The sequence below is a fragment of the Phacochoerus africanus genome, chromosome 6 (genome assembly GCF_016906955.1).
Source record: "Phacochoerus africanus isolate WHEZ1 chromosome 6, ROS_Pafr_v1, whole genome shotgun sequence".
NCBI classification, from domain to species: domain Eukaryota; kingdom Metazoa; phylum Chordata; class Mammalia; order Artiodactyla; family Suidae; genus Phacochoerus; species Phacochoerus africanus.
This window is the reverse complement of record NC_062549.1, coordinates 93,821,241-93,891,631: the sequence shown is the minus strand read 5'-3', so window position 1 is coordinate 93,891,631 and position 70,391 is coordinate 93,821,241. Positions and strand designations below refer to the sequence as shown.

At 52.4% G+C, this 70,391-nt stretch overlaps 1 protein-coding gene across 5 annotated transcripts; it reads right to left on the bottom strand.

The window, feature by feature from the left end:
* Positions 1 to 22,677: 22,677 nt before the first annotated feature.
* MEF2D (myocyte enhancer factor 2D) lies at positions 22,678 to 57,659 on the bottom strand. Of its 5 annotated transcripts, none has more exons than XM_047784304.1 (12): positions 57,309 to 57,659; positions 40,118 to 40,310; positions 39,344 to 39,547; positions 37,497 to 37,631; positions 36,435 to 36,645; positions 36,171 to 36,227; positions 34,172 to 34,362; positions 33,644 to 33,664; positions 32,324 to 32,453; positions 27,664 to 27,892; positions 26,900 to 27,206; positions 22,678 to 26,590 (listed from the first exon to the last, which is right to left on the bottom strand). In XM_047784304.1, the coding sequence occupies exons 2-12, from the start codon at positions 40,169 to 40,171 to the stop codon at positions 26,579 to 26,581; spliced, it is 1,551 nt and encodes a 516-aa protein (XP_047640260.1). In that variant the 5' UTR covers positions 40,172 to 40,310; positions 57,309 to 57,659; the 3' UTR covers positions 22,678 to 26,578. The 5 variants fall into 5 exon arrangements, with proteins under 5 accessions (XP_047640260.1, XP_047640259.1, XP_047640262.1 ...); XM_047784303.1 differs by lacking the exon at positions 37,497 to 37,631 and adding an exon at positions 37,689 to 37,826 and having other exon boundaries at positions 57,309 to 57,656; XM_047784306.1 differs by lacking the exon at positions 33,644 to 33,664.
* Between the last annotated feature and the right edge of the window lie 12,732 nt (positions 57,660 to 70,391).

The window sequence follows — 70,391 nt, the reverse complement described above, 5'->3', positions numbered from 1 at the left end:
CAAAGACATAGAAGAAGGAATTGCTGATTTGCGTTAAGTGATTGAACTAGCTGTTTCTAACATTCCGTCCAATGCCAAGGTTCTAACACAAAGCAGTGGTTATGGCAGTGGTTATGTCAGCTTAAACTGAAAACCATAAGCTTCCTTGAAAGTTCCATGAAGGCAGGAATCATGCTCATTCGGTTAATTTCTCTACCAAGTGCCCGGAAGGGTATAACAGATATTTGATAAATATTTGTCAGAATGTATGAATAAATGTTCTGTTTCAAGTGCTTTATATGCATTATTACAAAGACAGTAAGCATTATAGTTCAAAGAAAAAATCAAGGAAGAAGTGAGGTCTGGAGGAAACAGGAAGGGTCAAGGGAGTCATAGCCCATAGAGAAAACAGGCTAAGATGGTGGTCTTGGCTCCATTGTGCTAAAGGAAATGGGGGTGGGGGGAGCATCGCTGGGCTGCACATCCATGGGTGGCTGCTCAAATAAGATAGTGAACAGAACAACAGAAGGCATGGAAATGATATAGAAAGTAGAATTTCATCTTAGAGTTACAAAACCAAGCAGAGTGAAGCTGAAGGAAGGCAACATCTTTCTACTGGGATGACGTTCGTGACAGAAGACTTGCATTATGATGGCACAGGCATGATTAACTCCCTGCTTTGTACCCTAGTAGCTTTTCAGGGTTTCCTGGAGGAGATGAAGGTTTGCCCAGTGGCCTCTGGCTTTTGGCAGAGGCTTCTTTCTTTTCTTTTCTTTTGTCTTTTTGCCATTTCTTGGGCTGCTCCCACGGCATATGGAGGTTCCCAGGCTAGGGGTCTAATCGGAGCTGTAGCTGCCAGCCTACGCCAGAGCCACAGCAGCGCAGGATCTGAGCCGAGTCTGTGACCTACACCACAGCTCACTGCAACTCCGGATCGTTAACCCACTGAGCAAGGGCAGGAATCGAACCTGCAACCTCAAGGTTCCTCAAGGTTTGTTGCCCACTGCACCACCACAGGAACTCCGAGGCTTCTTTCTTGTAGCAAAGAACCAATACTTGATGGAAGGATAAAATGAAGAGTTTCCATTAATGACACAGCTGATTTCTGCTTTGCTTCTGTTTTGCTGAGAAATGCTATGGGCTCTTTATCTATCAAGAAATTGGAGGAGAGATGTCTGAAGTGTCCTGAGGCAGGAATGGATGAGGCATTAACTTCCTCAGAGTACCATTAAAAGAAAGAAAAAAGATTCCTGTCACCAGTTCTTTCCCTGATCAGTATAGATTGGGAGTCCTAGCTGAATGCTTCCTTACCCCAATCCAGATTTCTCATGCACTGTTCCAAAATTTTCCTTTTTTGATGCCTTTTTGAAAGCTGAGAAACTCCAACCCAGGGGCTATTTGAAAACTACCCTAGGCAATATGTATCTGGCTCCCCCTAGATTTTCTCTTCCCTGCCTGCTTCAGTGTCTGTGCAATGTCGTCATTTGAAAGAACACAGGTAGGGATAAGGGAAAATGTGCTTAAAGTCAGAGGAAGACAGATAAGGTACCCCGTCTCCTCTCTTGGTTTCTTGCCTTGTGCTGCCACCTAGTGTCCTAAAACCTTAAATGCCTTACCCTAAGGTGGGACCACATTTCTTTCATTTACTCATTCAGATTTATTTATACATTCGTTTTTTAATTCATTGATTCATTTAACATTTTATTTTATTTTAGTCTTTTTAGGGCTGGGACCATGGCATTTGGAAGTTCCCAAGCTAGGGGTTGAATCGGAGCTATAGCTGCCGGCCTACACAACAGCCATGGCAACACCAGATCTGAGGGTGTCTGTGACCTACACCACAGCTCATAGCAATGACAGATCCTTAGCCCACTAAGGGAGGCCAGGGATCTAACCAATGTCCTTTCGGATACTAGTTGGGTTTTTGTTTGTTTGTTTTTTGTATTTTTGTCTTTTGTATTTTTAGGGCCTCAGCCGCACCATATGGAGGCTCCCAGGCTAGGGGTTGAATCAGAGCTACAGCTACTGGCTTACGCCACAGCCACAGCAACGTGCCAGATCCAAGCTGCGTCTTCGACCTACATCACTGCTTATGGCAACGCTGGATCCTTAACCCACTGAGTGAGGCCAGGGATCGAACCCACAACCTCATGGTTCCTAGTCAATTTGTTTCTGCTGCGCCACAAGGGGAACTCCCCTAGTCGCGTTTGTTACCACCCACCCACAACAGGAACTCCTCCTTCAACATTTTAGCAAAAATATGCTAAGCCTTCCCTCTGGCCAATTATGTAGCAAATCACTCCATCCCTGTATCCCTGCTTTCATGCTGCTCTAGTCAGTGAACTTTCCGCCCTTTTCTCCTTGTTAAAAGAGGCTACAGCTTTTCACCAAATATTCCAGAATTGAAATTTCAATTCCAATCTCTCTTGCTGTGGTTCAAATGCAATCCTTTCTTTGTGAGCATAAGTAGAGGAGTGGTGCTCTCCAATCCCTTCTGAACAATGAGTTTACAGCCTGAAGCACAGGGTTGATGGGAGTGAAGAGTGTAGATCAGAAAGACAGCAGAAGGGAACAATGACATAGTATGAGACTAGACAAATGCATAGCCTGAGTGGCATATTATAGCAAATAATAGAGTCAACATATGTCAGGACATTGAATTTATAGCAACCTAGTGAGGCTCACAGGGAAGGTATTAGTATCCCATTTGGCAGGTGAGGAAACTGATGCTAAAGAAAGTCAAGCAGTTATCTAATTATTGGCAAAGCTGGGTAAATCACAGGTCTCCTGGCTCCCGTCCAGGGTTCATTCCTTTTGAGCAGACTGAAAGAAGAGAATGGAAATACAGAACTAGAGAGCCCTATATATGCCTGGAGAAGGAGGGGACAGGGACATACCAGCAGTGGCATCACAAAGTGGCACAGCACAGAGTAAAATGCTCTAGCAGGGAGTGTATGTGGCCAGGAGATTCAAACAGACTTTTTCCTGAGAGTTGGAACACCTCCTTTGGCACCAATGCACCTCCTCGTGGCCATGCCAGGCTATGGCAATATCCTCCTCCATACAGGAGTAGAAAGGGAGAGAGAAGCTGGAGGGGTTGACCTGGGCTGGGAAGAGAAGCTAGGAGGCCATATCATTTAATCTGCACTGATGTGTATTTCCAGAAAGTCAGGCACATTATACTAAAATATAAATGGATAAAAACACATTGAGAATGTATTTTCTATATCCCTACTATTGCCTAACATTTATTAAGCTCTTAATCCTTGCTAGGCACGGTTCTAAGTGCTTTACTTGCATTATACTGACTCCTCACAACACTAAGGTAAGAACTCACAGAGACTCCAAGAGGTTAAAACAACATGTCACACTAGCAAGTGGTGGGACCAGGGCTGGCTCTAAAACCTGGAACACCACTTCCCTCCACCCAACACTCGGAAGAGAAATGACTGTGTAAAAGTAGGCAATGTTTATTTATGTCAGAACCCGGTGGGAGAAAATAATCTCTTTTCTTAGGGATATCTCTGATCTATTCTAGTTTCCAGGAATGACTCCCTCCTGACAAGGCCACTCAGTTCAGAATTACAGCACAACAGCTCACCTGACAGAGCCTGGAATGTGGAAATCAAACAATTAACAAGAATGGACCAAATGTTTATTTGATTTGTTCAAGTCAGCCAAGCTAGAATTAATACACAGGATATGACTACTTCAGAGACTGCCTAGTTGCAGCAGTGGGCATGAGGGAGGATAAGGTGGGAGAAACAATGACAACTAAGAAACAGTCCATACATATCCTTTGAGAATGTACAAGTCTAGATGGGAAGACAGACATTTATGAAAATATCTCTGAGGGGTTTCCTGGTGGCTCAGGTGTTGTCACTTCTCTGGCTTGGGTTACTGCTATGGCATGGGTTCAATCCCTAGCCCAGGAACTTCCTCATGCCCTGGGCATGGCCAAATATATATCTGAGACAAGGAAAAATATGATGAATAAAAGCAAAAAATACTAAGAATGGGGGCTGGAAGAGGTAGAACCAGATGTCTCCTTAGAAGATTTGAAGGGGTTTTAGGTAGGAGGTGGCATCTGAACTGGGATTTAAGTGTGAATAGGATTTCAACAGACATACATTGAAGGGGGTTTAGATAAGAAAGCAAAGGAGGAGCTCCTGCTATGGCTCAGCAGGTTAAGAACTTGACATAGTGTCCATGAGGATGCAGATTTAATCCCTGGCCTTGCTCAGTGGGTTGAGGATCTGGCATTGCTGCAAACTGAAGTGTAGGTCAAAGACAAGGCTCGGATCCTGAGTTGCTGTGGTTTAGGCCAGAAGCTGTAGCTCCCATTCGACCCCTAGCCTGGGAACTTCCATATGCCAAGGGTGAGGCCCTAAAGAGAGAGAAAAAAAAAGAGGGAAGCAAGGACTTCTTGCTGTGGTGCAACGGGATCAGTGGTGTCTCTGCACTGCCAGGACATAGGTTGGATCCCAAGCCCAGCACAGTGGATTAAAGGGTCCAGTGTTGCCGCAGCTGCGGCATAGGTTGCAACAGCGGCTCAGATTCAATCCCTGACTCAGGAACTTCCATATGCCACAGGTGTGGCCATAAAAATCTGAAAAATAAAACTATGCTTTAGAACAAAATCTGTTGGTGATGGTTGAAGAGAGTTTGCTAATTTCTAGGCAAAAAAAGATCAAAGGCTGACTGAAGGAGTTGGTGGGCAAATAAAGAAGGGGCAGACGTACAGTGAACATGCAGAGATACAGGGGACCTGGAAACTGGCTGGATATGGTACCTGGGAGCAGGAAGAGATTAACTGGTGAAATACCGCACAGAGGCTTAACACTAGCTAGACTCATTGAATACCACCCCTTTCCAGTAGTTTCCCCACCTATAACAAAGGAATGGTAAATCACCCTTATACAATTATTGCAAGAGGACTAGATATGATTGTGTATGGAAAGCACCTGGCATGTTGCAGGTACTCAGTATATGGTAGCTATTAGATTATGATTTTGAACATGATGGTAAGAAGCAGGGTGATGGTATTCTCAAAATGGGAAACCTGGTGGGAGGGCAAGTTTTTCTGTGTGGGGAGAAGTGGAAGTTGTTAGCTCACAACTCAGTTTGAGACTTATGCTATCTAAGGACCCACATCGAAGTGGAGCTGTCTAGCAGGCAAGTGTATCATTTGGGTGTGGAATCCAAGAGAGGGGCTATGAATCATCAACTTAAAGGACATGATTGAAGGGAGTTCCCACTGTGGCTCAGAGGGTCATGAACTTGACTAGCATCCATGAGGATGCAGGCCTCCATCAGTGGGTTAAGGACCCAGGTTGCCGCAAGCGGCGGTGTAGGTTGCATATGCAGCTCAGATTCCACGTTGCTGTGACTGTGGTGTAGACTGGCAGCTACAGCTCCGATTTGACCTCTAGCCTAGGAACTTCGGGTGTGGCCCTCAAAAAAAAAAAAAAGTAGATGATTGAAGCCACAGAAGTAGGTGAAAAAACCCCAAAGAGAGGGGGGAGAGACAGAGAGAAGAGATGAGGGTTGAAGCCCACAAACATTTAGAGGGCATGAAGAATCATGGATGTTCCCTTAGAACCAGGAGAGGGCAGAACCACACAGCCAGAAGAAGACAGCCTCAGGATGGGGGCCAGGGTTCTGCATCACCAACTACTAAGAAGTGAAGGAAAAGAAGAGAACCCAAGATTTGTAATATGGCTTTGAGACTGTTTGGGACCTCCAAGACCACAGTTTCAGGAGAGAAAAATGGGCTGGAACACATAATTCAAGGGGTGAGAGGTAAATGAGAGTTAATAGACACATTTTTTTTTTTTTTGGTCTTTTTGCCATTTTCTTGGGCCACTCCCGTGGCATATGGAGGTCCCCAGGCTAGGGGTTGAACTGGATCTGTAGCCACCAGCCTACACCAGAACCACAGCAACGCAGGATCCGAGCCACGTCTGCAACCTACCCCACAGCTCACGGCAACACCAGATCCTTAACCCACTGAGCAAGGCCAGGGATCGAACCCGCAACCTCATGGTTCCTAGTCGGATTCGTTAACCACTGAGCCACCACAGGAACTCCAATAGACACTTCTTGATTACTGATGGTGAAAAGAAGAGAAGTATGAGAGGATAAAAAAGGTGATGGAGCTGCTTTTTTGTATAGAAGTTTAAGTATACTTGCTGATGGGGGAAGACACTAATACTCCATTCACAGGAGACAGTGCCGACATAAGACAAAGGTTCCAGGGGAAGAGGGAAGAGGGAGCACTTTGGGAGAGTCAGCCTTCAAGGAGGGAGGAAAAAGAACTTCTTAGAGACAGGAATTTAGGAAAAAAAGGAGATATAGGAAAACAATAAAGAGTCACCAAAAATATATTTTGGAAGCTCATATAGAGTAACTTAAAAATCACTATGCACAAAGTGGGACTAGAGGCTTAAAGAAAAGGCAGACTTTTAAAAGTTATCTCTAGGGAAATATGGTGTTACTGTCCCCTCTGCCTTTTTTGTTTTGTTTTGTTTTTCTTGGCTAAGCCCATGGCATTCAGAAGTTCCCAGGGCCAGGGGTCAAACCCACACCACACCAATTGCCAGAGCCACAGCAATGACGCTAGATCCTTAACCTGCTGAACCACGGGGAAACTCTTCCCCTCTGTCTCTTAAGTGAGTTGTGTATCCCAGGGGAGTTGTGAGGAGGGATTGATAAAGGATTTGGGGGAAAGACAGGGCCTGAGAGTTGGAGAGTCAGATATAATCTCTTAAATCAGCAAAAATTAAAAGTGTTAAAATCCAGCGTTGGCAAAGGTACAGGCAAATGAATGTTACCACCTACTGCCGGTACAATTTTTCCAGAAGACCAATTTGGCAATATATATTAAAAGTTTTTCAAATGTACATACCCTCTGGCCTTACATTTTCAGTTCTAAGTATTCAATCTAAGGAAATAAAATATGTATATATATGTTCAGTACTATTTATAATAGAAAAAAAGGAAATAGATTTTTCAGTAAGGCAGTAGAATATAGTACTTGTTTAGGAGATAATACTATGCAGACGCTAAAAACATAGAAAAGCATTTACTGACATGATAAAATGATCATGACACTAGCAGGTGAAAGGGAAAACATAACACACAAAATACAAGTATGTTTCCAGTCTTCAAAATACCTATCTACCTAGACACACATTTGGAGAAAGAGAGAGGAGAGGAGAGGGAGAGGGAGAAGGAGAGGGATGAAGACATGTCTCTGGCTTGAGCAATAAAGTACTGTGACCATTAGCTATGATACGGAATTTAGGAGAAGTTAACAATTTCAGTCCTGAAGATACTGAGTTCCTGTTCAGTTTAATCTGTGAAATACCCTGGGGAAATGTCATATAGGTAGCTGGATACTAGGTCTGAAGCTCAAGAGAGAGATTTAGGAGTTCCCATCATGGTTCAGTGGTTAAGGAATCCGACCAGGAACCATGAGGTTTCGGGTTCGATCCCTGGCCTCGCTCAGTGGGTTAAGGATCCGGCGTTGCTGTGAGCTGTGGTATAGGTCGCAGACGCAGCTTGGATCCCGAGTTGCTGTGGCTCTGGCATAGGCTGGTGGCTACAGCTCCGACTGGACCCCTAGCCTGGAAACCTCCATATGCTGCAGGCGCGGACCTGGAAAAAGCCAAAAAAAGAGAGAGAGATTTAAGCATAGATTGGGAGCATTTAGATGAATGCTTAAACCTCTGGTAGCATGACACTTCCCTGAGAAGGAGTGAAGAAGAAACAGCAGCCAGACAGAATTTCTAGTGAGCAAGAGAACTCAGAGTGAGCAAAGAGTATAGCCAGCAAAGAATAATGTCTCTAAGACCACAAATAGTGTACAGCTCTACTCCACCACCTCATCATTGAAGACATGTAACCCTGCTTCCATCTCTACTGAAGACAAAATGCACAGGAGCGATCCTACATCACCTTTCCCACCTCAAGAGTCTGTATATAATTATGATCTGTGCCTTTAATCCTTCTGTCTACTTCAGAGGAGACTTCTCTCTTCCTTGTAAAGGCCAGTCAGTCCCTTAAATTAAAAAAAAAAAAGTTGGAGTTTTCGTTGTGGCTCAGAGGTAACAAACCAGACTGGTATCCATGAACATGTGAGTTTGATCCCTGGCCTCACTCGGTGGGTTAAGGATCTGGCGTCGCTGTGGCTGTGGCGCAGGCCAGCAGCTATAGCTCTGATTCGACCCCTAGCCTGGGAATTTCCAAATGCTGTGGGATTAGCCCTGAAAAGCAAAAAAAAAAAAAAAAAAAAAATTTTTTTTTTGGCTGTATCATGACATTTGGAATTGAACCAGTGCTACAGTAGTGACCAGAGCCACTGCAGTGACAGGGCTGGATCCTTAACTCAGTAAGCCACATTGGAACTCCCCAATCAGTCCCTTCAACTGACTAATTTCTCAACTATCTCCCATTGCCTTTGATGATGCTCTCTCAAGCATTCCCTTTCTTGAGCATTTTCAGCATCTCCTAGGTCACTGATTTTGTCCCTTTAAACATTTGAGGATTTTCTGTCTTAAGAACTTCAATTAGCACTATTTCTCCAATATTTCCTGCTTGAGTTTTCTTCCCTGTAGTGCCAAACTTCTCCGCATGATTATACCCTCTCTCATCACTTCACAAGTCTTTTCTTTTGTCTTTTTAGGTCCACACCCTCGGCATATGAAAGTTTCAAGGCTAGGGGTCGAATCAGAGCTGCAGCTGCTGGCCTACACCACAGCAATGCACGATCCAAGCCTCATCTGTGACCTACACTGCAGCTCACAATAATGCCAGATCCTGAACCCACGGATCGAGGCTAGGGATCGAACCCACATCCTCATGGATACCAGTCAGGTTCATTACCATTGAGCCACGATGGGAACTCCCACAACTCTTTTTTTTTTTTTGTCTTTTTGCCTTTTCTAGGGCCGCACCTGCAGCATATGGAGGTTCCCAGGCTAGGGGTCGAATCAGAGCTGTAGCCTCTAGCTTATGCCACAGCCACAGCAACGTGGGATCCGAGCCACGTCTGTGACCTACACCACAGCTCTCAGCAACGCTGGATCCTTAACCCACTGAGCAAGGCCAGGGATCGAATCCCCAACCTCATGGTTCCTGGTCGGATTTGTTAACCACTGTGAACTCCCCATAACACTTTTCTTTATAAATCACAGCATTATGTCTACCAACTCTCTCTGTTGACACTGCCCTCTCAAAAGTCACAAATAATCTTATCTTAAAATCCAGTGGGTTTCATTTGCCCAACACAGTCTTTGATCTTTTCACAACTTCGATAATGCTGACCAAATTTCTTTCTTGAATAAACATCTCTTAGGTGCTAAGGATAATACTTTTTTTTTTTTTGCTTTTTAAGGCCACACCCACAGCATATGGAAGTTCCTGGGCTAGGGGTTGAATTGGAGCTATAGCTGCTGGCCTACACCATAGTCACAACAACGCCTGATCCCCAAGCCACTGAGCCAAGGCCAGGGATCGGACCTGCACCTTCATGGATACTAGAAGGATTTGTTTCCGCTGCACCACAATGGACGCTCCCCCCCCCCCTTTTTTTTGTATAACTGCACCCATGGCATATGGCAACACCTGGGACAGGGATCAAATCCAAGCTCCAGCTGCAACCTACACCACAGCCGTAGCAATGCCGGATCCTTAACCCACTGCACCACAGCAGGAACTCCCAGGTGCTAAGGATAATACTTGGGCTCTGAGGAGTTTAGCCTAGTTGGAGCAGTTCCGTGGATTGAGCAACAGAGACCTTTGCCTTGGTTAGAAAGGCTTCAGAAGAGTTGTGGAGGCTGTTGAAGCGTGAAGCCAACTTAAAATGGGAAGAGAAGGAGTAGAAATAGCAAATGCAGGAGTTCCCGTCGTGGCGCAGTGGTTAACGAATCCGACTAGGAACCATGAGGTTGCGGGTTCGATCCCTGCCCTTACTCAGTGGGTTAATGATCCGGCGTTGCCGTGAGCTGTGGTGTAGGTTGCAGACGTGGCTCGGTTACCGCGTTGCTGTGGCTCTGGCATAGGCCGGTGGCTACAGCTCTGATTCAACCCCTAGCCTGGGAACCTCCATATGCCGCGGGAGCGGCCCAAGAAATAGCAACAACAACAAAAGACACACACAAAAAAAAAAAAAAAAAAGAAAGAAATAGCAAATGCAATTAAATCTGTTAAGACATTTGTTGGAGGAAAAGAGATAAAACTGTCTAAAAAGTACCTAAAAGGGATCATAGGGCAATGGAACAGTGGGAAGACTTAAGCATGTACTTGGACTGAAGAAAAGATGCAAGTAGAAAAGGAAAAGTTGCAAACAGAGGAGACCAAGGGGATAACTGATGGGGCAAAGCCCTGGAAATACCAAGAAGGATTGGAATTGATATTCATAACTGGTATGAAGAGGAACAGGAAACTCTTCCACTAAAATTACACTTAAGCATGTATGATTTGAGGGTGGGAAAAAAGTTCCTCCTTGGTACTATACTAGAGAGGCTAGAGACTGGTGGCCTAACAAATCTGGCCCACAGATGTTCGTGTGTGTGCGTGTGCGTGTGCGCGTGTGTTTACCTGCATAGAGCCTTAAAATAATCTGAATTGGTTGCCCACACTTAAAAATCATGAGATTTCAAACAAAAATCTCTATTTCCAGCTTCATCTTAAAAACTGGCAATACAAGCAGTTATAATCCAAGACTGTTGACTTCTCTAGATGGGTCTGGCCTCTTCAGTCTCCACCACTCCCTCATACTTAACACAAGTCCACCTCACTCATTTGTTATATGCCTGGCTCCTCTAGGCATCTGAGTTTGTCACCTCTGCAACTTTTTTTTTTTTTGTCTTTTTGCTATTTCTTTGGGCCGCTTCTGCGGCATATGGAGGTTCCCAGGCTAGGGGTCGAATCGGAGCTGTAGCCACCGGCCTATGCCACAGCCACAGCAACGCGGGATCCGAGCCTCGTCTGCAACCTATGCCACAGCTCACAGCAACACCGGATCGTCAACCCACTGAGCAAGGGCAGGGACCAAACCCGCCACCTCATGGTTCCTAGTCAGATTCGTTAACCACTGCGCCACGACGGGAACTCCTGCAACTTTTTAAATTAAAATTTTTTTTTTAATTTTTTAGGGCCACACCTGAAGCATATGGAAGTTCCTGGGCTAGGGACCAAACTGGAGCTGTAGCTGCCAGCCTACGTCACAGCCACAGAAACGCAGGATCCGAGTTGCATCTGCAACCTACACCACAGTTTGCTGTAATGTCAAATCCTTAACCCAGTGAGTGAGTACAGGTATCGAACCCACATCCTTATAGATACTAGTTGGGGTGTTAACTCGATGAGCCACAGTGGGAACTCCACTTCTGCTATTATTTATCTCTCCTACTTCTGAGACTGATCTCTCTACATCATTTTCAGTGGCTTCTTTTTCTTGTATCGGATAAATGGGTATTGCTTCTGTTCTCAATCTTCTACACATTTTCCCTTTGAGAATTTCTTCAACTATGACTTCTGTGCAGATTACTTATAATATCTCAGTATTATAAAATATTTCCATATTAGAGCTGGAAAGGAATTTAGATTGGCTAGTTCAATCTTTCTAATCCATAGAACATAGTTGGATAACAGACTTCTATAACTCAAAAGAACTTTAAAGATGAACTAGCTTAATTTATAAATAGGGATATTTAGGTCTCAGATTAAACACTGCTCCTTCTTGGAGTTCCCATTGTGGCTCAGTGGTTAACGAATCCGACCAGAACCATGAGGTTGCGGGTTCGATCCCTGGCTTGCTCAGTGGGTTGAGGATCTGGTGTTGCTGTGGCTGTGGTGTAGGCTGGCGGCTGCAGCTCCGATTGGACTCCTAGCCTAGGAAACTCCAAGTGCTGAGGGTGCGGCCCTTGAAAAAGCCAAAACAAACAAACAAACAAAAAACATTGTTCTTTCTTCTTTAAAGCACAATTCTCCATAATTCAAGACACACCTACCGCGCTCCTACTTTGTGCAAGACACCATAGGGGAAAAGAAACTCAAGACAGGGTTCCTTCTCTCAAGGAACTCAATTCTAGCATATGCACAGGAAGTAAAATGTGGTAAGTTCTATAATGGAGAAAGAACATGACACTAATGGACAACAGAGGACAGCAAAGTTCCACAGCAAAGTTCCAATGATGGTTATCTGTATATTTAACCATACGAGATTTTTTTTTTTTTTTTTTGGCTGCACCAGTGGCATGTGGAAGTTCCTGGGCCAGGGATCAAACCCATGCCACAGCAGTGACCCGAGCTGCTGCTGTGACAACACTGGTGCTTAACTCACTGCACCACAATAGAACTCCCTATAAGAGTAAGTTTAACTAGATCTTGAGAAGGGATAGGGCACATTCTTTTTAGTTCTTGTTGTGCTCTTTAATATCTGAGCACATATATTCAGACAGATTAAGTGACTTGTCCAATGTGACTCTGTTAATTAAAGGCAAAGCCAAGTCTAGAAATCAGGTCTTCCAGCTCAAACTCCAGTGCTATTTCTCTCACATCTCGTATATCTTCAGCCCTTATTTCTCCTGAGCACTATCCTGCATTATCAACTGCCTGCTAGGCATTTCCTTGATTTACTTAGCAGCACAATCATTCTTCCAGTTGGGATGGGTCAACATCCTGTAGCTACATACAACATACAACAATACATGTTAACAACTACTACTTATTCTGCCAACAGGCCCTATTAATTTGGCCTTCAAAATGTCTCCTTTATCCAGGCACTATTTTGGTGATCATTTCTACTTTCCCAGGGGAAAGCCTTATCATCTTAATATGGTTTTGCCTTCAGCCCCTGATAAACTCATAGAGCACGTGAGTTGAAAAGAATCGTAGAGGTTATCCATATCCCAGAGAGAGAATCACTTCTATAGTACTCCTGATTCTGACAATGGTCAGCCAGCTGCTGTGCAGGGTATTCGACTACTTCCAGGGCAGCTCATTTCACTACTAGACACCCAAGCAGTGAGAAAGTTCGGTCACTCAGTCACTCAACTATTGTTTACTGATCACGTTCCCTGTTCAGGCATAGCACTTGGCACACTGGAGACTTAGCTGTATAGGGCTGCCCACCAGTGTTCTGCATTCCCAACTTTCCGGTCTTTGTTCACTGGCCTCAAGTAACTTTCAGTTGAGTTTCTTCATCTCTAACACAGAGATAATAAAATCTATCTTGGAGGGTTACTGTGAGGATCAACGGATAAAACACGTGTAAAAATGCTCTGGAAACCAAGTGTAATAAAGGTAAGGCTCCCCCCCATCCCTGCCCCCAACTGTGTAACATATTTGGGGGTGATGGTGGTGGTGATTCCACTATCATCTTTAAGTTATATTTTAGGAGTTCCTGTCGTGGCTCAGCAGTTAACGAACCTGACTAGCATCCAAGAGGACACAGGTTCAATCCCTGGCCTCACTCAGTGGGTTAAGGCTCCCGTGTTGCCATGAGCTGTGGTAAAGGTCGCAGATACAGCTCAGATCCCGCTTGCTGTGGCTGTGGCATAGGCCGGCGGCTACAGCTCCTTATTCAACACCTAGCCTGGGAACCTCCGTTTGCCACAGGCGTGCCGCCCCCACAAATAAATAAATACATTATATTTTATACAAACAAAAGAATAGTCGTTATATGTGTTATAAAATATAATGAACACTCACAAATCTACCATTTAACCCAAGAACTAGAACATTACCACTAGCATCTACTTTTCTCCATTCCATCACCAACCACTCTCCAAGGTAACTACTAATCAATTTTATCATTCATCTGCTTTTTAAAATGTTTGATCATTATATATGTAAATAATACATTGTTTAATTTTGCTGGTTTCTGAAATTTATGAAAATAGTTTCAAATATATGCAGTGTTCTGAGATTTTTTATCATTCAATATTATATTCCTAAAATTTGGTCAATCCGATTATACATACTTTGTTCTTTCTTTGGCCGCACCACGCGGAAGTTCGGAGGCCAGGGATGGAACCCAGGCCATAGCTGTAACCAGAGCCAGAGCAGTGATATCCGATCCTTAACCCGCTGAGCTACAAGGGATCTCTCAATTCTAGATACTTTGAAGCTTCATCTTCACGCAGCTTCTTCAGATCACAAAAGCACTTCCCCTCTCTGAACGCCTCTAATAGTCACTTTTTTTTGGTCACTATTTTTAAAATGGGTTGAAATTGTACTTTCACTTTCCCTCTATCTTAACCAGCATCAGCTCAAAATCCTTGGAGAGCAGGGAGACAGCTTATCATAGTTGAAAAGCATTGAATGGGTGGCCTGGGTTCCAGTCCTGGTGTCACCCTCACAGGCAGTGGGCCTCGTCCCTTCGCCTTCCTGACCCTCCACTTCTTTACTTTAACCTAACTGGAAGGGGTTTTTTGTTTTTTTGCGAGGAACTCCTGAGGTAGTGAATACAAAGAGCCTCATACACTGCAAATTAATATTCACGTCACCGTCACCGTTGGCCCGCAAGTTTCCAGAGGGGCCTCTGCAAACAGGACCAGGCCAGTGGCTCCCTGTTTATGCTTGGGGATGGCCTTACCGCCCCTGAGGGCAGGGACCAGGTAACTTTCCTTTCTTTGAGAGCCTCCAGGCAGCGACAAGTCGAGCTGGAAGGTCGACGGAGGCTAAACTTCTGGAGAATACGCCGGGAGGCCAGAGGGCGCTCCCACACTCTGGAATTGGGCTGGGAGAGGCCGTTAGATTTACGCATGCGCAACCCCTCCCCGCGGCCCCGGTGAGACCCAGCCAAAATTGGTTCGCTGCGCTCGGGTTTTTTCCATATAGGGGACTAAATCTTCTGTGTACGCATGCGTCCTGTACAGACTGCGATTGGCTAAAGGTCCCGTCCGTTCCCACCAAAAGAGCCAATAGAGTGAGCCTCAAGAATCACTCCCCGCCCTACAGTGGGAGGTGCTGGGAGTGGATTTGGGTCTTTGTCCGCACGCATTACCGTGTGCACCAACCCGTTGAGAAGTCCGACTCGGCGCGCGCTTCAAGCTTGGGAGTGTTGGCTCGTCCGCTACGGAACGATTGCCTTAATTGCTCTGTCATATCAGGAGGGTGAATGAGGGAGTGAAGGGGCCAGCGTAAAGGGCGGCGGGGTCAGCGCTGTCAGCGCTGTTTCTGGCAGCATCCGCGTGGTAGTTGCCTGCCAGTCGTTTGTTGAGCCAGACGCTGCCCGAGACGCTTTGGCACGGTAATCTCTGCTTCCAGGGGTAGCTGACAGCCTAGTAGGGCAGGTTAAACAAGTGCCTTTATTACCTCGCACCTCCCTTTTTCTCCTTCGCCTTAGATGGAGATTCTTCCCGAATCCTGAACCACTTCATGGTCCTCACCTGGCACTGGCTGGCAGAGCAGGGATTGGGCCCCAAGGCGCCGAGGCCCAGCTAAGGGTGGAGACTTGGTCAAGTGAAGGCGGGTCTTTGCAGGCGCGTGATCTCCCTTGAGGCGGGGCCCACCCCTTCCCCCTTGGGCCGCACGGCTTCACCAGCTTTTATTGGGCACGTGGCGGCTGATGCGCAGTAAACAGGAGGTGACTCCTGGCGGCCACGCTGCGAAGGTGGGGGACCTCACTTTACAAGATACCAAATAAACTGCCTGAGCGAGGCCAGTGAGCTGTAAACACGTGGAAACGAATACAAAGCAAATCAATCCAACTGGATGCAATAAAGCCTGGGCTTAACTAGACTTAATTGGGAACTGTGTGAAGCACTGTGGGAAGAACCCGAGATCTACCTTTTCCTTTTGGGCCTAGGGTTTACTGACTATGAAATAGAACAGGGAATACTGAATGATTTAAATTTTCAATTAGAAACAGTCTGTATGGGCTCAGTAAGGAGCCACTGTGGAGCCTGGGGTGGGGTCGCCTTATGTCCCTTTCACATCCGCTTGCTGTTCCTGAAACAAGTTTCCACAATCACAAGGCTGGAAAAGTTACTCAGCCCAAGGGACTGAGGAGTGAGTCACAAGAACATGAGCTACAGGGAACTGCCTGGCCTCCTTGGCTGGAACAATCAGATACCACTCTTTGCTTCCCACCTCCTCAGAGCCACCTCTGTGGCTAGGAGCCCACTGGGTGCTAATTCTTCAGTGGAGTGGTAACTAGAAGAAATTAGAACCCACTCTCCTCAGCCCCATCGGATCTGGTGCTGGAAAGTAGGGGAGAAGCTGCAGAAAGTCACCACACCCTTGAGGGAAAAAATAATCCTTTGTAGTTTGTAGCACTCCAGTTTATTAAAGTGCACTTTCACATGCATTATCTCATTGTAGTCTGGCTGAACACATACTGTGTGCCAGGCACTGAGCCAGACAAAATGGGTGAGGCAGTGAATTTTTAAGAGGCGCTTCAGTCCAGTTGTAGAGAGAAAATAGAAACTAGTACCTACTAGAATAAGGTAGGAGCTATAAAGAAGGGGAGAATTCCTAAGACATTTCATAAGAGAAGGATACCATAGCCAGCTGTGTGGGATGGGGGAAATTAGGAAAAGTTTAATGGAGGGAAAGTTGTAGGAGTAAAAGCATAAAGGATAGGAAAGTTTTCAGATAGAACTAGAGATGTAGGATGGTTTTTTTGCCCCCAGACCTCTTCTTACCCAAGTCATGTCTTTGACAAGTAGCAATAATAAAAATAATAACTGGAGTTCCTGTTGTAGCTCAGTGGTAACAAACCTGAATAGTATCCATGAGGATGTGGGTTCAACTCCTGGCCTCACTCAGTGGTTTAAGGATCTGGCATTGCTGTGAGCTGTGGTGTAGGCTGCAGACTTGGCTCGCATCCTGCCTTGCTATGGCTGTGGCTGTGGCTGTTGCTGGTAGCTGCAACTCTGATTCGACCCCTAGCTTGGGAACTTCATATGCCTTGGGTGTGGTCCTAAGAAAGCAAAACAGGGAGTTCCTGTCGTGGCGCAGTGGTTAACGAATCCGACTAGGAACCATGAGGTTGTGGGTTCGATCCCTGCCCTTGCTCAGCGGGTTAATGATCCGGCGTTGCCGTGAGCTGTGGTGTAGGTTGCAGACGCGGCTCGGATCCCGAGTTGCTGTGGCTCTGGCGTAGGCCGGTGGCTACAGCTCCGATTCGACACCTAGCCTGGGAACCTCCATATGCCCTCGGGAGCGGCCCAAGAAATAGCAACAACAACAACAAAAAGACAAAAGACAAAAAAAAAAAAGAAAACAAAACAAAACAAAAAAAGAACTTGACAGTGTCCGTGAGGATTTGGATTTGATCTCTGGCCTTGGTCAGTGGGTTAAGGATCTGGTGTTGCCACACGCTGCAGCAGAGGTTGCAAATGCAGCTCAGGTCGGTGTTGTGGCTGTGGCATAGGCCAGCAGCTGCAGCTCCAGTTCGGCCCCTAGCCCAGGAACTTCCAGATGCCACAGCTGTGGCCCTAAAAAGAAAAAAAAAGAAAAAAAAAACTAAAACTGATTGAGCACTTATTATGGATCAGAAATGGCTTTAAGTGATTAATAGGTAACTTTTTTTAAAACCTTACAGCAACCCATCTTAGAAGTGACTGAGGCATGGAGAAGTTCAGGTACTCTCTAGGCTAATGTGTCGTAAGTCTTCTCTTGTCTTTGGCCTTGGCCTAGGCCTTGTCCTGAGCCCCAGCTTCACCCATCCAACTGCTTACCAGGGAGTTCCTCCTGAATATCCTTGAGGTATCTAGTAAAGTGTCCTCTTCCCTCATCAAAAGAAAATCAAGGACCTCTAAGGTTGCACTGGGTCCGCCACACCTGACCCTGCAATTATCCCTGGACAGCAAAATACTCCCCCCTCCCTTTGATGCCCCAAAGAAAGCACCAGTGAGCTGTCCCTTGCTCAGGGTTCGCTCAAACTAGTGAGGTTAGATAGGAAGTACATTTCTGGTTCATCTGATCTATATACCACCACTCATATGCAGCTTGGGGCCCTCTATGAAAGTCTTTCCTTTCCCCGCCCTCCAGCCTTCTTCCATGGTCCCTGGAGTTCCATGTCCTGAGGACCACTTCTTCAAGAGTGACCAATCCTCTTCAGAGAAACCTTCTCCCTACCCATGGGATGACCTCATCCAACTGGCCTGGACAGGATGACCGTCTAACAACACCATATGAGGGCTTCCACATCCACCTCCAACTCAGCTCATCTGAAATGAAACTCACCTCCTCCGGACAGACCTGGTGGCCTTGACTAGCGCCACAGCACCTCCGTCCAGTCAGTAGTCCAAACACAAGTTTGGGAGTCATCGACCTGACTCTTTTTTTTTCCCTTTTTAGGGCCACACCCATGGCATATGGAAATTCCCGGGCTAGGGGTCTAATGGGAGCTGCAGCTGCCAGCCTACACCACAACCGCAGCAACTCAGGATTCAAGCCGTGTTTGTGATCTACACCACAGCTCATGGCAACACCAGATCCTTAACCCACTGAGCGAAGCCAGAGATCAAACCCTCAACCTCATGGTTACTAGTTGGATTCGTTTCCGCTGTACCACAACGGGAACTCCTGACCTGCCTCTCTTTCCTTCCTCCTCTACTGTGGAATTACCCAGGCAATTTCCAAGTTTTGTTAGTCTACCTCTTAAGTATTTACTAAATTCATCCTCTCATCTGTAAAGAATCCTTACTGGGCCTCAATTCTGCATTCCTTCCAACTGGTTCTTAGCATTACTGTCAGAGGGAACATGTACTGGTAGGAGTTTCTCAAATGCAAATCTGATCAAGGTTTTCCTCTACTTAAAATCCTTTGATGACCAAATATCTCCTGCAGAATAAAATCCAAATTATGGCAATCAAGGCCCTTCATGATGAGGTTTCCACCTACTCCTCAGCTTTATCTGCTCTACCTTTGACCCTTATTACAGTATTTAATTTCCTGGAGTTCCCTTTGTGGCTTGGCAGTTAATAAGCCTGACTAGTATCCATGAGGATGTGGGTTCAATCCCTGGCTTCACTCAGTGGGTTAAGGATCTGGCATTGCTGTGAGCTGTGGTGCAGGTCACAGATGTGGCTCAGATCCCGCACTGCTGTGGCTGTGGTGTAGGTTGGCAGCTGTAGCTCCAAATTGACCCCTGGCCTGGGAACCTCCATATGTCGCAGGTGTGGCCCTAAAATGCAAAAAAAAAAAAAAATTAAATAAGAGTATTTAATTTCCTGAATGTACCCTTCTCTCTCCATACCTTACATGTTATTCCTGCTATCAGGAATGACTTCCCTGCCATTATTTGTATAGGTCTTCAAAATCCAGCTCCAACACCTCCTCTAAGAGGCCTCCCCTGATCTGTACTGGCTTGGATTTGCATGTGCCTCATTTCTGATTCCACAGCCCACTTATATCCTTCCTATATGCCATTTAACAAAGCCCAATGAGTGCGTAAGAAGTAACTGTTAGTTTGCTTGTCTCTCGTCCCCACTCAACTGTGAGTTGAGAAGCAGGAGCTGTCTTGTTCCTCTCTGTATCTCCAATACCTAACAGTTTCCACACAGGGAAGGTGGTTAATAAATGTTGCCATTTCAGACAGAAGGATGGCACGAGTGAAGATGCAAAGAGCCTATCAAGGGATGGAGTGCACTGCTTGGCTGGCCTAAAGTCCAAAGGTTGTGCAGTGCAGACACATGGACAAAGCCTGGAAAAGAGGTTGTGCTGGTTCTTTGAAGGCTCTGGGAGCCCTACCGAGGAGTCTGGGCTTATCTAGTGGGCAGTGAAGAAGCATGAGGTGTTGGATAACCAGCATTGTACCAAAGATGGGATGGTGGATTGGAGAAGGCGAAGGCTGGGGTTAGAGAAAACAGGCAGCCATTACCTCTATCTTCCAGTTATGAAACAGTGGCTTGGGCAGACTGATTACCCAAGGCACACAGTTGATAAGCGGCAGAACTACGAGTTGAACTAGTTCTGGACTATGCCAAGTCCAGAGATCTTGGTGCCACGCCACAGTGGGTATGCAGCTGATGGGGCTTCAATGTTGTCCCAGTGTGAACGGATCCCCCATCAGTCAGGATAGGATAATAGGTTATACTGCAGACACAACACTAAATCTCTGTGGCTTTGAAGTTCCTATTGTGGCTCAGCAGGTTAAGAACCCTACTAGTATCCATGAGGATGTGAGTTCTATCCCTGGCATTTCTCAGTGGGTTAAAAGATCCGGCGTTGCTGCAAGCTGTGGTGTAGGCTGGCAGCTGCAGCTCTGATTGGACCCCTGGCCTGGGAACCTCCTTATGCCGCAGTCATGGCCCTAACAAGACAAAAAAAAAGAAAGAAAGAAAGAAAGAAAGAAAACATTCCATACAAAATCCCTTTGGCTTAAAACAACACACTTCTTTTCTTCTTTTTTGACCACACCCATGGCACATGGAAGTTCCTGGGCCAGGGAATGAATCCAAGCCGCAGCTGCAACCTATGCCACAGCTGCGGCAAGGCTGGATCCTTAACCCACTGCACCAGGTAGGGGATGGAAACTGCACTGCCTCAGAGACAACGCTGGATCCTTAACCCGCTGTGCCATAGCAGGAACTCAACAACATACTTTCTACTCACACAAAGTGGTACTGGACAACACCTTAAGGCAGCTTAGCAACCCAGGCTGTTTTGATGTCCTTCCACAGTTCCTAGGATAGAGGAAGAGCGCTTGGAGAACCATATACCAGTTTTATTTTGGAAGTGACACACACTACTTCCAGTAGAGTCCATTGGCCAGAGCTAGTCTGATGACCTTGCTTGACTACACAGGGACTGGGAAATACAGTCATCTGTGTGTCCAGGAAGAAGGAAGAGGATGGGAAATATTCGTGGGCAAGAGTAAACGCCTACTCAGAACATCAGGGGCCAATCCCTATAGAGGAGAGGGGAGGCAGATATGAGATATTCAAAGCAGAGAGGTTTTGCCCAGGATTTGTGTGATAGGTCAAGGCTGTTCTGGTCATTCTGGTCACAGGCAGCCAGCAGGGGGGGCCTCATCTGGGGACAGTATCTCTTCAACCCCTTCTTTTTTGGGGTGTGTGTCTTTTTGTCTTTTTCTGGGGCCTCGCCCACAGCTCATGGAGGTTCCCAGGCTAGGGGTCTAATTGGAGCTGTAGCTGCCAGCCTACACCACAGCTCACGCTAACGCTGGACCCTTAACCCACTGAGCAAGGCCAGGGATTGAACCCGCAACCTCATGGTTCCTGGTAGGATTCGTTAACCACTGAGCCATGACGAGAACTCCTTAACCCCTTCTTGTTCAGCATCTTTCACCTCTACTCCAGCTAAGGGAGACATAAGGCAGATCATCGAAGTTTGCCGATGAGGAACCCAAGGAATGAAAACATCCTGTGATACGCCCGACTCCCTTTTTTTTTTTGGCGGCGCCTATGCCACCCGAAAGTCCCTGGGCCAGGGATTGAACCTGTGCCACAGCAGTGACCCAAGCCACAGCAGCACCACCACCAGATCCTTCAACTGCTAGGTTTCTCATGTGTCCTTGCAGCAGCCTGCTTATGTGGCAGCCAAAGCATTAACCCATCATACGTTGTGGATGATAGGCACTTGTAGGCCTGTCTCTGCCATTGGATAGGGGCCCCTTATACTCCATCTTTGCCTCTGAGGCCCCTAGCACAGGGGTGGCCACACCCTGATAGTGAGCCAAGCCCTCCCTCTGCACTACCCTCCACAGCCCCTGCATCTGCCCCACAGCACAGCTGTGCAGGGCATGGGGCTGTGGGAATAAAAGCATAAAGGCCACCAGCCCCTGCCAGCCCTGAAGGCACCAGGTGGGGGAGACTTTCGAGTCACATGAGGAAGAAGGGAGGCTCCCTGGCACTGTTTGTTTTCTTTTTAAATTTTTTTAAATTAAAAAAAATGTTTGGGGGGGTCTTTTTAGGGCCACACCCACGACACATGGAGGTTCCCAGGCTAGGGGTCGAATCAGAGCTGCAGCTGCCAGCCTACGCCAGAGCCACAGCAATGCAAGATCCGAGCCGCGGCTGCGACCTACACCACAGCTCATGGCAATGCCGGATCCTTAACCCACTGAGCAAGGCCAGGGATAGAACCTGTGTCCTCAAGGATGCTCATCAGATTCGTTTCCACTGAGCCACGATGGGAACTCCTTGGCACTGTTTAGAGCCCTTCAAAAGGGAGGGGTAGGGCAGATGCCCCTGCTAGAGGGAGCTCTGTGGGAGCTGTGAAGGCGGAATCCATCTGTGCCTAAGACAGTGTCTGGTAAGCTCCTGCTGTGGAAAAATGTTCAGTAGTTGAAGGTTCTCTACCACTCGCTCCTCCTCCACCACACACACACGGTTCTGCTCCTGACCTGGCCTTGAGTGTTCTGTTTTTCTCCTTCCAGGATCCCTCCTCTGGCTTCTTCATTTTTTGGGGGGCGGGGGAGGGCTGTACCCACAGCATGGGGAAGTCCCAGGGCCAGAACCCGTGCCACAGTAGTGACAACGCCGGATCCCAAACCCACTGCACCACAGAGCAACTCCTGCCTCTTTTCTGACTTGGCACCTGGGAGAAAATCTCATCTGAAAACCCCATGTCAGACACCTTGAAGTGCCGGCTCGGCAGGCTGACCGCAGTTCTCTCCTGCTAAGGGAAGCTCCGGCCTCTCTCACACAGCACACAGACCTTCCTGCCCCCCCTCCGTCGACCGCACCAAAGAAACCAGAACCCAGGCCAAAATATCAGAAACGTGTATTCTTTTTTCTTTTAATAGTAAACCTCTTTACAACAAATATAGTGAAAGAGTTTTCAAACAAAACTCATAAGAATCTCGAGGACTTTGTCTTTCCTTATTGTGTAGAATACTAAGAAAGCATCACCATACAGCACGAAAAGAAATATTGAAAACAAATCAACAGCCACACACTTGGACTCGCCCTGCCCAGGACCCAGGAGGAGCCCCAGGAGTGTGGGTGATTGTCGGGTTTGGGGGTGGGGCACCTCCATGGCCTGTCCCCCCCCCCCCTCCTTCCCCTTCCCCTCCCTCTGGGACTTGAATGGGGAAGACAGAGAGAATCCAGATTCTCCATAGAACATTCCAACCCCCCTCCCCCCTTACAAATCCCATTCCTCTGACCCACTCCTTAGGGGGTGGAGAGAGGTGGCAAGAGGGGAGATGAGGCGTTCCCAGGCTCCTTGTCTCCTCCCCTTCATGAAAGCCTAAATCCACCCCCCACCCCACCCCAGGGGATTCCAAAGAGTCAGTTAAAAATATATAGAGATATTTCTAGATACACTTTTACATCATTTCTGTCTCTCCAAACAAATAAATAATCAGCAAGAGAAGGTGCATTACTTCCTTCCTGTCCAAGGTGGGGGGTGCTGGGGAAGGGTCAGGGGTCAGTCTCGCTGTACTGAGTGCACTGCTGAGGGGAGGGGAAATGGTGTGTTCCGCTGGGATGTGGTGTGTGTGTGTGGGGGGGGGTCCTCTTGCCCACTGTCCCTGAAGCTGTGGGAAACCTGGGGAGGAGAGGGGCATTCGGATGACTCCAGTGATTACTTTGGCAAATGCCCAGTTCTTCAGAGGAAGGAGTGGGTGGAGGCAAATTTGGCTTGTGAGAGGAAGAAGAACTGAAGTCCCCACTTGAGGTCTGGGTTCCCAGGGACCCATTCATCTGGCCGGCCAGGAGCCCCTAGCCCCAAGAGCAACCTTGGGATACTGAATTGCAGAAATGTCACGTATTCATTCACAGACCATCCCCTGCCCTAGGGATAGAGAGAAAAGGACACACACACACCCACACATGGTAATCAAAAGCCAGGTTTGCCATCACAAGGCAGAGGGCAAAACTGGTGAATATTGCACCGTGAACTGCAGGGGCCCTCACCCCCACCCCATGTTTAATGATGGCCAAGCCCAGCCTAGAAAGGTGGGCGGACTGACGGCAGGAACAGCCTGAGAAGGGAAGGCCAGTCGTTCAATGTTTATTGAGCACCTGTCATTCACCTTTCACCTGCTCAGCATTTACTGAGCGCCAGCTGTGTGCCAGGCACTGGGCAAGGCTCTGGGATGCACGCATGAATGCACACCACTACACCCTGGCTGCTTTCAAGGCCCTTCTTTCAAGTCTCATCCATTCTTGACAATCCCTCTAGGAAGCTTTGGGAAGACTGGGCATGCTGTGTGCCCAATCAGCAGGTGACGGGTAAGCTGTAAGGAAGGGTCACTGCCCAGGGGAGGAAAAAGTTTTGGGAGAAAGAGGAACTTGGGTGTCACCCTGAAGAAGCAGGACTGGGGTCGGGGGAAGAAGGTTACCAGGAAAGGGAGTTGTGTATAAACATGTGGGGGACTGGCTGGACAACTGTGCGTGGAGCTGTGGCAGAAACAGGGCTACTGAGAGAAGCAAAGAGGCCCAACCGCCTGACCCCCAAAACTGTGGTATAAACAAATTTGAGTGGAGGTTGAGAACAGGTGACGAGCAAGGAAAAAGAAGTGGGGCCCAGGAAGGAAGGTCATAGAGTTAGAAGCCAGGGATGTGTAGCTGCAAGAGCCACCTGTCCTTCTGTAAACACACACCCAGGCACACGCACGCGCACACACACACACACTCACACACAAAGCCCGCAGAGCTTAGTTCACGCAGAGATTCACATACGTGCCCAGGTGGGCTCAGAGACACAAAGGTACACGCATGCAACCACACACACACATAAATAGAAAGGTACAGTCAGACGCATAAATACCAGATGCCCTTGTAAACACACTTGGGCACCTGTGCAGTCACACGCACCCCTCTGGTTTCCTTCCCTGCATCAAGTGTCGGAATACTGCAAGCGGCTGGATCACAGAGGTGGGCAGAGTCACCTACCACAAAACCAGGCCTTGTCTAACTCTATTTTCCCACCGGCATGAAACCCCAGGGGAGCCCTGCCTGCACCCCTTGGGCAGAGGAGCTGGGCTTCCGTGAGGGAGCAGGGCAGGCCCCAGTCAGCCTGCCCCTGTCACCCAGGCCAGGCCCCATAGGGCAGGGGGTGGTAGTGGATCTCAGGCTGGGGGCCTGCCCCCTCCAGTTTGATCTGTGATGCAGCCTGAGGTCTCAGGACTCCAGGCCTAGGCTGCCCCTGTGGGGAGGCAGCAGAGGGGGCAGACTTGGGGCAAGGAGGGGAGCAAGAACAACAGCAGAAGAATCTCGTCTGTACAGTACGGGCCGTTTGAATCATTATTATTACAATATACTTTGACAAAAATAGAATCTCATTTCATATCAATACAACAACAACAACAAAAAAAACAGTTTCTTGGACTGTTACACGGCTAACGTTTTCCAAAGGTTGCTATTTACAATTACAGTAGCCAAGAGGGAAGGCGGGATGCGGCCTGGGGGTGGTGGGACAGGAGGTAGCGAGACAATGAGGGCGCCAAGAGCAGGGAGGTGGGGTCAGGAGCGGAAGGAGCTGGGAGGAGGGCTGGGGAGAGGGGCCGTGGAGGAAAGGGAGGCAGGCCTCCTGCGGGCCTCCTCCTCCATCCCCTCTCCTGCCCGCCCTCACACACCAACCCAGTCCACCCCTCTGGGGATGTGTACGTGCAAGGAAGAGCAAGTCCCCTCACTCACTCTTGTCCCTGGATGCAAGGGTTCCAGGCCTCAGGCACCCCAGGGTGCCGGGGCCGTCTCCTGCTGAGCCATCTCATGTCCCCCACCACCTCCCCAGTCCTTCCTGCACTCTGTGGCCAGCTTCACAGGGCTGGCGTCAGCTGAGGGCTGGGGAGCTATTGCACTGTATATCTTAGAGAAAATGCTGGGGAAGGGAGGGGGGCCCCATTCGCCCCTTGCCCAGCCCTTCTGCCCCTCCTCAGCCCTCTCCTCATGGCTCTCTGTCTTTCCAAATGTGCTTCATAGGGGCCCCCGCCTCAGATCCCTCCCCACCAGCCTCGGATTCCCAGGCAGCCTTCCCAGCCCCAAACCTTGGCCAGCCGGCACCCCCACAACTCGGAGGCAGAGCTCACACAAGGATCAGTGAGAGTGTGCTGCGTATGTGCAGGGGCATTTGGGGCCCAGGCTTGGGCATTTCTGCCCCATGTGCCCATGGCCACAGAATGGCCCAGAAGCAGAGACCCTTTTCAGAACGTCTGCCTCACTTTCCCCTGAAACACAAACCCACTCATCAAGCCGACTTTGGGGTTTCAGTCTATTGTAAGGGGTTTTTGTTGTTTGGTAGGTTTTTTTGGTTATTTCCCTCTATCTGGGGGATGGGGTGGGAGGGCTCCGCATGCAGGGCTCGGCACCTGTCCTTTCCCAAGGCCTATCGGGCCCCCCACCCCCTCCTGCAGCATATGTGTACAACGTGCAAAGTGTCCCCCCCTTCCCGCAAAAAAAGAGGTCCCCCCGGCCAGTGAAAATGGCGGGGGGTGCAGAAAGAGGGGGTGGGAGTATCCCCCTCTCCAAAGCAAGAATCCAAATTAAAAAAAATATAATAATAATAATAATATAATAATAATTATACACAAATGTAACCGTCAACAGGACACGGAGCACAAGAAAGGAAGTAGGGGTCGAGCGGGAGGAGCCCAGGACAGGGAGGGGTGGGCGGTGAGATTGTCAACTCTTCATCAGGGAGGCTGAGAGGAGGGGAGTGGGAATCGTCACTTTAATGTCTGTGAAGAGAGGAGATGGAGAAGGGGGTTGGAGGCGGTGGCCCAGGCTACTGGGGTATGTGCCCCCCACACCCCTCTCCCAGGGGCCAGGATTCTGATGGCAGGGCCAGCTCTGAGGGGAGAGAGTCACCGAGCAGAAGGACTGACGCTGGCGGGAGGGGACATGGGCCTGCGGTGGGGGTGAAAGGGCTGCGGGAAGGGCTAGCTGGCCACACAGCCTCTTGGGTGGGAGAGGAGACAGGCAGGGGCAGCGGGGCAGTCCCTGGGTGTAGCAGACAACGGCGGACAGGAGGGGTGATGCTACAGTACCCAGGTATCGAGCCGCATCCTCTTCACAGCTGAGCCCTCAGCCTCAGGCTCTGGGGCTGGGCGCAGCAGGCCCAGTGTGGGCCCGAAGTCCCCCCGTCCATCATCCCGGTCCCCCGTCTCATAGGAGCCCCCCGCTGGGCTGCTGAGACCGTCGCCAGGCTCAGGGCGGGTAGCCGGAAACACAGCTGGAGGGGGAGGCGCAGGGCTGCGCTCACGGCTGGGGGACACTGGTTCTGACTTGATGCTGATGTGGGGGTGGGTGGTGACCGTGAGGGCAGCACCCACATGGGGCAGGGGGCTGCCCGGGCTGGAGAAAGGTGATGGGCACGGGGCACAGGGGACAGAAGGAGAGCAGGGGAGTGACAGAAAAAGTGAGGAGGAGGTCATGAGACAGAGAGTGAGAGAGGACAGAGAAGGAGATGAAGCGGGGTAGGGGAGGGGAGCGACAAGGGGACAGACAGGGGGACCAGAAGGAAAAGAAGTCACATTAGTTGTCTTTCCATCCTGTGTCACCTTCTACAGTCCAGGGGCCCCCGGCCCACCCCCACCCCAGGGCTGGCGGGGGCGGGGGGCGGGGGGGGAAGACACAGGGCAGGTCTTCCAGGCCTGGACAGGGGCCTCCAGGGCTGCCACTTAGTGGCTTCCGTGCTGTCCACTGATGACAGACAACCTCGAAGGGACCCCCAGCTCTCAAGAAGGCCCTCCTCTTCCCGCCCCTCAACTCTCTTTCCCCCACACTCTCGGGGCGGCCCCCAAGGACTCACATGAGGCTGCTGAGAGACACAGGGACCAGGTGGGGCTGCTGCTGAGGTGGCTGTTGCGGCTGCTGGGGCGGCTGGGGCTGCGGCTGCGGCTGGGGCTGTGGAGGCTGCGGCTGTGGTGGCTGTTGGGGCTGTTGCGGCTGTTGCCAGGCGGTGACGTTGCCTAGAGACAGCCCCCCAGGCGAACTGAAGGTTGGTAAGGAGGAGAGCTCCGCACTGGTCAACTGGTAATCTGCACGGGGCGGACGGGGAAGGGAAGGCAGTGAGGATGAGCTTCCTGCCGTGCCCCACAAGGACTGTCAAGATGGGGCAGTTGCTAATGACACGTGAATAATTACATAAGCCCGTACAATTTGGAGCTGTAGCTGCCGGCCTAGGCCACAGCCACAGCAATGTCAGATTTGAGCTGAGCCGCATCTGCGACCTACACCACAGCTCACGGTAACACCAGATCCTCAACCCACTGAACAAGGCCAGGGATCGAACCTGTGTCCTCATGGATGCCAGTCGGGTTCGCTAACCGCTGAGCCACGACGGGAACTCCCCCAAGAAACACAAATCTTAATAACTATGAGGAGGTGGCTTTTTAAAAAATTTTTTTGTCTTTCTATCTTTTCAGGGCTGCACCTGCGGCACATGGAGGTTCCCAGACTAGGGGTCCAATCGGAGCTGTAGCCGCCGGCCTAGGCCACAGCCACGCAGGATCTGAGCCGCGTCTGTGACCTACACCACAGCTCACGGCAACGCCGGATCCTTAACCCACTGGGCGAGGCCAGGGATCAAACCCACAACCTCATGGTTCCTAGTCAGATTCGTTTCAGCTGCGCCATGACAGGAACTCTGAGGAGCTGGCTTTTTAACAGGATGTAAAGAGAAGTGGTTTTTTACAATAGTTTTTGGCTTCTTTTTAACCATCTGTAGGTATCACTTTTAGAACGTCAATTTAAAAACAAAGAAGGGGAAGAAAGGTAGGTAGAGAAAATCGAATCTATATCTGAGTGTCCCCTCTTCACCTGCCAAGTCTTCAAGCATCTTTCTGAGCTAGAGGGGAGTCGCAGGAAGTGCTAGGTTGAATGACGCACCCCGAGCCCATTCCTCCATCATCCCACCTTCCGCAAAGTCCCTCAGCCTCCTGAAGACTGTCAACACATAAAACAGGGAACAGCAAGGGTTCCAGCTGCTCTGCACGCCCCGTCCCCCACATACAGAGGACGACTATCTGCCTCCCAGAAGGGCCCATGAGAGCAGAGGGACGCGGGCCTGTGGCACAACTGGCCAAGGTTCTGGCAGGTTTCCCCATGAGGTGGCGCTTGCTGTTTCCTACGATTCCTGTCTTAATGAAGAAACTGTGATGTCTGCACGGTCACAGAACAAACAGAACCGTGAGACGGTTCCCAATTTACACAGCTCCCTTATGTTTCACGCCTTGGCCTGCGTGGGACAGTTTAGAAGATGTCGTCCCTGAGGAACACAGGCCAATCGCGCTGCCGTGTGACGCAGAGGCACACGTGCCAGTCGTCCCGGTGCCACACCCCCGTGCTCAGCCTCAAGGGGCCGTGAGCTCCAGCCCTCTGTCTTTACCAGGGAAGGGAGGCTCATGCGTGCGACAGAACAGTAAGGTGAAGGGCATGAGCCACGGGGTCAAACTTCCTGGCCACCTCCACTTAGAGGCCAAGGGACCCGGGGCAAGCTACTGCCTCTGTCTATACCCCGGAGGCAATAATCCGGCCTGCACACACAGCTGTGGTGAGGGCTGAGTGAGTTAAGACATGAAGTGTGTAGAGCCTTGTCTGGTACGTAGGAAACATTCAAAAGATTCAGCTGCTGTTGTTATTAAATGACAAATAAGGTCACCGCAGCCTCAAGTTTGAGGAACTCTCCTCAGGTCACAAAGCCAATGGCAGAGCTAAAACAAGACCCCCAGGCCTCTTTCTTACCTTTAAATCTCACTCTATAGATGGTCCATGCTTGCCTCTGGTCTCATAACAACAAAGCCAGGGGCTTGGAGATGCTTGTATTTACAAGACCACCTATTTACAACACTCATTTTACAACCAAGGAAGCCAATCCAGAATAGTGCAGTGCCTTGCCTGACGTCCCTCAGCCCGTGAATGGTAAGGACTTGACCCCTAGTCCTGCACCTCCCCGCCACACTCCAGCCTGCCTACCTGGAGATGTGGCTCCCCAGCAGGCCCCTTAGTCTGCTCCTAAAATGACCACCGGCAGACCTCTGCAGCCAGGATAAACAAGAGGCCGGGCCTGTCCCTTACCCATGGCATCACCATAGGCAGATCACTCCCACCTAGCTGGCACCTGGGCTGAGGCCAAGGACTGTAAACAATGAACGACTAAACAGCGATGCATCTGTTGGGTTTTGTTTATATATATAGGGTCACCTGAAAACACCTGCTCTCTAAACTGAGGTCTGCTTAACGACTCCTGCAGCAAGAGGAACTGGAGCCCCTGGTTTCTAAGAGGATCTGAGAAAGCCCAAACACTTCCCAGCAGGGCTCCAAGGGCAGGTCAGAATCTGCCTTCACAATAGATCGACAAATAGAGTCTAAAGTCTGGCCTTGCTGAGCACCTGTCCCAGGGTCACTGGCACCCACTAACCTCCCTCCTGCTTCACAAACACCGGTGGGGGACCTGAGAAGACGGCAGAAGACCACTGCCATGGAATTCTCAAATCACCAGCAGCTCCTGAAAAGCGGGCTGCCCTTCACCAACTGCCCACCGCCCCCCACCCCGGCGCACACGTGCGTGCCCTCGGGGAGCCAGTTTTTCTAGTCAGGGCCCAGAGCCCCAGCTGGCAGGGCTGGCAGGGCCTCAGAGACCTCCTGTCCACCCATAATTCTCACAGATGAGAACTCTTCCTGGCCTCGCGTGCGCGGCCACCTGAAGCCGTCCTCTCGGAAGCTGCCCGAGGAGTGCGCGCATGCGGAGGAGCACACCCGAGGGACCAGAGACTTTACAGACACCCACACACAGGCCAGGGTCTGGCCCTCAACGTGAGGGAGCTCCTCCAGCCCTCTTGTCTGCCCCGAGGGTCTTTCTTACACACAGGGCTGGGTTCTGGGTTTTCACACACGGGAAAGAGGTAGATTTTGTGGGTATCTGTACTGGTGTCTGGTCCCTAGCATGGTTCAGTTCTGGGATGGGGGCTTGGGAAGTGGGGAGAAGCTTAGGGGTCTTTTGGTCTAGTCAGATCTCACCAGATAAGAGCCCAGATACGAGCCACTCAAAGGTGAGAAAAGCTGGGGAACAGCAGAGGCTTCTTAGGCGGGAAAGAGACCAGGTTCCCAGCCACATCAATGCTCTGATTCAAGGGGACAAGGCACTTCCCCACTGGGAAGTTCTTCCTGACACAGCAGCTTGGAATGTGGGCAAGGATGGTTGAGAGTGTCACAGGCTGTTCCTGGGAGGGTATGAGCTGGTGACAGAGGCCAGGATAGCCGTGGAGACCCAGGATGGCCTAAGCACTGGGTGTCCTTTCAGAATTCTTCTACCCAGAGATCTCTCCCATGTCTCTAAGTGACTCTTCACCTTCAGATCCCCTCCCCCACCCCCCTCATTCCACCAAGCCCACACCAGGGTGAGACCCCCTTCTTCCTCCTCTGCCCCACCCTGGCCTCCCTATTTGGCTTTCCCAGGAAGCCGGATAAATCTCACTGACCATGCTTCCTCTTGGGCCTCCCCAGCCTCCCTGTCTCTCTCATTCCTTTATTCTTCTCCCCCAGGAGACCAGAGCACGCAGCCCTCCCCACACCCGACCCTGGTCGGCCTGGATCATCTTGCTGCTCAAGTCCACCTCAGATGGGCAGCTCCTCAAAGACAGGGCTTTCCTTCTCCATTAGGTCCCTTAAAAAATAAGGCAGGAGTTCCCATCCTGGCTCAGTGGGTTAAGAGCCCAACATAGTGTCCATGAGGATGCAGGCCCGATCCCTGGCCTTACTTGGCGGGTTAAGGATCCAGCATTGCCCAAAGCTGCAGCATAGACCGCAGATGTGGCTCAGATCCCCCTACGTGGGTATGGCTGTGGCATACAGCAGCAGCTGCAGCTCCGATTCAACCCCTAGCCCAGGAACTTCCATACACTGCAGGTGTGGCCGTAAAAAGGAAAATAAATAAATAAATAAGGCAGGGAGTTCCTGCTGTGGTGCAGTGGGTTAAGACTCCAACTGCAGAAGCTCAGGTCACTGCAAAGGCACAGGTTTGATCCCCCACCCAGCAGAGTGGGTTAAAGGATCTGGTGTTGCTGTGGCTCAGATTTAATCCCCTGCCCAGGAACTTCCACGTGCCGTGGGTGGAACTGTAAGAAGAAAGAAGAGGGGGAGGCATACCCATACCCATTGAAGTTTCAATTTCAGAAAAAACAACTGGTAATTTTTGCACGAGTATGTCTTTGAGACATACTTCTTATACTAAATGATACTTGTACTTAAAAAAAAAATCATTCACTGTTCTGTCTAAAATTCAAATTCAAGTGGGCATCCTATGTTACTATTTGCTAATTCTGACAACCTTAACTAGGTGGGGGCTCCCCATAAACCAACAGCCTTCCTGAGATTGGGGCATCCTTAAGGGAATATCTCATGTTCCCCCTCTGGTCCCTCCTCTGCCCCAAGACCAAGTGCACACAGCTGTAAGTCACAGGAACACTCACCTGTGTTGTAGGCAGTGGGCATGGAAGAGAAGGGGAGGCCCTGGCTGAGTAAACTTGGTGTTGCCACGGAAACCACTGGGGTGGTGAGCGAGTGGGTAGACTGGGAGACCCCAAGGCGTTGGGCATTGTTCTGCAAGAGCAAACAGTCTGTCAAGATGGGTGGGCTGCTTTATCCTGGCCCCTCATTCCAAAGACAAGCTGGGGTCCCCGAATCCCAAGGCCCAGGTGGAACGCCTCTGCATGGAGGCCCCCTTAGATACACAAACACACACTGGTGCGTTTACAGAGACACATGCACACCCAGATTCATTCACACCTACACACATGCGAAGAGGGAGGCACACATGCTGGCCCCAACACCTGCGATGGGCCCCGGCTCCATTCTTCTCTTGGCCAGTCCCCCTAGAGTCTACCCTCCATCCATCACACTGTAGCACATGCCCCGGGAGAAGCGTGCTGGCATCTGTGAGGGGAATGCGGGGCCTGGTGTGGCGTGTGCCTGCGTGTATGCACACACGTGTGTGGGTCTGTCAGCTCCATCTGCCGCTGAGTCACTTGTTTATTCCAACTCCACGCTGGGGCCGAAACTGCCGCCGTGTTGGCCGCCAAAGCCTGCCTGCCTTTTCCAGTCTCTTTGGCCTCCCGTCAGGGAGCTGGGGAGGGAGGAGCCCCCGCCCCACTCCTGGCTGAGGGTGAGTATGTAAGTGTGCGTATGCGTGAGAGAGAAAGAGGGCTGTGCACGCCTCTGAGAGGCTGTGTGCAGGAAGGAGCACAAGACAGAGGGAGGCAGGGAAGCCCCTGATGGAGGACGACGCTGGCTTTGCCTTAGGCCTCAGTTTCCCCTGGAAAAGCCATTTTCCTATTTGGCTGGCACCCCTCCTAAAGAAGTCCCTGTCCTGGATGGGCCCGAATAGAGTTAAGAGGGCAAGTGCAGTCTAACCCAGTCCAAGGGCCCAACCCAGGGATCCTGGGGCACATCGAGATGGGACCTCTGAGGCCTAGGACAGGGCCACTCCCCGTGCGCATGCACGCGACGCACACAGGGAAGTGTGTCTGCGGGAATGCAACATCACATGAAGACATCTGTGGCTGCTCAGGCACACACACATGCCTATCTAACCCCTCGCCCCCGCTCTGTTCACCTCCGTATCCCTCTTGGCACTGAGCACAGCTCCTGGCAAATAACCAAATACACAAACAACACACCACGCACACAGGCGAAAGGACAAAGGCACACACATACTCCATGCTGAGGGACTTCACAGCAATGGGCTGACCCAGAATTCAAAGCCATAGCAAACATCTCATAGCCTCACTTACCAGATCTAAATGGTCCTCAGTCTGGGAGCAGAAATAAAACCAAGGGGATGGTTCAGTCACCGGCCTCCAGCCTCCCCTCCCACCGCTGCCCCCAGAGCTATCCCATCTACCTCTTTGCATGGAGCAGGATGGCTCCAGCCTAAAAGGACAGACTCTTCACTGTCCTGATTTCCAGAAGACGCTGTCTCCCCATGCCCACCAGCTAGGAGATCCTCAGTCTAACCTTCACCTCTCTGAAATGGCCAATCCCTCCTTTCGTCCTCCTGTCATCACCAGGGAAGCGACTCCCCCCTCCCTGCCCCTTCTCGCTGCCCTTGAGGCTTGTACTCCTGTGCTCCAATGTCTTGTAAGGCCCTCTGGGAAGGAAGAGCTCGTGAAAAGCCACAATTTCCACGATCTCTCTCGGGAAGTCCTAACTGCTGGCTGACCTTCACCCCTCCTATGGAGGTCGGCTCTGTCTCCCGCCGTCGGCTCCTCTCCTTCCTCCCATTCCCTGGCTCCTGCCCCTTGGTCCAGATACCCACTCACCAAGTGATGCATTAACCCCTTTCCTCCCTGGGAAGTGATGACCCTCAGGTCAGGCTTGCGGCTGGGGGCTCCAAGCTGGGCGCTGTGGGTGGGTGGGGGCGGAGACTTGGCAGGGATGACCTTGTTTAGGCTGTTGCCATTGGCCACAGGGAGGAGGCCAGGGGAAGCCCGAGCACTGACGTAGCCATTCCCTGGAGAGGTGATGAGGGTGAAAGAAAAAACATGGACCCACCACTCGGCCCTGTTAACTGCCCGCAAACCAGTACTCCTGTTACCCAGAACGTCTCCAAATCATGCTCAGGCTTTGAGTGGGTGCTGAGCTCTCTAATTTCTCCCTAATACCACCCTGTCTGGGGAGCAAGCGGGGGGAACACCCCTTACTCCTCAATCACCGGGTTCATTATTCACCTGCCCCTAAGCTACACGTGATGGGGCTGGGTGGTAGGAGCTGGTCTCCAGTGACAAGAAGTCCAGCGGCTACCCCCAACAGGGCCCACAATGACCCATGGTGGAGAAGGGTGGCAGCCTGGAGGTTGAGACTCGGTGAGAGTCCTGATCACCAGGGCACATCAACCACTCAGAAGGCTCTCCTTGCCTGGAGCTGGGGATGACGAGCCATTCACCCATGGCGGTAGTGGTGCTACTGGCACTGGGGGGCTGATGACACAGCCGCCACCATAATTAGACTGGTAATAATTAGCAGAATAGCCCCGTCTTACATTTGTTCCCCACTCCATGACTGACACAGGGCCTTCGCAGGCGTATCACTGTGTTTAGTGCTCACACTAACCCTGCGAGGTGGACAAGACACGTGTCATTGGCCCTATTTACAGAAGAGGAAAACAAGGCCTGGATGGCAGAGGTGTGAGGACTTGTCCAGGGCCACACAACCACTTTCTACATGCTGGGCATAAGGGCTGATAAGTGTCGCTTAAGACCTGCAGGCATTTCTCTGGCCTTTTCCTTGGAGAGGGAGGGGTGCTCACCCACTCCCCCCAGATACTGCCAAGGAGGTGGTACAAGGTGCTTGGAATTCCCAAACAGGGGAATTCTAAAGCCCAGAGATGTGGGGGTGACCACAGCCAGAAGTGTCACCTTGCTCTGTCCCCTGAGAGCACACTGCTGCCCTGGAAGTGTGTGGCTGCCTCCATCCCAATTCCCGGATCACTCCGGGAATGGCAGGAATGTCAGGGTGACGTCAATGGTGACATTCGAAGTCATAGTCACCAGCCGGACAACAGCACAGGACAGGAGGGGCTGTCAGCTGCTGGGGGTGGGGATGGGGGGGCGTGAAGGGAGCAGCCTTTCTTCTGTGGTTCATAGATGTGTGTTAGCAAGTGACTTTCTAACGTCTGGATACTTCCACACAAGTGAGAATGTCTGTGTGTGAGTCTGTGCCTCTTGTCTATCAGCAACGCTAGATATTCGTATCCTTCAGATCCCAACCAGATGCCCCGACTCAACTGGAACAATCTGGAACTGCTCCACCAACTAGAAGTGTCGGTCAATTCTCACAGCTTGCCTAGAATTCCCTGAGCCTACATCTTTGCCAATCATCTACATCAATCATTGCTATAGATAAAAAAAGTCCAGGAACTTAAAAAGCCCTCAGACTCTAGGAGTTCCCACTGTGGATCAGTGGATATGAACCTGACTAGGATCCATGAGGATGTGGGTTCCATCCCTGGCCTCGCTCAGTGGGTTAAGGATCTAGCACTGCCGTGAGCTGCGGTATAGTCACAGACGCAGCTCAGATCTGGCGTTGCTATGGCTGTGGCATAGGGTGGCAGCTGTAGCTCCAATTCGACACAAGCCCAGGAACTTCCACATGTCCCTGATGCAGCCCCCCGCCCCCCGCAAATCCTCAGACACTACATCTGACATAGGCCCTGGGAGCTTCCTCTCCTCTAATCTAGGTCCCTCTCCACCCTGGGATCCCTGAGGCCACTGGGTGGGCAGACTCCGGCCCCACCCCAGGCAAAAGGGAGGCTGCACTCACCTACAGGGCTGGGGCAGGCTCCGTTAGCACTGTTGAGGTCTCCCCCCAGCATGGCCCCTGGGGGAAAAAGAGAACCATGTGCTGTCAGGACGCGCCCCCTTCCAGAGTGAGTCCTGGGGGAGGGGTCACAGTCCCTTCCCTCAGGAGCCACGTAGAGAGAGTGCTGTGGTTGGTGAAAGGAAATAGCTACCACGGAAGATGGAAGCCCAAAGCTGCTACCACGCCTCACTGCTACCTCGCCTACCCGCCTGCCAACCCGCTCACCTGCACTGGCTGGCCGCTGGGGCAGGCCAGGAGACACACTGTTCCTCTGTAGTGCTGGCTGCTGGGGGGACAGGAGCCGTGGGTCCGTGAGGGATGATGTCACCAGGGAAGGAGTGACCAGGGAGCCGCTGGGATTGCTGAACTGCAGTGAGCTCTGATTGGACACGGGCACCGTGACGGGCATGGCAAAGTTGGGGGCCGGGACAGCTGACTGGACAGAAGATAGAGAGGCAGGGTCAGGCCAAGGTGACCTCTGACCCTGGACCCACCGCGCCTGGGAGGCCAGGCCAAGTTCCCTCTGGTCTCTGGGCCACGCGTCCTAGGGCCAGGAGCGTGCACTCTCTGCCCTCGGCCCTCCTGGAGTCGTGCCTGCCACCCCCGCCAAGGAAGTATGCTGACGGGAGTGTTCTGGGACCCGGCTCTGGACCAGAGAGTGAGAAGAAGGCTCTGCTCACTGCAGACAAACCCAGGAGACCTGGAACCCCCCTAGTGGAGGTGGGTTAGTCCTCAGCCAGGCAGGACACACGGGGAGCAGGTTAGAGGCCCTGAGTACAGACCCAAACTCGCACACACACTGTCAAGGGCGTGTGCGTGGGTCGGGACATCACCTCATGTGTCGTCTCGAATCCGTCCGCCTGCTGCAGAGTGGTCTCCCACCTCACTGCCCTCCCCTTCAGCAGTCTCCGCCTCCCCTCAACAGTGCCCTCGAGGATCTTAGGCTGGGGGTGTCAGAATAGGCCCAAAGGGGCCCCTCCCCAGAACAGATCTGGACAAAGAGCACATCCTCTACCTGCCTGTCATTTAAGGGTCTCACGTCATCTACACACTTGTTGTTGGAGAGGGCAACACTCCAGGCCTCTCCCGGCTTATGCTCCCTCCAAGATGGGTCTCAGCAAGGGTCACGGTTTATCACGACCAAGGTCAGAGGTTCCTCAGTGGTCACCACTTGCCCCAGCTTGGCTCAGAGCAGAACACCCATCAGAGGCAGCCGAGGGCTGGGGCGGGGCGGGGCGCGAAGCCACACCATGCACCACAGAGGCTCTCCTCCATGCGACTACTCACGGCCAGTCTATAACTCTGCATCATTTTATCAAACTCCTCGTCTATCTTTTTATATTTCTCCTCCGTCTGGGGGGTCAGGGCAAACACCTCGTCCACCTCAGGGCTTTCACATTCCCTGTGCTTCTTGTGCAGCGCCTGGGAGGGAAGGGGCCGGAAGGGGGGGCCAACAGACAGAGAGTGAGTGGGGCTCACCCCGTAGCGCCGGAAGAGCCCGTCAAGCTCCTCACTGGCGCGTCGGTACTTGTCCTCCAGCAGGGGGCTCTGTTCCAGCGAGTCCTCCCCGTCGGGCTCCGGGCTGTCGCAGCCGTTGAAGCCCTTCTTCCTCAGGGTCTGTAACCGCACCACTAAGATCAGCGGGGGTGAGGGTGCTCCCCCACCCGCCAGGGAGGCGGTCCCTCCAGCCCTTCCCTGAGGCTTCCCCATGTCCCCCTCACCTCCTTCCTCAGGGTTCCCAGCATCCCCCCAGCCCCTCCCTCAGGGTCTCCCTCCCCTCCTAGAGGCCATGTGACCATGTGGTTGGTAGGAGAGGCATCAAAGTACAGGGGACGTGTGGAAGGTGGGCCTAACCCAGGGAATGCACTCAGCACAGGAACAGGTGTTTTCAAGGTGATGGGGTGGGGGGGGTGGGGGGGGTGTATTTCTGGGGGATGGGCTGAGGGGCTGGTGCTCTGAGCCAGCCCCTGCTTGTCCCCACTAAGGTGAGCCCCAGCCAGAAGGCAGAGCGCTCCCCAGGGAAAGGCAGTCAGGACTAACTCTGCCTGGCTCAGTTCCTGGGCTCCGCTTAGAAGGGGAGAGACAAACAGAAATAGAGACAGAGGGAGAAGAGTAAGAAGGAGGAAGGCAAAACAAGTCTTTGCATTTACGGAGTTCCTACTCCGCACCACCTGGCGCGCTGTCCCTGCCCAGGGCCAGAGTTTCTCCTGCGCAACCACGCAAAGGAGGACACGCACACCTGGTGGGTCTGGGGACACCCCAAAGCTGCCCTCTCCATGCTCTAAACATCCTCAAAGATACCTGCTCTCGCTTTAAAATGAACACAAATTTTACATTCTAGTCTAGAGTAAATCCGTCTTCTCTAACATAAAATAAAGGAATTTTCTCCGCATCTGTTGAGTGAAAGTCTTGCCCCAGGAAGGCAGGCCTGTGGCTTCTCGGGCACCCTCTTCATCGGCACAGGTCCCGTACCCGCACCGTGAGAAGCAGGAACTGGGCTGTCTCATTCAATTCACATAACACCCTTCAAAGCAGGCACTGGCCCCATTTTGTGGAAGTGGGCACCAAGGCTCAGGGAAGCTTAACCACCTGCCCAAGGCCGCATGGCCAGTCAAGGCCGGTGCTGAATTCCAAAGCCCACGTCCCTCAGCAGTTCACAATGTCAGCTCTCTTTGAAAGAAAAACAGAGCCACCGGGACCCACAAAGGGAAAGAGACAGCATAAGAGGGATGGAAATGAGAAAGACAGAGAAAGGAAGCGTCAGACGCAGGAGCATACCAAAAGATGGTGAAGAAAGGAAAGAGGGAACTTGAGAAAAGATAGAGCAGAAACGTCGTGTCGTGCTGGACAGACGTAAAGAGGGTGGCTCTAAGCGGGCTGGGGTCAGGGTAGGCTGGGGGAGCAGCGCCCCTGACATCCACCTCACTTCCCCTCCTTCCTTCTCCTGCCGGGGGTCTGTGTGAGAGGATGTGGGTTTGTATGTGTGTGCACACAGGTGAGGAGCTTCATGGAGCAGGTGTACACGCGTGTGTGCCCAGGCAGGTCTGAGTGTGCACACTGCCTGGGCACAGGACGTGCAGTTCCAGGCAGGGGTGGGGTCCGTGTGCGGGGGCGGGGGGGTGGGGGGGGCCCACCTCGATGATGTCGGCGTTGGTGCGGCTCTCGTGCGGCTCGTTGTACTCCGTGTACTTGAGCAGCACCTTGTCCATGTCCGTGCTGGCGTACTGGAACAGCTTGTTGGAGTGGTTGAAGATGATGAGCGCGATCTCGCAGTCGCAGAGCACGCTCAGTTCATACGCCTTCTTCATCAGCCCGAACTTCCTCTTGGTGAATGTCACCTGTAGGTGGGCGGGTGGGTGGCCAGGTCTGGCTCAGTCACGGCCAGCCCAGGAGTCCCAGCCTACAGACAGCTGGTCATAGCCTTTGCCTCGGGCTAACACAACGCTGTTCTCAAGAACCCCTGGTCTGGGGAAGGAACAGGGCAGTACCCCTCTGCCGAGACACAGCCTGAGCCAATTCACTGAAGGCAGGGGATTCAGATGGACAGAACTCCACTCCTCTGCGCTGGGGGCTAAACAGAGGTCAGGGAAGGAGAAGAGAAGGGCTGGCCGGCTCTTTCCTTGGGGTAGGAAGAGAAAAGGGGAAGTGCATGGGCATGCCCTGAGGCTTGCGTCTTGCCTATGGTGGGGGCGCAGGTCTGCCTGGTTGCAGCAGCAGATGAGTCTTGGTGGTTCTAAGAGCTGCAGAGAGGTAGGGGTTCCGCTTCGTCTAACTCAGCCCTTGCCCCTCCATAAAAGACTCCAGAGCCCCCTTCTTCCAGGAAGCTCTCTTGGAGTGGCTGGAAGGAGTGGAGGCCAAGGCCGGCTGGCTGCCCTCATCCACCCTGTGAGGCTCCAGGACCCCCTCACCTGTCGGTTCCGCTCATCAGTGATTCGCTGGATCTGAATCTTTTTCCTCCCCATCTTCTCTAGGATCCTCAGTGCCAGGGAGGGGAGGGGATCGCTGGGTGATGGGTCTCGGCACGCCTTACACTGTGCTCATGAAAGGTCTCGGACCAGCGCTCTCAGTTCATGGTCTGCAGGACACCTTCTGCGCAGCCTCCTGGGTAAAGAGGGTCACAAGAGGACTGTCAGCCCTGGCAACCCTCAGCCCTGCTCCTTGGGCACAGGGGCCAGGCTCACAGCATCCCTGTGAGAAGCTGGCAGCCCCTGAGCCCCATCCTCAAAATGAGGGAATGGCGGCCACCTGAGGCATGGCATGCCACAGCCAGGTACAAGCTGAAACTCACTCAGAGCCCAGGACCCTGCTCCAGGCTCTCTCCACACCAGCATCACTGCCCTCAGGTTCTAGGTTAGACAGAATACAAGCAGGGAGTTCCCCGGCTTCTAAGGGTCTGGATCTTAAAAAACATTTCACTCTCCCCCTTCTCCCCAGAGCCCACTGGAATAGAGACACCTGGGCTCACCAACTACCCCAGTGGCCCAGGATGGAAGTTCCCTTGCGGGGCCCGTGCAGAGAACATACCGAGTGCACAGCTGCCAAGGAGGCTGTGACCAACTAGCACAGTGTACTGCTGCCAGAATGGGAGTGTCGGCACTCCTGGCTCAAGAACATGGCAGAGCAGGTCTAGAGCACAGGTCCTCCTACCTGACTCAGGGAAGTCTGGAGCCTGAAGTCCCAGAGTAGGACTTGGGCTGCAGAACCCCCATCTGCCTTTAACCAGGCCTCCTCTACACCCCTCTGCTTTACTCGGTGGGCCTTGGCCTAAATTTCTGGTTTGAGGAAAGGATTCTGCTGCTTTAAACAAACTGACAAACAAACCACTCCTCTAGACCAGAGGTCGGTAAATTCCTTCTGTAAAGGGCCAAATAATAAGTACTTCAGGTTTTGCAGGCCTTACAAGTCTCTGTTGTACAGTCTATTCAATTCAGCCACTGCAGCACGAGAGCAGCTGTAGACAACATGTTTAAAAGGAGTGTGGCTATGCCCCCAGTAAATCCAGACTTATAAGAATAGGCACGGCCAGATTTGGCCCATGGGCCAGTTTGCCAACTCCTATTCTAGAGGAATGGACCATGTCTAGAACCCAACCTTGTTCAACTCAGAGCATACAGAGAAAATACAGTTCCCTTTGTGGCTCAGCAGAAACAAACCCAACTAGTATCCAAGAGGACGTGGGTTCAATCCCTGGCCTCACTCAGTGGGTTAAGGATCCGCTGTTGCTGTGAGCTGTGGTGTAGGTTGCAGATGCGGCTCGGATCTGGCATTGCTGTGGTTGTGGTATAGGCTAGCAGCTGTAGCTCTGATTGGACCCCTAGCCTGGGAACCTCCAGATGCTGTGGGTGTTGCCCTTAAAAGAAAAAAACAAAACAGAACAGAACCACTGCCATGCAGGAACGAGGCCACTGGCAGTCACAGGGACAGAGGCACCAGGTAGAGGGATCCCTGTCCCAATACACCTATAGAGCGAGCACGGCTTGAAGAGCTCCAGTTCCAGAGCCAGGATGGAAACATGATGGACCACGGGAGGGAAGGAAGCACAAGGATGGCAGCCCAGCCTGAGGCAGGAAGGTACAGGCTCTCAGGTATAAACAGCATACAGGCTAGGAAAGACTGGAAGGGCCCAGGATGGAGCTACAAGATGACCCCAGGGCCCTTTGGGCTTTGGGATTCCAGAGAAGGAACAGAAGGAGATGGTGGAGGGAGGGAGACAGCAGTACAGGGCCTGTACTTTCTAAAGCCACCCCGATGGGGTCCTGGGAGGAGCTGAGACCACAGAAGTCCAGCCCTCCTCTCCAGAGTTCCCCTTCCACAGAGTCCCTACCAGTGGCCCCACGGCACAGTCCGGGAAGGTGGGCTTTCACTCCCCCTACCCGATCTGAGCAGAGGTGTTCCTGGGGTGTTTGATGACAGACACCTGTAATTAGGAAGCCCTTTCGCAGTCCCCATTTCCAGTGGCTGCAGAGTTTTCCTGGAACCTTTACATATCCACACAATCATGGCCCCCCAAGGTTCCATAATAGAAGCCAAAGTTCAGCCCTGGCATCTCGGCCACTGAGGGAAGGAGAGAGGAAAGGCAGGGAACCTATGGACTTGGGAGGAGTCAGGAATAGCTCTCCCCACCCCTTCTGTTACTAAGACTTTCCCTCGCCCAGCTGGAAAGAGCGTGTCTGCTCTGTCCAGGTATCCTCAGGAAACAATGCAGCTCCCTTCCCCACTCCTATAAAGACCCTCCACCCTTCTCTCTCTGTCCCCAGGGAGAACTCTCCAAACCCCCTTGTCTTCCTCTTTATCCTCAAGGTGCTCCATAGGCCCTGGGCTTCCTTCTGTCCACCTACATCACCAACACCAGCCCAGCCAACCCTGAGCTGGCTGAGCAGACGTCTGGACCCAGAACCAGCTCCAGAAACCCCATCCCTTGCCTGTGACCCCAACCTCTGCCAACACCCACTGCAAAGGCTCCAGCCCAAGGATTGCAACTCCCCTGCCTCCAAAGGCTGTATTTTCCACATCTGCAGTAGTATAGGCTTGGCAGGGAAGGTGGGAAGGGACACTGAGGGCAAAGGAGGACTAAGAAGAGGGTTTTTTAGAACGTGTCTCTGGGAGTTCCTGTCGTGGTGCAGTGGAATCTGACTAGGAACCATGAGGTTGTGGGTTTGATCCCTGGCCTCACTCAGTGGGCTAAGGATCTGGCGTTGCCCGGAGCTATGGTGTAGGTCACAGACGAGGCTTGGGCCTGGCATTGCTGTGGCTGTGGTGTAAGCTGGCAGCTGTAGCCTGGGAATCTCCATATGCCGCAAGCATGGCCCTAAAAAGCAAAAAAATTTAAAAGTTAAAAAAATAAGTAAATAAAATAGAAAATAAAAAAATAAATGAGTCTCTGGCCTGGCCTTGGAAACCCCAATCTAGACTGGTTAACACAGGCACTGTCACCCTCTCCTGGCTCAGAGCATCCACCTTCCATCCCTCTATCATTTTACTATCTCCTTGGCACCTTTCGTTCATCGGCAAATTTCTGGTGATATGTAACCTCTATCAGCTTATGGCCAGTGCTATCTTTCCCGTCAAGCTGGGAGAGATCCCTCTCTTTACTCTCAGGCTCCTCAGAAAAGTCATTTGTACTGTCCAACCTCATTCCTCTGGTTCTCCCAATCACTGACTCTCAGAGTGGTCTGTTCTGTTCTTTGTAGCACTTGTCATGATTGTAAATAATAACAATTTTGTGCTTCTATTTAATGCCTGGTCTGCTAGGAGACTGAAGCTTCAAGAGGGCAGGAACCACATCTATCTCCTTTACCATTCTAGCTCCTGTGAGGAGGAGATGAGGAAATGCCTGCTGAAAGGAAGAAAGAACGGTTTCATCGTTGTGACCCTGTGAGCAGAGGTGTTCCTGGGGTCTCACTTTTGTCAGTCCTGCTGCAGGACCAGCTCCTCTCACTCTATCCTCTGTGATGACAGAACCTTTCCTCTCCCAGCTGTGCCTGCAGCCTATCTGTTTGGACGCCACCTACCCTCCAACCACCCCTGCCATTCCAGTCCTCAATCCTCCCCACCCTCGGGTTGGATGGTACAGAGAGTGAGACTCTAAAGTCTTCTAAGGAGCAGCCCTGAGCACATGGAGATGGAGAGGATGGGGTTGCTTAGGCAACTGTCGCCTGGTAACCAGCTCCCTGGCTGATCTCCTACACCGCCCCCCCCACCCCCGCCTCATGCTGGGGGAGCTGGGATGTGAGAGGGATCAGGGCTGAGAAGACAGGGAAGCCACAGAGACCCACTGAGCATCCTTTGACAGAGGCAAGTTGGGGTTAAAAAGACCAGGCCTCGTCAATCCCCAGTCCCTGCGAAGGTAGCCCAAAGCACTTTATAATTCCATGTTCCCATGGCCCCTTCCCAACTGCCACTCATACCTGTGTGTCAGCACTGCAGAAGGAGATGCCCCTACCTTGGGCAGTCCCTCCTCCCATCTAACCAGGAGCCCTCCTACAAAGCAGGCTCAGCCTGTACTAACCTCTTTCCCCTTCTGCTGTCCATTCTACTTCGCTGCTGAGTCTTGGAAAGCTCCCATGCAAGAACATAACTCAACTCCTACTTTGGAGGAAGGGGTGGCTGGGGCCCAGGTGGGCACAGTGAACCCTAAACTGACCCTCTCCAAGGTACGGAGGCCTATCCTGTCCAAGCCTCCCTCCTATCCAATTAGGGAGGTTTTAATGAACACCTGGACCTCCTTAATTAGCCCTCTGCCTAATTACCCAACCAACTGCCAGGAGCCAGAGGCCTGGGCATCTGTTCTCCAGATGTGAGCCTTTTCTTCCTTGCCTGGCCGGGCCCCATTCCTCTTCTTCTTTCCAGCCTGCTCCTCCTCTAGGAAGCCCTCCCAGATGGGCTAGTTTTTGGCTGCTTCTTCTGGAGCCAAAAGGCTTGGGAGGGCTTAGGGCTGCCATGGAGACAGGGGGTTATCCAGGATGGCTTTCCTGCTCTTGATGTCCCCAGGCCCGCCTAGTCCTGACCTTGGGCCACAGCTATGACTCCTTGGGCTGGCAGCAACAGTGTCACTGAAAGTACCCCCTCAAAGGCTCTGGCTGCTTCTGATTCACCCACCTGGAGTAGCACTGGCAGGACAGGATTGAGGAGGGTGGACCTCCTGGGGAGTGAGGAGTGGGGGAAGGAAGAGATAGGGCCTCCCCCAACAGAGACAGAAGGAGCGAGGAGGGAGGAGGACGGCAGCTGGGCTGAGCCCCAGGGAGGCAGGCACAGACCGTCTGTGGAGAAGGGTGGCTGAGGAGCAGTCTCTGCAAATGGAGAGCAGAGAGGACGCGGGGCAGGAGGCTCATCTGACAACACTCTTGACAAGGAAAGAGGCTAAGTGAGGGGACCAGAAACAGTGCAGGACCCTGAAGGACCCCACGGACAACCATTTTTCTGAGATGGGCTACAGCCCCAATAGGGACATGTGGGTTGTATCTACGTGCAAATGAGTTGCAAATGATATAGAAAATGTACCCTAAAGGGGGTCATGGTTTGAAGGGGGCATGGGAGAGGTAAGAGGCTCCGGCCTCCCCCAATGTAACACCTCTTGGTACCTGAGCAATATTCAAACCATTCTCGGGTTTCAGAATGATGCTATCTCAGTTCCTGTGTGAGGGTGGCCGGGGGCCAGCAAGAGGAGTGGGGGGAGTGGTCAGGGCAGCCTCCCAGAGCTGCACTTGCAGCAGGGCTGCCCTTCCTGGGGGAGCTGCAGGAGAAGCACCTTCCAATGGCTGGCCTCCACCTCCTCTCCTGCTGCTGTCAGGGGACTGCCTACCTCCCCTTCTCCCCTACACCTTCCACCCATATCCGTCCTCTGTCCCAGTGGCCCAGAGGCTCAGAGGAACTGCAGAGCATCTGCTTTCAGAGCTGCCACACCAGTGCAAGTCAAAACGGAAGCAGCTGCCCAGAGAGGCTGAGGGAGCAGCCCCCGTCACAGAGCAATGGGCTTCACACCCTGCTCTTCCACACAGTGAGGAAGGCACCTCTCATTAGGCAAGCCCTTCATCCCTTCCTCCCAGGCTGCTCAGGGCTGCAGGCTGTGAACTGGAGGGGAAGGCAGGAGGCGCTGGAGACAGCTGTCATCCCTCCTCCCGCCCCTTCCCTGTGGCTGGGCTGCAGGGCATGAAATAAGCAGCAGGCGCTGGGGGAGGGGGTGACAATCCAATCCACCTGTCACCCCCACAGTCGGGCGGCCTCAAGCAGCCTGCTCACTAACGAGGGAGGAGGCGTGGGTGAGGCAGACACAGAGGGGGGTGGCAGAGGGGGACAGACACACAGACTCAGGAAAAGAGACAGAGAAAAAGAGGTAGAGAGGAAGGCAGAGTTGGGGGTAGAGGAGGACCAGGAGAGGGCCAGAGGAGAGAGGGAGAGGCAGGAGGCCAGACAGAGACGATGATTCTGAGAGAAACGGGTAGAGAACAAGAGGCAGGTTCAACAACTGCTTGCACGGCCCTGATACTAGGCCTAGCGCGTGGGCATAACTCAACGGGACTCCGTCCCTGCCCTCTGAACACTTACAGTCCTGCCAAGAGACAGACAAGGGAAGGGCAGGGCCGAGGGCGAGCACAGGGAGGCAAAGAGGCCCTCGGGGCAGGCCAGGACTGGATGCAGACCTGGCCCAGATGGAGCCTCTCAGCTCTTGAGGCTCTGGCTAGGTCCAGGCTCGAAGGCAGGCAGGCCCTGAGAGTGGGCAGAGGTGAGCCCACAGCCCAGGGGCCCTCGCCACACCCTGGCTACCTACTGCCTCCACACCCACCCCACCCAAAGGCCCACAACCTTCCTGGCCACTCTCTGAACTGCCGCCCTTTAAGAGACATATGTGAGGCACTCTGGAAGACGGGCAGGAAGGGGAGCTCAGGGACCACCAAGAGATGGGGCCCAGGCGGGACAGTCCTGGGTTCGCAGCCTCTGGGGCAGGCACAGAGCCCTTGCTTCACACTCTCCGAAGCCCTGAGGTAGGGGGCATTACCCTCCCCTGGAAGTCTGGGCAAAGGCACTGTTGGGGTCTTACACTGTCCTCCCTCCCGCCCACAGCCCAATTCTCCCGCCACCAGCCTGTTTCTACCCCACACACTGCTTCTCATTCCTCTCCGATCTCCTTTTTCTCTGCCCCCTCTCTGCTGCCCCTCCCACATGGCAGCTCTTCATTCACCCCAGAGGTCTTCTAGGGTCTGCTCTCAAAGGCAAAGGCCAGGCAGGTAGCCATCCCTGATGCTCCTCCTCCCTTCAAAGTTCTATTTGGCAGGCTTACTACCCAAACCCCTGGTTCCCACCATCTTCCCCTCCCTCAGGGACTCCCCTCCCCCAGCCCAGCAGCCTCAGGGTTGGGCAGGGGCTATTTTTAGTCTGGGCACTGAGCTAATTTTAACTCACCGACAAGGGACCTGGGGGCGGGTTGCTGGGCTGGGGGAGGGAGGGAAGGACCAGTCCAAGAAGGCTGGACCTGGGGCAGATGGAGGGGGGTCTCAGGTCCCGGGCGCCCTAGGAACACAAGTGGAGGCAGGCACTGCAGCCTCAGCTCAAGGGACAGGAATCAACTTGCCAAGAGGAGCACCCAGTGTCAGGAGCAGGGCTGGGAGCCCTCCCTCTGGCTTCCGCTGGACAACTCTCCCGAGCCCCACCCTAGGCTTCCCGCCCTCTCCTCCTTGGCAAGTCTCCTGGGATAGGGTCATCCTGTTCTCTGCCCAGGAGATGCCTCTCCAGTGAGGGTCTGTCTCCTGAGCCGCCTCCTCTGCTTCCCCACCCCAGCTTGTCCTTCCTGTAGTCTAGCTCTCATCCTTCCTGTAGCAGCTGTAAGGGTGCATGGCTCCCTACAAAGGCAGCCGCCAGACCCCCACCCCCAACCTCCAGCACTTCCCAGCCCAGCTCTGACCTTTCCCTGGTGGCGTCTGCGCTGGCTCTAAGGAACTACCCCAACCCTCACAAGTTCCTGGAGCCACCAGGCCTGGCCTCAGGAAGAATTTGGGGGTACGAGGATTTTGAGTCCTAGCAGAAAAGGGGTGGGTGAGGTAGGGCAATGAACAGTCCAGGGAAATTCGAGAACTGTAGGTAGGGATTCTAGATGCCTGGGTTCTAGTCCCTGCCCTGGCCCTAACTCACTAGGTAACCCTGACTAAGTCACTGCCCCTTCCAGGGTTCATCCCACTGGCCAGTACGATGGGCAGATGGAGTGGACTAGGTACCCAAGAGCCCTTCCAGCCTAGACAGTCTGTTCCTGTTTCTATGCTCTTTTTTCTTGCCTCTTTGTCATTTTAGGGCCACTCCCGAGGCATGTGGAGGTTCCCAGGCTAGGGGTCGAATCGGAGCTGTAGCCTCTGGCCTACACCACAGCCACAGCAATGGCAAAGCCGAGTTGCGTCTGCAACCTATACCACAGCTCATGGCAACGAGCGAGGCCAGGGATCGAACCCTTGTCCTCATGGGTACTAGTTGGGCTCGTTAACCACTGAGCCAAGATGGGAACTCCTGTTCCTGTGCTCTTTATAGAGGCTCAAAAGGAAGGGAAGTCAGGACTGTGTGATTCCATGGAGAGGTAACAGAAGAAACGGCCTGGTTAGGTCCCCTGTCCTCCAGCTTAGGAGGGGAGGGCGATGTGGAGGCTAGAAGAGAGGAGGAACAGGCCCGATGTGGTGAAGAGGGGGGTGCTTTCAGAATGATAACCCCCACAACAGATGGCCAAGGGTTGACAGAGGCTCATGGTCCCCCAGGGAAAATGCCAGGTGGGGCACACAGGCCCTGGCCGCGGCATAGATTCTGCCATCCCAATCCCCTCACACACCTAGAGTGCCAATCAGACCCAGGGGCTTGGGGTCCTAATTCTGGTTAGAGCAGTGACAGGCCCAAGGTCACTGTCACAGTCATTAGTGGGACCAGCTCTGGAACCCAAGACTGAGCCTTCATGCTCCACCCAGCAGGCTGATCAGTAATGACTCACTACTGCTCATTTGCATGGAGATTTGCATAGTGGCTCTGACCTTATTTCATCAAGTTCTACTTCCCATTCCAGAACCGGAGCCACCCCCACCCAGCATCCCTAGGCATGTAGGGACCCCAAGTGGAGTTCCTGGCACCTCAGGTCTCCAGTCCCATCCTTCTCCTCCAAGAAAGCATTCCTGAATTGATCCAGTGGTGCTATCTAGAGCTCTCAGTCTAGCTGGATCCTCCACTCCTGTTCAGGTCCTCTGATTTGAGGGGAGGAGGTGTAATTATGAGGAACAAGTAAGCACTGCAGCTAGAAGAATTTGATAACATCCGTGGGGTAAAGTGTGATGGCTCCAAAGCTGGTTCCCCAAAAGAAAAACCCTGTTCCCCTCTTTAGTGTCAAGGTTAGGTAAGCAGTAGGATGGGGTGTGGATTGTCCTTTACTAGCTCTGTGTTTTTAAAAATCCAATCCCAGGAGCACAAAACAAGAGAAAATGGCTTAGTATAGCAGGCAAGACAGAGGTAAGACTACAGAAGGACTTCCCAGGTCTGAGTCTCTGGACTCAAGCAGTCTCTGGGGCTCAAATTTCCTTTGTCACAAGTTACCAGACCAAGCATGGGCAGCTGGTAACATTTGGGAGGGCATGGCAGCCCCAGCATTAGAGTCCAACCAAGGGGAACTAGAAGATGACCAATCTCCTGCCTACCTTGAAGAGGTCAAACTGACCTCTATTTGTCCAGTTATGGTATCTACGCTTCCAGTCATACCCTCCGAAACAACGATGCCAAGCTGTGGTCTCCTATCCCGGGAAGTCCTTCCTGCTACCTAACCACCATCCCTCCTCCCACTGCAGCCAACCCTTCCCCTGCAACCGAAGCCCATTCCAGTGATCTACATGAGAGTGGTGGACAGGGGCCCCTGGCCACCCGAAGCCTTGGCTGAGGAGAGGTGGGGCGGTTGGGACGGTTAGTGTGTCACCTTCCACCTCCCCACCCAACTTCCCTCTGGGGTCTCAGGAGACAGAAGTGAAAGTGGCAGCTGGGGCCTTGGGGGCGGGTCAGCTTGAGAGCCGTTGGGGTGAGCATAATGCCACCAGTGCTGGGTCTGGGTTGCCTGCCACTGCAGCGGGCGGGCTGATGGTTAGATCAGGAGAGGGACTGCCCATGGAAATGAGGGCCTGGGAAGACGATGGGGTGTGGGATCCTGGCCAAAGGAAGACCAAGCTGAAGAGGGACAAAGTGGAGAAAAGCAGGCAGGAGACAGTCTCAGAAGAGTACCCTCTTCCAGGGCAGCAGCTTGTCCCCTTGTTTAAAGGAGCAAGATTCTTTCTCCCATTCATAGAAGAGAGGCTCTGGCTGAAGCAGATGAAGGGGGTCTGGGTCCTGACTGCTGGGCCATGGGGACCAGGAGGGATGGGAGAGAGGCCAGAGGCCTGGGCCTTCCGCCTGGACAGCCCCAGTTCTGATGGAAGGGAAGGTAAAGGATCAGAATGCGATGTGTCCAACTACAACTACAGACGGCACCCCCCACCCCCAAAAAGAGGCCAATCCAATCAGGGAAGGCAAATCCTCCTAGAGACATCATGACCTCGGGAAGCCACTGAGGATTTAAAGGGGCCGCTTAGGGTGGCAGTTGGATCTCCTTCGGACTCAAAGGACAGTCCTCTAAGCCCCTGGCATGGGAGGGAGGGCAGTGCGGCTGCGTGGGCCTGCTGAGGCGGCCAGCCAGGCAGCTCTTACAGGATTAGCTTGCTGCTTTCAGGAAAGGTGCCAGGTGAGGCTAAGATGCCCAGCCAGATGGAGTGCCCCCCCCACCCAGGCCCCTCACCCCGCCACACTGGCAGGCAGTGGGGATGGTACCTGCATGTATCTAAGCAAATACTTGTCCCCAGTTTTGATTCATGCCCCTCACCAATACCCAGCTTCTTCCCCTTTCATGAAGATATTGGGCAGAGCCCCCTCTGATTTCTGCCAGCTAGGATCCCAGTCTACCCAGTTGCCTCTGCCATTCCTACATCAGGAGCTTTCCTCCCTCTGAGCGGGAAGTCCTGCCTGCTGTCTACTCTCAATCCCTCTGCTACATTTTACAATGAGGGCCCCACCCCAGGGAGCAGGTGAGGAGGCCAAAGGGGTTCCTCCTCTCCGCTCCCTGTCAGCTCCCCACCCTCTGGGCTGACAGGTGGGGGAGACAAGAGGGAACAGCTGGGCCAGGACACCTGTCCCCACCCAGTCAGCCCGGGCCCCACGGCGTGCCATGGGGTCCACATAAGGGAGTCAGCGGAGAGGCAGGCAGCTGTGGGGGTGGAGGAAAAGGGCTCAGAGGTCAAAGGGAGATGCGACTGGGAAGGCCGGCAGCACCCCTTTCAGGATCAGCCCTTCCTCCTGGTCCAGCCCCAGCCATTAACATGGCTTGAAAGGTTTGAGGTCAGCTGCTCCATCCCCCTCCCTCCACAGTCCTTGACCCCACTGGAGTGGAAAGACTCCATAGAAACCAACCCCCTTCTCCCCAACCACTCCCACTCCCACCGTATGTCTTCCCCTGAGGCTGGAGGATGAGCTCTCTCTCAGTCCCAACCCTCAATCCCAAGTATTTGCTGACAAGGGTGGGGGCAGGGAAATCCTGAGGAATAAGGAAGCATGCAGCCAGAAGGATCTGGGGAGACTCTGGGGTGAAGTGTGGAGGGGGCAGTTTCTGAGACAAGGAGACAGCTGGTTGGGGAGGGCAGAGAGGGGCTCAGCTTCCTCCTCAGTCCCCCTCACATCAGGTCCCCATCCGGGACACTGCCTGCCCTGACCCCACCTCTGGACGGCTGCCTTCGCAGGCAGGTCCTGGACCACAGTGGAGCTGCTATCTGGAAGGAAGAATGCAGCCACTTTCCGAGCACCCACTCCACGGTTTTCCCATGGGACCTCCTCCCTTTCCAAGGGGGAAGCTTCTCTGTTTCGTAGAAACGGAAACCAACTTGGAGATGGGCAAGGACTTGCCCAAGGTCACCAGGAATAAGTGGCAGAGGTGGGCTGACTACTGGGCAGAGCACTTCCCCCCCCAACCTAGGCCAAGAGCAGGCAGGGTCTCCCTCCTGAGGAGTGACAGCACCTTCCTTCCAGAGCAGATTCCCTGATCCCCAGGCCTGGCAGTCTCAAGTCAGCCATGCCTCCTGCCTTCACACAAGCCCCGGGCTCTCGTGGCTCAAGTTTTTCCCGATCTAGGCTCTCTCTTCATCCATCGCATGCAGCGGCTCTAGAGGGTACATACTGGTACCCAGGAGGGGTCTCTGAGTGTCACTGGCTCCTGCCTTCCTACCCCTGCTTTGGGGGCTTTCTCCCATGGCACTCAATCAGAAAACAATACCTTCTCCCAGGATCAAATCCTGTCCCCCCTCAACTAATTCTCTGCCCTCCTACCAGGGACTCCTACTGGGTTCATTCTTCCCTTCAATACACCCTCAGTCTCCTCCCAGGACTCCTTGGGCCTCCTCTTCCACCGCTCCTCCTGCAGAGCAGGATCCTTCCCTTAACCTTGGACAAAAGCCCTTAACTCCTCCTAACTGGGAAAGCTTGAGCAAGTTACTTAAATCTCTAACTCTGTCTCCCCAGTTATAAAAAAGTGTGGAGGAGTTCCCGCTGTGGCTCAGTGGAACCAAGTCTGACTGGCATCCATGAGGACACAGGTTTGATCCCTGGCCTCGCTCACTGGGTTAAGGATCTGGGTGTTGCTGTGGCTGTGGTGTAGGCCAGTAGCTACAGGTTCGACTGGACCCCTAGCCTAGGAACCTCCACATACCTGGGTGTGGCCCTAAAAAGACAAAAAACAAAACAAAACAAAAACCAAAAAACCTAGTGTGGAGAGAAATAAACAAGTCTTCTTATGTTTCCATGCCCAGCACAGAGCTTGGCACACAGGGACCCAACAAATGGACGTTTCCTTTCTCCAATCCCCAGGGATCTCAAAAGTTTTAGTGTTTGGTCTCCAAAGTGTCTTGGAAAATAGGATGACTGGGGTATGGTCTGAAAGTAAATGCTCTTGTCCATGGAGGCAAAAACAGCTCCTTTTCTATATGCTTCCTTGGTGTCTCCAAGTCCTAGGGGAGTGGCCAGAGCACCCAGCCAGAGGCACCAAGCCAAGGTCAGTGACCAGGCCTAGAGCCCAGAGCCTCCTGGGAGGGTGAGTTTAAATGAGTAAATATGGTCCCGCCTGGGTGAGGCCAGCCACAGGCCAGAGCTCCAGAGAAGGCCCTCCCCTCCCAGCCCACAGGAGAGAGGAGAGAGATCAGACAGTAGGCACAACCGCCACCCCCTAACCCCAGGTTATCAGGGTCCTGTGCAGTCAGCGAACGAGCCTCCTGTTTCCATGCCCAGCAGGACCAGCCAGAAGCATGGCTAGGCTCCCAGGAACGGGAGACTGTAGCCACAGCTGCAGAAGAAAGAAACATCAGATGCAAAGGGCCCTGGTGATTACCAGGGCAGGAGTCTGCCCCAAAATGCTTGAGGGTTCAGACACAAGCCTGATACCTCAGCAAGGCCTTGCTCCTCAGGGTGAGTGGGGAGGGCAACAGAGACCGGTGACAAACCACCAAAACATCCAGGTGCTCTGCTCACCACAAGGCTGGGTGAAACCCCTGTACATATGGAAAGAGGACTTCCCCAAGGACACACAGTGTGAGGGGCCAAAACAGGCTGAGCCAAGGCCACAGAGAGGACTAAATGGTGGCAGGGATGGAGTGGAGTGCTGCTAGGGGCAGTGACGAAAGTCAGCCAGGGTCCCCCAACTCACACGCCATGCTCTAGGTCTAACCTCAGCGCCTCTTACTCCAGTCAACGTTCCTCTCCTCAGAGTTGTGCATGCTTCTGTCCTCTCACCTTCAGGCCCCTCACCCCGGGCCCAGTCTCCAATCTTTAATCATCTTTGCCTTTCACTACCCCCACCCCTACAGGGTGCAGCTGCTCTGTGGGTGTCTAAACACCCATGTGTATGCCCCGCACACCTCCGTGCATGCGCGCCACTAAATGCTAAGGACCTTCCAGGTGCATCTGAGCATGCCAGCCTGCATGGGGCCCCCACCCATCCCTCTGCCAGGGGAAAGGAACCCAAAGGCGAGCCAGCCTGCAGTTCCAGGACAAACTCTCCTCAGGATACTTTGAGTCCTAAGCAGTAGGGGGGGGGGGGAATAAATATTCTAGGAGCCAAACAGTAACCATCCCCACTAGGCCAAAGTTCAAGGCCTTTCAGCAGAGCCACCAAGAGTCAATGGAGAAGAAAGTGCTTTGAGATCCCCATCTTTCCTAAGCCAAGTTAGAGCTCTTTCTCTCCCCTCTACCACCAATGAGAAGTTTTTCCTGAAGTTTAAGCTCCATTCTGCCTGCTGTAGTTGTGGACAGACGGAGGGACATCAACCACAAACAGAAACAGAACCACTAGCACCTAATACCTCCCCATGAGTAAGTCACCAAACTGGGACAGAAGGAAAGATGGTTCGCTGGACTCCGGCCCCATGATTGGCTCATAAAAGCTACCAGCGATTACAGTGATGCTGAGGCTATGCCGGCCCCACCACCATCTCCTCCTTCCCTGTAAAAGGAAGATAATTGCCTCAAACCAGGAGAGTCCCAGCCATGTTCCCAAGGGATGGGGAGAACCCGCCACCACAGTGCCGCAAGACCCAGAACCTGACCCTTGATGATGGGGTCTAGTCCCTTGTCTGATCTCACACCAGCATAGAAAGCCCAGATAAAAACAGACTCAGACTTGTTCCCAAGAGGCTGAGGCCACTACTACCCATCCCCCACCAACTCCCCTTCTCCAGTAAGGCCACCATCCTGTGGACTAGAGGGGCAGAGAACCAGGAGGTGTGGTTCTAAATACAACTCAGGAAATGCTGGACCCACTCATTTGTCCCTGACTCCTCTTGCCCCTACAGAGTTACAGAAGTGGGTGGCAAAGAGCCCAATGTAGGGCCCACCCATGCCGGGCCAGGCTAAGCACTGAGATTCTGGACCCCCAAACCAACCAGGGAGGACAGGGGCCAGAAGGAGAAGGATGAAGGATGAGCCGAGAAGCAGGCCTCTCTGGAGGCACAAGGCCCAGGGAATACCCACAGCAGAGAGCCCTTCCCAGGGTAGGATCTGGGAGGAGGGTGGGAGGGGCTAGGTCACAATCAATGAGGGCCTAACTCCAAGGCCTCCTCTTTCTTGTTCCCCTCAGGGGCTTCTTGCTACTGAACTTCCAGCCCCAACCTGGGGGTGGGGAAGGGTCTACCCTCCACCTTCTCCCCATCACACCTCCCAGGAAAGACCCAGGAAAAACTGGGAGAAAAAAAAAAAAAAAAACAACACCTTCTGGAGAGATTATGTAACAGCAGCCAGAAAGACTATCATATCTCCCGGCCTATGAGAAGAGCCAGGAGCCAAGAGGTGCAGAGCTGGGAAGCCCAGGGCCCTCCAGTCCAGGGACAGCAGGTATAGACTACGGTGGATAATGGGCAGCCCTGACACCCTCCCAAGTTCTCCACTACTCTGTTCTGGGCATTGGGTATTATAACAGACAGAAGCTCTAGCCCAACCTCCCATGCCCATCCACCAACCCAAGGGTCCTGCCTCTCCCTTTGGACCAGAGCCTCCAAGGGGAAGGACTGTGTCTGCTTCTCTATGGTCTCTCGATGATGTGAAGCCTCGCCTGAAAGAGTGCTGGTTGGACTAAAGCTCTGACACAGATTTACTGTGTCACCTCAGGTAAAAAACTCAACCTCTCTGGTCTCTAAAGGAGCATAAATGAAAGCTCTTCCTTTCCCCAGAGAAAACAGAGACCTTTCTCCTTACAAATGCACACGCACACACACACATATGTATACGCATATGTATACACACACACATACAAACGCAGACGGGCTGTGTTGGGGGAGGGGGTGGCAGGAGAGTTACAACAAAGAGCATATGACCACTGAGGCCCAAGGGTCCAAATCCCTGTGCTGGGGCAAGCGGGGAAAGAGCTACATATAAGCTCCAGCGATCCCCCCATCACCCCACATAAATGGGTCCTCAGCCACCCTCATACTGATCCCACCCCACCCCCATCTCCTGGCCTAACACACTGGGAAACCACAGGAAGGAAATTCATTCCCAGGCAGGCCGTGGGAGCTGGGACAGCCAGGCTAAGTCCTGGGGCGGGTGTGACCCGGTGGCCACAGGCGGGTGGACATCTGTGAACACTGACATGTGCCTTTTCAATTCTCTCCTTGACTATGAAGACTTCCCTGTTGGGGATTTTGGGGAGAGTGGGAGGTGGACAGCTCCCTAATTTCAAAACACCCTATCTCCTGCTGGCCTGGGCTCCCCTGCTATCTGGAGGCCAGAGCAGCCCAAGGTCACCGCCCCAGACGGTAAACTTCCCAGAGTCCAGAATGGCCCCTGAATTGCCTAGGAGACCCACTGCGGGGATGAGGGAAGGGGCAAGGGAGGGCCACCCCCCCAAAACCAAAGAAACCAGGCCTAGGAGGAGACCTCAAAAGGGGCCTAGGCACTGAGAAGGGGGACACAGGCTCCACCTACTGTACCCTCCCCCAACCCATCAACAATGGGCTGCTTAAGAGGAGGCAGGGAGAACCTCCTACTCAAAGGACAAACCTGGGATAACCTAGTCAGTGCCTCCAAGGGGGCCCACACTCAGGAGCCCTCCTTTCATTGGGGAGAGACCTCAGGAGGCCACTGAGAGATTAGCCAGAATCACTAGGGGAAGGGAGACCCCGTAAGAACCTGACAGAAAAGGGGTTGGCAGGAGGGTAAGAGACTACATGCATCTTAGTCTCCTCGGCCCACCCTCCGAAATGCCCCTCACTCCCTGGACCCCCACTCCCAACCCAGTTCGGACTGGAGAACTCTTGCCCAGATGTTTAACAGCTGCAAACTTCTGGCCGGGGGTTCTCCAGCTGGGGCTACAGACAAACCAGAGCAGGGGTCTCGGAGGCAGACTAGGAGGTCCCAAGAAAGGGTCCTGCGTGCCCACCTCCGTGCTAACTCTGAGTGCCAACTCCACAGGCACCGGGCAAACCCGGGCCCGGGACACACACACACTCACACACCCCAACCCACCACCCCGGTGTCATCTGAACAACATCCCCCCTCCCTCCCCCGCTTCCCAAACAGCTGCGGCTCCCCCCGCCCCCACCCTCCCGCCGCCCTCTCAGGCCCCCTTCTGCACCATTTCGGGCCAAGGAGGAGGGAACAGGCGGCTCGAGGAGGGAGAGGGAGGGAGGGCCGGCTGTTAAAATGTCAGTCGCTCCCGGCTGTCACCGGAGACCCCCTCTGAGGATGGCGCCCCTTCCCAGACCGCTCGAAGGCCGCCTTAACCCCCGGACACCAACAGACCGGCGCGCCCCCAAGCCACCCGTCCCCACCCCGACCCCGACACCCAAGGGAATTACAGCCCACTCCACTTGTCCCCCAGAGCCGACTCCCTCACCCAAACAGTCCCCCATGTAATCTTCCACCAACGCCACAAGAAAACACAGCCCGCTCCGCGAGTTCCTCCCAAACCCAAGAGGCCACCCCATCCCACCTCTCAGGGGGACGGTCTAGACCACCCTCCACCCCAACCCCAGGATGGGGTGGGGGAGGGGGCCTCTTAAAGCGGCAGGAGCATTATTTTTCTCTACTCACCGGCCCCGCTGGGGGAAGGGGGGTGTCACGGCTGGGAGGGGGTAGCCCTCGCCCCTAAGTCCTGGGGCTTTTCAGCACCTGGAAGCCGCAGCTCCGGGCGAGGGGAATAATAAATGAGGCCGGCGTCCGCGCGGGCCCTGGGCTGCGCCGGGGGGCCTGGGCCCCCGTCGTGGGCGCGAGGGCGGGCAGGCGGGCGGCCGGCAGGCGAGGGACTGGGGCCGAGCGCCCGAGCCGCCTCGGCTGTTGTTGATATTTTGCTTCCTTCCTCCTTTCGGGCTCCAAAGGTAACTCCTCCAGCCCCCGGGAGTCGAGGCCGACGTAGGCACAGCTCAGCCTAGCTTGAGGGGTGGGGGGACGGGGATGATGGACAGGCTGGGGGGCCAATGGGAGGAACCCGTGGGGGCGGAGGGGCGGGGCCGGAGCAGGGGCGGTCCCGGGGACGCGGCCCCGCCCCTCGCTTCCCTCGGGCCGGCCGGGCCGGGCCGGGTCGGCCCCCACCCCAGCGCCCTCCCAAGCTAGGCTGCGGCGTTGGGAGAGGCAGATCCCTCCGCCAGCCGGCAGGGAGGGAGGGAGGGAGGAAGCGAGGAAGCGACCGAGCGAGGCAAAGTAGGGAGGCGAGACCCAGAGGCCTCTAAGGGGATCGGCCCGCGCCCGTGGTGCCCCCTTCGAGCTGTCCGGACGGCCGCCTAGTACTGCTGCCACCATGCGCTCAAAGAGGTCCTTTCCGGGGAGGTTCCGCCGACTGGGCACATACTTCCCGCCCCCGCCCCCAAACACACTCACACACACTCGCGCGCACACACTTACACACACGCTACCTCGACAGCTCCCCCCCCAACCCCCAAGCCCCTAGAGAGTTGAGAGGTGGGAATCTAAGTAGATAAATTAAGGGTAGACGCTAAGTGTTGAAAAGATTTTATCTCCTTCACTTAGTGTGAGCCGAAGCCTCACTTAAAGGGACCCGTTCTTTTCTGGGGGGTTACCTGGAGAGCTCGTTTGCTCCCTCTACCTGTGAGAGGCCCCCTCCCCTCCCAGGGCCCGGCTGGGCAGACGCCCAGCAATTTAAAGTGACAGCTCATAGTTCGTGGGTGACCTAATCCCCAGTGCCTGCGGCTCCAGAGCACTTACAGCCGAGGGGGGCAATTTAAAGGGGCGTGACCCTAATTTCCCCCAGCACAGGAAACGCCCAAAAGCATCTCATTAAAGAAACAGTAGTAGATGTTTAAAAAAATTTTTAATTCCTGGTTGCTCCAGGGTGTGGCGAATCTTCTGCCCTACCACAGGAGTGTGGGTGCCATGCCTACTGGACAAGCTACCTGTCAGACTTCCTCTCCAGCATCCCTGTTGCCCCAATGTCTGCTTTCTACCTGGAGCTTGAGGAAATGATGGAATTTGGCTTGGATCTTAAAGACCCTCTCAGAACAGAAGGGCACTCAGTTCACACACCTCGATTTCTACCTGGCTGGGTCTGATTTACTGGATCAAGGCTTAATGATCCAGGTTGAGTGCTGAAGAGGCTAATATATAAAGAGGCAGCATGTTTTGGAGTAGTCAAGCTACTTTAGTTCACATCCTTATTCCGCCATTTTTTAACCGGGAACACAGGCCCATTACTTAATTTCCCTGTACCTCATGATCCTCATAGGTAAAATAGCAGTGATGATAATAGTACCTAACTCATAAACTGGTGTGAAGATTAAATTGCTTCGTACAAGTAGATCACTTTGAACAGTACCTCATGCTGCATTATAATACTTCAAGGGCTGGACTGTCAAGACCCCTTTAGGCCCATTATCCCATAAAAGCCTCAAAGGAGACAAGTTCAGTGGAATTGCTTTGCAAATAGGTTTGGAAGTTTATCTCATTAAGTCCTAAGACAGGAATCCAGCAGGCTCCTATTTTCTTGGTCTTGGTTTCCAACCCTTCTACATGGCTCCTCCTTCAGGAAACCTGATTTAAATAAGTGTCTGACTTTGTCCCCAAACGTAGATTCTCGGTTCCCCATTAGATCTGGGAGATGGGGCCCAGCACCAGAAGATGTCAGTCTTTCCTACCAGGCAGGGCCCACTTGCCCAAAGGATCTCAGGGTAGGCAAGAGGAGCCCATATGTCCTGTCCCCAAGGACTATAAGAAGAATAGAGCCTTGTGCCAGGCCTGGGGCTGTGGCAATAGCAGGATGGGAAAGGGCCCCCCCCTCCCTTAAGTGGGGAACCTCCCCTCACTTGTGGCCTCTATTTTTAGTGCTTCCCCAGGCTCTAGCTGGAGAAACCGTTTAGTCATCAGGGTGTTTATTTTCCGGCTGTTTCCGACGTCGGGAAAGCAGAATGTTGAGACTGGAGAGATCCAGGGCTGCTGGAAAAGGCTTCTTAGGAATAGGCCTGGGAACTCAGCCTTCAGATCACTGGGTCCCAGATCATAGGAAAAAACCAAAGTGGGCAGGGGGCAGCTAAGCCCCCAGGAGACCAGGAGAGCTCGTTCTCAGGCTGCCTCCAGTTTTGAGGCTTTCCAAGCCAGAGACCCTTCTGGCCCCAGCTATACTTGAAGGGTTCTCTGCAAAAACATTAGCAGCCCCAGAACAAAATCTTTCCCAAGGCTCATTCCCAGAAACCCCTTCCCCAACTCCTATAGATCTGCACTGTGAGCCTCCCGCCAACCACAGCTCCAGCCAATCTCAAGCCTGAGGCAGGCTTGCCAGAGCTGTGATTGGCCAGCTGGTCCTCCCTACCTTGGAATGTTGGGTCCTTAACAAAGGAATGAGGAAGGAAGGTGAGTCACCTGGGAGGGTGTTAAAGGGCCAAGAAAAGAATGATGGAGAAAGAAGACCTCAGTGGAGAAATGGAGCGGTGATGGTGGGGGTCCCTGAGATGCTGACATGATAATCCACTAGAAAACAGAGTAGGAGAGGCTGACTATTACAAGTGGAATAGAATTTACACATATATGTATTTATAGAGAGAACTTCACGGAAAAAGAAGTTACAGATACGAGGTCTTGATTTCCATGGAGGACTAAGAAAGGATCTGGGGAATATTGCTGGAAGTTAGATTATAATAAAGACTTCCCCAAAATGACTCACTACATCTTGTTCTTCTAGCCCCTGGACTACCCATTCCAGGATGCGCCAGGTAGAAAATACCTAGACAGGCTCAGATGCCTGGGTCTCACTTCTCCTTCTCTCCCTCTGCCTACCAACTCATCTTTCTTAGAGAAAAGTCATCTAAGTTTGCTATAAAATCCCCTAGGAGTCAGACAGATGCCCACCAAAGTCCTAAAAAGTATATGTAAACTCCTCTGTACAGTATCATCTTCATAAATTTATGTGGCAAAGGGACATTAATTCACACCTCCTCAAGCAATTTAATTTGGAAATGTCTGGAGTTTTCATTGTGGCTCAGCAGTAATGAACCTGACTAGCATCCATGAGGATGGAGGTTCGATCCCTGGCCTCGCTCAGTGGGTTAAGGATCCACCGTTGCTGGCAGCTGTGTTGGGTGCAGATGAGGGTAGGATCTGGCGTTTCTCTGACTGTGGTGTAGGCTGGTAGCCACAGCTCAATTCAGCCCCTAGTCTGGGAACTTCCATATGCCTCAGGCGCGGCCCTAAAAAGTAAAAAAGAAGAAAAAGAAAGGTCTTCAGGGTTGCTTTGCTCCTGTTGTTCCACAATTATCACTATTTCAGGTTCAGTTCGGCTGTTTGGTTAACCGCTCTTGCCTTTCCCACAGTCATTTGGACAATGTACACACTGCATTGTACTGCCATTTTTGGTTTCCAATTTACTCTCCTTCACCAGATTTTTGAGCTCCCTGAGGGCAGCAGTTTAGCTCAACTTTGAGTCTTCAGGCTTGGCATGAAATGCACTCAACAAACGTCTGTTACGTGAATCTGTATGTGTGTGTAGCTGTGTATCTGAATAAAGACCATAAAAACTTATATTGAGCACCTTTATTTAATAGTCTTATGATAACTGTGTTTGTGTGGGGATGGGGCTCTGATCGGAGACCCCAACAAATCTCATTCTGGGCAGGGGCAGGATGTGGGGCGGAGTCACACAGAGAGGCTATGCTGGTAGAGCTGAGCCCCAAGATCAATGCCAGGGTGCCTGGGGCCAGGCCCAGGGCAAAGGGCAGACGCCCCACCCTGGAACTGAAGCGGGTAGGGAAGGGGTGCCAAAGCCGGGTCTTGGGTCAGTGCCCCCCCACCCCAACACGAGCTCCCTGCCCCCGGCTGGGCAGGATGTGGTGGCAGCTGCAGGAGGGTGGGCAGGATGTGGGGGTGGGGGCAGCTGAAACGAAGCCTGACAGTCATCTCCCCAGCTCCTCCCTTCTTCCTTCTCCACCCCCCACCGCCCCCTCCAGGTCACGTGGTTCCAGCCCGGGCTACGACGGACTATTTCCCCCTTTCCGCGGAAGGACATAATTGTCATTGCAAACTTAAGGCACCACCGACTTCAACCGTACCACGCCTTTTTCTTGCCCCATAGCGCAAGAAGGAAAGTTTGCCAAATACACGTTTCTTTAAAGCCTTGATCACTAACCCTGGAGTGGCCCCTTTAAATGCAAATGAACCGTCCTCTCGCTCTCGCCCCCCCACCCCCATCCCAACTTCGCTCCTCGTGCCCAGACTCCGCCAGCTGCCATTGACGTCACGCGTGCGTCAGCGTCGCCAGCCCAACCAGACGGCACGTGGGGGGAAGAAGGTGGCCTTAAAGGGCCAGACGCTCTCGGCCACAGTTACACACAGTTAGTTACAGCTGTGAGATTTGGCCTTGAAAAAAGGAATGAAGTGGGAGGTGGGGAAATGTATTGAAACAGAAGCGAATGCAGGATAGACGTTAGGAAGGACTTCCCAGAGTAGGATGACCAGGCCTTTTCTCTAGATTCTCCAGAAGTTTGTGTATTTACCCCTGGGACAGACCCGCAGGAGGAACAGAACAACTCTGAGGGTAAAGGAGACTTGGCATATATTACTCTCCTAGTTATAATTTCAGCCCTTCCTCTATCCCTGCCCAGCATGTCCACATTGGAAGGACTTCCTTCACTTCGGGATTCTCAGCACCAAGAACAAAGGACATAGTAGTAGATTCTCAATTTAAGTATTTATAGAATGAATGGAGTGCAGTACAAAGCCACCTCTTTTAGGAGGCTTTCCCTGATTGCCCCACCCAGCCATGCGTAGCACATGCCAGAGCTAAAGACTAGCTCACTCTCTTGAACACCCACAGTGTTTAATGAGCTTGCATCTTTCTTCCATGCGTTAGTGACCACAAGGGCAGTGGCTAAGAGCACAGAACTTGGAATCATGAAAACACAGATTCCGATTCCGTTTATATAGTTTGCAAGCTGAGTGACTTTGGACAAGTCTCTTCATCTTAGTTCTAATAACTGTCAAATGAGGCCATTGCTCCTTGGACCACAGACTTGTTATGAGGATTAAATAGGACAATTTCCTATTTCTAAGGCATAGTAAGCGCTGAATAATGGTGGAGAGTAGGTTTTAAAATGGCCATCTCCCCCACTAAACTTTGAGCTTCTTGAGAGCAAGAGCCCTGCCATACTGATTTATTCCCAGCACCAACACAATGCATGGCTTATAGTTGGTGCTTTTAAAATGTTAGTTGGGAGTTCCTGTGGTGGCTTAGCAGTAACGAACCCCACTAGTATCCATGAGGATTCGAGTTCGATCCCTGGCCTTGCTCAGTGGGTTTAGGATCTGGCGTTGCTGTGAGCTGCAGTGTAAGTTGGCAGCTACAGCTCGTATTTGACCCCTAGCCTGGAAACTTCCATACCCCGCAGCCCTAAAAAGACAAAAATAAATTTAAAAAAATAAAATGGTTGTTGAATGAATAAACATGAATGAATGAATGGTTTCAGTATTTCCTGAAATCTGACCTCCAACCCCACCCCCTGAAGTAGTTACCCAAAGGCAGAATACATTACAATCACTCCCTCCAGTGCTTGGGTTTTAAGCTCTGTGGTAGAGCCTCAAGGTAGTGTTGGGGTGAGGCCCTAATCTCTGCGGTTGAACCAAAAGTATTATGCAAACAAGCCACAAATGATTGGTCTGCAACGGAGACCTGAGGGGGGCCTCCCCGCCTCTCCCCATTCCTGCTCAGCTGCTAAAACCCTGTCCCAGCAAACCCAGGCTGGACACCTGTCAAGAACAGAGGACTGACACTGGGGAGCTGGAAGAGGGGAGCTTCTTGCTCCATGGGAGTCTCAGCCCAGACACTAGTCCATCTTTAGCCTTTTCTTCCCTGGAGCTTAGTCTATCCCCAACAATTCTCTCCCCCACTCTTCCTCCCATCTCCCACCACCACCTTCATTCCCTCCATGGCTTCCTAATAGTTATAGTGCGGGGTGAGAGGTACACAAAACCTCCTATCACCTGATTTCAGCTCCTTGGCCAGAGAAGCTGTAGCCACCTCATCCTGGTTCAGCCTGTCTCGTAGCTGCTTATCAATTTGATTTTCAATATCTGTCACCATCTCTGAAGTAGAAGGGCTGACAGACAACAGAAGGGACTTCCTGCCAGGGGAGGAGCTATGAGCAGAGGGCAGCGAGAGCCCTCTCCTTCCTTGAAGACCAGGAAGAATCGGTGAGGCCCTCCTTCAGCTGAGAGCAACCCCGTCAATCCAGGGAACCCTGGGGCAGTGGGTAGGTGTGGTGGGTATCCTCCACAGAAGTCTCCGGACAGCCTTCTTGCTGACTCCGCCCCCTACAGGGGTGGGAGGCCCTCCCAGGGGCACTCTGTGTTCCAGAAAACCCCAAAATAACCTGCCTTAGCTGTCCGGCTGCTATTTCTGTCCATCTTGTTTAATTATTCAAACCCAAGTTGGGGAGTGAACTATAAAAAGCTCTCCTACTTGGGGACCCAGGAGAGCTGGGAGACTGGCCAGGTTGCAATAGCTGCAGACCACAGGGTTTGGGTGAGGTCACTCGGTCCTGCCTCCTGCCTGAAAGTTCCATCTGCTGTTTGCTGGCTTCTTCTGCTAGAAGACGGAATCCAGGCCTCCCTCCCTAAACCTCCCTCATGCCCTCATTTCAGCATCCCTCCAACCCTGCCTTGCCTGGGAGCTGGGCTCCACCCCCATCTTCCTCTACTTGGGAAGTGCTTCCTCTCAGCCTTCTCCTTACTGACTGCTCCCTAGTCCTGGTTCTTAATCTGCAGGTAATACTGTCAGACCCAAGCATCAGCAACCACCGAGAGGGCTGGGTGGCAGGGAGTAAAGAGGTCAGGTCAGGTGAACAAAACAGGGAGATGGACGCTGTGCTCTGGGAGGGCACTCTATCAACAGGGACGCTGGGAAGCACTGTTCTGGGTGGGGCAGCTTCCTGCCCGCTGCAGGCACCAAGCCTCTTCGGGAGCTTCTCCTGGGGACTCTGACAGTATGTATAGCTGATGGGATGGAGGGAAGGCAGTGTGAAAGACTTACTTTTTTTTTCCTGGCCCTAATCCTCTTCTAGTTGGCCAGAAGACCAGTGTCAGTTTCCATTGAAACTGAAGCCCAGGACAAGCTGAGGGCAGAAAGCTGAATTTCCCTGGGGGCCAAACCCCTCCTACCACAGGCCTTTCCTAGAAAGGTGGGAACAAGGGGTGTGGTCATGGTTGCTAGGGCAATGTGGATCCTCACAGTGACCAACTTTTTATTTTATTTTATTTTATTTTTTGCTTTATAGGGCCCCACCCACAGCATATAGAAGTTTCCAGTCTAGGGGTCGAATACGAGCTGTAGCTGCCAGCCACAGCCACTCGGGATCTGAGCTGCATCTGCAGCCTACACCGAGGCTCATGGCAACGCCAGATCCCCAACCCAGTGAGTGAGGCCAGGGATCAAACCCGCATCCTCATGGATACTAGTCTGATTCATTTCCACTGTGCCACAAGGGGAACTTGCAGGGACCTACCTTTGGCAATAGAGAGTGAGGGGATTGGTGTTGGTGAGAAGGATACTGGCAGTTCACAGTCTGGGCAGGAGGGGCTGAAAGAGAGCCTTGGACGGCCATGTGGATGTGGAGTTATATGATGACAAAAGACAAGGGGTCTTGGGCTCCAAGAGAGGAGGAGACCACACTGGGTGGAGGCAGCGACCCAGGGCAGAGAGACCCCCACAGGGCAGTGGCTGACATGCCCAGCGGGGAGGAGGAAGCAGCAGCTGGAGACAGGGGAGCATGGCAGAACTTTCCAAAAGTCAGTGTGGAACCTGAGTGTTAAAAAAGAACCTTGGGTTTCACACTTGGGCCTATTTGGGGGCTTGTTCCCACACATTCCTTGTCAGCAGCGGCGGCAGCAGCAGCAGCTCCTGTCGGGTCCAGCCTGGCTCTTCCTGCTGCGGCTGCTACTCGAGCTATAAGGGGAGGTTGCTGAGGTAGAGGGAAGAGGCAGGCCGTCGCTAAGCAACCAGAGGCTATGTACCTGGCGGGCATAGGAGGGGGCCCTGGCACGGTTTATAGGGGGCAGGGGAGGCAGGGAGAGGGTAAAGGAGCAGGGTGGACAAAGCTCTAGGCCCTCCCTCCCATCCTCCTCATGACAGTTACAGAAGAGAGGTAGTCATCACTCACTTAGTGTGTTAATGAGTCTAAGTATCTGATCCTTCTCCAGGATTGTGTGTGTGCTCACCTGTGTGATACTCCTCAGACTATCCTCTTGAGGGCTGGCAGGGGTAGGGGTGGGAGCTAGGGGACAAAAGACCAGGTTAAGCAGCTTTCATTGGGTAATAGCAGGGGTCAAGGCCTTGCCCCATCCACTAAAAGATAAGAGCTTGTACAAAGAGCTTGTGCAAAAACCAGAGGGTAGAAGCTTGGTAGGAGCTGGAATAGATGGGGAGGCTGTTTGGAACCTGCGCTGGTCTTCCAGTCAGAGACTCGACAGAGGAGAGGCAGCCTGGCAGCGGAGTCCCTTACTCATCCTCCAAGTCTCCTCGGTGTTCTCAAAGCTGAAGTTCTCTACTGAATTTCATCTTTTTTTTTTTGTCTTTTTGCCATTTCTAGGGCTGCTCCCGCGGCATATGGAGGTTCCCAGGCTAGGGGTCTAATCAGAGCTGTAGCCACCAGCCTACACCAGAGCCACAGCAACGCGGGATCCGAGCCACGTCTGCAACCTACACCACAGCTCACGGCAACGCCGGATCTTTAACCCACTGAGCAAGGCCAAGGATCGAATCCACAACCTCATGGTTCCTAGTTGGATTCGTTAACCACTGAGCCACAATGGGAACTCCCATCATTTTATTATTATTATTATTATTTTTAATTTTTTCCACTGTACAGTGTGGGGACCAAGTGACACATACATGTATACATACTTTTTCCTCCCATTGTTGTGTTGCGATGTAAGTATCTAGACATGGCTCTCAGTGCTACACAGCAGGATCTCATTGTAAATTCATTCCAAGAGCAATAGTTTGCATCCGTTAACCCCAAGCTCCTGATCCCTCGCACTCCCTCCCTCTCCCCCCAGGCAGCCACAAGTCTATTCTCCAAGTCCATGATTTTCATCATTTTTATTCTATGATTTTACAGTTATTTCTAGGTTGGCTGGAGGTTGACAGAAGTAAGCATCAATAGGAAAGACTCTCTTCTTTCTCCTTGGAGCCCTGTCACCCACCCGGCCACACCTCTCACAGGTCTGTCAGGAAGCAGTTCAGGCCTTCCCGCTGTATCAGTACAGGGCTGTCACCACTCTTCTTCTTTTTTTTTTTTTTTTTGTCGTTTGTCTTTTTAGGGCCGCACTCACGGCACATGGAGGGTCCCAGGCTAGGGGTCCAACCAGAGCTGCAGCTGCTGGCCCACACCACAGCCACAGTGACGCCAGATCCGAGCCGCATCTGCAAACTACACCACAGCTCACGGCAACCCTGGGTCCTTAACCCACTGAGCAAGGCCAGGGATTGAATCCGCATCCTCATGGATCCTAGTCCGGTTTATTAACCACTGAGCCACGATGGGAACGCTTGTCATCACTCTTCTGTTACTTCCCCCATTGACTCAGTTCCTATCCAGAAAGAGCACCTTCATTCAAAGAGCATTTGTTGAGCACCCATGACAGGGAAGTGACAAGGGGTGGGTACTGTGGTGGGTACTGTGGTGGAGGTACCAGTGCCTCCTGCAGAGTGCCAGCCTGCCTGCTGCTGCTTGGCAAAATCTGGTTCTCCCATCGCTCTCCACTCACATGTGTTGCACATACTGGTTAATAACTTCTTGCGGTCTGTCTTGGCATGGTCCCCAAATTCCAGAGGGAACGGGGTGTGCTTCGCCCTGTCCTGCTCTCAGCAAACGCTAGGAAGTTGCTTCATCTCACACACTCCCAATTTGCCCTGAAAGGCTGTGTTGCTAGGAAGACACAGGGGTCAAAGAGACACTGCCTTAGTCCTGATCCATGAGAGAGTTTAAAAATTGAGGGTAAAAAGGGTATGAGCTTGGTATTCTCTTGTGGCATAGCAGTTAAGGATCTGATGTTGTCACTGCAGTGGCTCGGATCGCTGCTGTGGTGTGGGTTTAATCCCTGGCCCTGGAATTTCCACATGCCGTGGGTGGAGCCAAAACCAAAAAGATATAAATGTATTTTGTTTTCATTCCTGCTTTATGCCAGACACCCTGAAAGGCATGAGATGTACTATTCTCATCATCGTACAATGGCCCATCTGACATAGAATCATCATCTTCATTTTTGTTGTTGTTGTTTTTGTTGTCTTTTTAGGGCCACACCTGTGGCATATGGAGGTTCCGAGGCTCGGGGTCCAATCACAGCTACACTTGCTGGCCTACACCACAGCCACAGCAACACAGGATTTGAGCCACCTCTGAGACCTACACCACAGCTCACAGCAATGCCAGATCCTTAACCCACTGAGCGAGGCCAGGGATCAAACCCCCACGTCCTCATGGATACTAGTCAGGTTTGTCATCACTGAGCCACGATGGGAACTCCTTCATCTTCATTTTATAGATGACGAAACTGAAGCTCAGAGATGTTAAGGAACATATGTGTATTCATTCAACAAGTGGTATGGGATTCTAACCCAGGCCTGCCTCTGCCCAGTCAAGGGTCGAGGAGGAAATGGTTTCACTATTGCCAAAGAAAGAAGAGAACCCTGGGAGCATGGTCACGGGAACATTGGAGGGGTCCAGGACACCACAGGAGAGGAGACCCCAGCACATAGTTAGGACTTTACATTCATGAATTCAGTGTTAAAAGTGCTCTCAAGGAGTTCCCATCGTGGCGCAGTGGTTAATGAATCCAACTGGGAACATGAGGTTGCGGGTTCAATCCCTGGCCTTACTCAGTGGGTTAAGGATCCGGCATTGCCATGAGCTGTGGTGTGGGTCGCAGACACAGCTCAGATCTTGCATTGCTGTGGCTTTGGTGTAGGCCGGCAGCTGCAGCTCCGATTAGACCCCTAGCCTGGGAACCTCCATATGCTGGGGGAGCAGCCCTAGAAAAGGAAAAAAGAAAAAAAAAAGTGCTTGCAAGGAAGAAAAGGGTACTGAGACCGAGCATGGTCACACAGCACACCTCAAAGATGTTCAGGTCTAGGAGTTCCTGTTGTGGCACATTGGAAATGAATCTGACTAGTATCCATGAGGATGTGGGTCCGATCCCTGGCCTTGCTCAGTTGTGTTGGAGATCTGGTGTTGCTGTGAGCTGTGGTGTAGGCTACAAGGTATGGCTTGGCTCCTCCATTGCTGTGGCTGTGGTGGAGGCTTGCAGCTATAGCTCTGATTCGATCCCTAGTCTGGGAACCTCCATATGCCTTGGGTTTGGCCCCCTAAAAAGTGGGGAAAAAAAAAAAAAGCTCGGTTTTAGAAAAAGCCTAAGGAGAAGCCTGAGACAGGCAGATCTGAGATCCAATCCCCAGCTCTGTCATTTCTAGCTGTGTGACCTTTGGTGAGTCACTGACCCTCTCTGAGCCTCAATTGCCTCAGTGATAACATAAGAGTGATACTCAGAAAGTGCTGCGAAGATTACATTAGATACTATAAATAACAGACATATGGTGCCTTGCTAAAGCCTCTCTCTTTCTATCCCCTGCAGAAGGAAAGGATCACATGGAACCAAGGCCAGATTCCAGAATGGTGCGAATCTGACAGTGTAGTACCAGGATGCTCAAAACCTGGCAGAGGTTTGTGGAACATCTTAGCAGTTTCTCGCTCTCTTCTGGCAGGGGGCAGGGGAAGGTCATGTTGGAGGCAAAAGTGTTGAGAAAGGGCCAAAATAAGAGTCCTCTGCTGGAGCAGGTGGAATAATGGTGACAGACGACAGAGGGAACGCAAGCCCTAACTCCTATTTTCTGCCCGTTTCGCTCCTAAAACAGATCTTTAAAGTGGAAAGGTGAGAACTCTATAGCCCATTCGTTCAGTAACTTCCTATTCCCGGCCCTGGAAGGTTCCGCAGAGGCACGGAGGGAACTAGCACAGATGGTTGTGGTGGCATTGCCCCCAGTCCATGAGGAATTCTGGCGAATAGAAGGGGAGCCAAAGATTGAAATATCAGCTTCCAGTCTTTAGGAGGAAGGAAAGATAGATTTTCAGAACTCCAGACTGGAACCGCCACCAGCATTTTCTTTTTTTCTTTTTTATTTTTTTGTCTTTTTGCCATTTCTTGGGCCACTTCCGCCGCATATGGAGGTTCCCAGGCTAGGGATCGAATCAGAGCTGAAGCCGCAGGCCTACGCCACAGCCACAGCAACGCGGGATCTGAGACACGTCTGCAACCTACATCTCTGCTCACCTCTGCCGGATCCTTAACCCACTGAGCAAGGCCAGGGATCAAACCCGAAACCCCATGGTTCCTAGTCAGATTCGTTAACCACTGAGCCACGATGGGAACTCCCCCGCCACCAGCATTTTAGAAGGTGAGAGAGGAGAGCAGGGATCATCAGGGAGCTAGCTGGGGTCTGCTAACCCCTGAACACTCAAGTGAGCAAGGATGTCACCTCGGAGGTGGTTAGGACTGCTGAGCATCTCAGCTCACCCTAGACCTACTGATCACAACTTGTATTTTAGCAAGATTCAGAGGCGATTCAAATATACATTCATGACTGCCATAGGCCAACAGCTGTGGCTCTGATTGGACCTATAGCCCGGG

Bases quoted from the DNA above. Each gene is read 5' to 3' on its own strand.
- MEF2D (XM_047784303.1), bottom strand. From the start codon at position 40,171: ATGGGGAGGAAAAAGATTCAGATCCAGCGAATCACTGATGAGCGGAAC. The intron at 36,228-36,434 runs GTGAGCGGGTTG...TTTTTCCCCCAG, and splicing joins CCAGCGGCCAGCCAGTGCAG to GGGCCATGCTGGGGGGAGAC. The intron at 32,454-33,643 runs GTAAGTGAGGCT...TTGCTCTTGCAG, and splicing joins CTGAGGACCATTTAGATCTG to AACAATGCCCAACGCCTTGG.